At 47.4% G+C, this 70,436-nt stretch overlaps 2 protein-coding genes across 6 annotated transcripts; one reads left to right on the forward strand and one right to left on the reverse strand.

Annotated features, from left to right (window-relative positions):
- Positions 1 to 252: 252 nt before the first annotated feature.
- SLC37A2 (solute carrier family 37 member 2) lies at positions 253 to 22,923 on the forward strand. Of its 4 annotated transcripts, none has more exons than XM_032868834.1 (18): positions 253 to 767; positions 12,271 to 12,352; positions 12,819 to 12,912; positions 13,025 to 13,103; positions 14,082 to 14,217; positions 14,399 to 14,475; positions 15,366 to 15,532; positions 16,095 to 16,138; positions 16,421 to 16,573; positions 16,871 to 16,961; positions 18,295 to 18,357; positions 18,725 to 18,810; positions 19,299 to 19,347; positions 19,546 to 19,619; positions 19,892 to 19,970; positions 20,113 to 20,210; positions 20,501 to 20,565; positions 20,756 to 20,911. In XM_032868834.1, the coding sequence occupies exons 1-18, from the start codon at positions 709 to 711 to the stop codon at positions 20,784 to 20,786; spliced, it is 1,527 nt and encodes a 508-aa protein (XP_032724725.1). In that variant the 5' UTR covers positions 253 to 708; the 3' UTR covers positions 20,787 to 20,911. The 4 variants fall into 4 exon arrangements, with proteins under 4 accessions (XP_032724725.1, XP_032724724.1, XP_032724723.1 ...); XM_032868833.1 differs by lacking the exons at positions 253 to 767; positions 20,756 to 20,911 and adding exons at positions 9,825 to 9,949; positions 22,375 to 22,923; XM_032868832.1 differs by lacking the exon at positions 253 to 767 and adding an exon at positions 9,825 to 9,949 and having other exon boundaries at positions 20,756 to 20,921.
- TMEM218 (transmembrane protein 218) lies at positions 20,984 to 44,868 on the reverse strand. Of its 2 annotated transcripts, XR_004383955.1 has the most exons (5): positions 44,670 to 44,868; positions 34,409 to 34,518; positions 33,450 to 33,552; positions 29,790 to 29,990; positions 20,984 to 21,052 (listed from the first exon to the last, which is right to left on the reverse strand). XR_004383955.1 is itself a non-coding variant. In XM_032868836.1 (4 exons), exons 2-4 carry the CDS (start codon positions 34,516 to 34,518, stop codon positions 29,856 to 29,858), a joined length of 348 nt encoding a protein of 115 aa, XP_032724727.1. In that variant the 5' UTR covers positions 44,670 to 44,868; the 3' UTR covers positions 29,659 to 29,855. The 2 variants fall into 2 exon arrangements, 1 of the variants encoding a protein (XP_032724727.1); XM_032868836.1 differs by lacking the exon at positions 20,984 to 21,052 and having other exon boundaries at positions 29,659 to 29,990.
- Between the last annotated feature and the right edge of the window lie 25,568 nt (positions 44,869 to 70,436).

Consider the following 70,436-nt stretch of genomic DNA (forward strand, 5'->3'; position numbering starts at 1 on the left):
TCCCTGCTGCCTGGCTGCTGGCCTCCAGAAGGGACAGCAGGAACGGCTGCAAGATTGTCCCCAGTCTCCGTGCGAGGAGGGAGTGGTGGAGTCCTGTCTGGCTCAAAGCACAGCCTGGACTCGGAGTGGGACAGGAAGCCCCTGGGGGGCCTGAGAGAGATGTTTGGGCCGACACCGTGACTCCCTGAAAAACCTCCTGTGCTCCGAGGGTGCCCCCGCGCTCAGATCAGTGTCATGGGGGACCACCAGGTATCGTGTCGGTACTGGTCCCCCGCGCGCCTCAGTTTCCCGGTGGGTGTCAGGAGCCACTCCTCTGGACAGAAGGGCGCTGCAGGGCTGCAGGGACAGCGGCGGGCAGACGGAAGGTCGCGGAGAGCGGACTAGCCTGGGCTCGCGGCTTTCGGTACCCAGGCGGGAATTGAGCAGAAAGTGCAAAGCGGGAGGAGCCCCGAGAAGCTCCGAGGGCCGCCAGCTGGGAGGCTGAAGGCGAGAAAATGCAGGTGCCGGAGGTTGGCGGTCGGCTCGCGCCGGGCGGACCCCGAGGGCCCTCAGGTGCAAGGGGGCGGGGGCTCCGGGCGTCTGGCCGCCGAGCCGGGGCGGGCCGGGCCGCGGGGCATTTAAACCCGGCCGACTGCCAGCGAGGGCCACGCGCCCAGCCCCGCGCCCTCCTTCGGCCACCGTCTCCGCCTCGGATCCCGGCCCGGCACGATGCGGTCTTCCTTGGCTCCGGGTGTCTGGTTCCTGCGCACCTTCTCCAGGGACAGCTGGTGAGCCGGGCTCGGGGAGGGAGGCGCGCCGGGTCCCGGAGCAGCTCCCCGCCGGCCCCGGAGCGCCGGGGGCAGGAAGCGCCGGCGGCCGTGCGGGGACCGGCGGGGGACAGCCGGGGCACAGCCCGCCTCGCACACCCCACCGAACCTGGGCTTGCGTGCGGGGCCACAGAGGCCAGGGGCGGATGGAACTGCTGATCCAGGGGCCGCAGGAGTTGCTGAGTGGCCCTTTTGCTCTCTCCTACTCCTTGGATAATACGGAGGCCAGAACTCAGTGTCCTGGAACCTCACCCTGGGCGGGGTGGGGTGCCGAGGGACAGACCTCTGAGATCAGAGCTGCAGCTGCTCCTCCGCTGAACCGTCACCCCCGCCCAAGGAGTGCCGGGGCTCCTGCAGTAGCCTCCCTCCTGACCTCGCGGGGCCGTGCGGTGGGGTGGGGGGCTTCCAGCTCCCTCCGCATCAGAGGCCACACACTGGAGCAGTCTGCTTGGTCTGCACAGTGTTTGGGGGGCATTGTGTTAGTTGCCATCATTTACAAATTGTAAAATTTAACGTAAATAGCCAGACCCCTGGCTTCTCTTGAGAAACAGTGTAGCAACACTAGACCTATATTCCCAAATTATATGACTAGGGGTAGAGGATCTCTTTTGGATAGGGTGAGTGCTCTTAAGACGACCAACTTACTAGTTTTAAGACAGAAAATCCTACATACCCAACCCTCTCCCCTGTGGGCAGGCTGGGATGGCTGATCCCCCACAGCGCTTGCCGAGGGGTGACAGTCCTCACTGGCGACAGCCCTCAGTCACTTCCAGCCGTCTTCACTCTTTTCCATTCCTTCTTTGATCCTTCTGGAGCTTAGGACTGTTAAAATATTTTTCATAAAAAGTTGAAATCATGGCTCTGATAGGTTACAAAAATGAACATGTGTTAAAGATTTTATTTGACTTATAATGAGAGAGGCAGAAAATGTCCAGGAAGGGGGGAAGAGGGAACTACTGTTTAATGGGTACAGAGTTTCAGTTTGGGAAGACAGAAAGTTTTGGGGACGGATGGTGGGGATGGTTGCGGGCAATGGAAAGGCACTTCAGGCCCCTGACCTGTACCCTTCACAATGGTAGAATTTATGTGATGTATATCTTACCACAATTAAAAAAGAATCTGAAGAACTTGGCCATTCGTAAATCAGGAATATTGAGACAAAACTGACTTTTCCACAGGCTGGGAGAAAAGACTATCAATTGGAGACTGTCATTTCATTCACACAGTTTGTATGACTTAACAGTTACGTGCTGCTTCAAAGCATTATAAAATAGCCCAAAGTCAAGGAAAGGCTAGAATCTGATAACTGGAGGGGTGTCCTCTAGACAATGCAGTTTCCCAGGGAAACTTTTTTTTTTTTTCCTTCCCAAAAGTCTCCCCTACTTTGATCAAAAATACTTGCAAAGATGATTCTTGATCACAAAATAAGGCCGGTCTCATTAGATTTGATCTGATTATATACATATAGGAACAGCAAGAGTGTTCATCTACAGTATGGGCCTTGTTAAGTTGCTTTGCTGGAAGTTTTCATAAGAAATCTTAGACTGGACTTTTAAAAGCCTTTATTTATTTATTATTCTTTATTATTTACTTAGAGATTAGGAAGACAAGACACTGATTTTCACACTAGGTTTTACCTGCTGTAACTATAAATGTGGGCAAATTCTTCTCTTCTCAAAGTCCCCCAAATACCCTGCGTGTCCTGGGCCTGCCAGGGAATGACCTTCCTTATTTGCCTATAAGGGAGCACAGTAAGCCAGGTTTCTTGGGAGGGTTTTATTAGTATTGGCTCCACATAGTCAACATTAGTTCCTTAAAAGGGGCTGGCTATATCTGATTAAATGATCATCACTGTCAAATATGACATTCCACGTAAGGCCTTGGTTATATAATCAATTTTTCTAATTACATCCGTGTTTAAAAAAAAAAAAAAAAAAAGGGCAGGGCGCCTGGGTGGCTTAGTGGGTTTAGCATCTGACTCTTGATCTCCGTTCAGGTCTTGGTCTCCCATCCTATGAGCTGGAGCTCCACACTGGGCATGTAGCCTTCTTAAAAAACACCAATAAAAGGTCAATTTCTTATTGAACGCTTGCTAATAACCATATTTCTATGAAAAGCAGGAAGCCGCAACAAAAGTTTCTGAATTTGGGGCGGGGGGGAGCGGTCTGGTAGGGAGAATAAGAAATGTGCAAGTGTTTTGTTGTAGTTTACAAAAACAGAGTCTATTGAATTGTTTTGGGTTATACATTGCTGAAGAAGAACTAGAAGGGCTTCCTGATATTTCCAGAAAATCGAACATTGTAACATCAACAATATTCTAAACATAACGACAGCCATCCCTCACCAGTTCACTTGGGCCTCTGTGATTCTTGTTCCATTGAATCTTGGGTTAACAATCGCCTAAACCTGTCTGCTTCTTCCCTGGAGTTCTGGAAGTCCTGCCTCAATCTGCCTATATGTTCTTTCAAGATGTGTAAGCAATGCCGTGAGAGGCCTGTACCCCAAGACTGAGTGTCTGGTACAGTGCTTTTCTGAGATAGTTCTCGATTGGTAAAGATCCAACTTTTGGCCTACAGCTGATTGCAGAATCTTCAGGAAGCATCAGTGAAACAACGTCCCATAGGAAACAGAAACCTAAAGGGGTGTGAATTAACGTATTATGATAGTTTTCAGAAGTGAACAACCTGATGAGAATTTGTGACCAGAATAATGTGGCTAACCAGGAAATGTTCCCGAGATATGTGAAACAAAATCCAGCCAATTAAAAATCTAGACAGTGTCTAAAAACACAGTAAGGTAAATTCAAAGAAGATGGTGAACATTACATTTTGACTTATAAAAACGAATGAACACAATTTGTATGGAGGAAAAAAATCTTGAGATATTTAAAAATCCTGAGATTGAATTTATATAATATCCCAAGGATATACCAAGAATATCAACTCCGGAGACTCTTTCAGTCTGGAGTAAGTCTTACACATCTGTATTTTATTTCTGTAAGTAAGCTCTCTACCTGGTATGGGGCTCAAACTCACAACCCCCAGATCAGAAGTCCCACTATCTTCCTACTGAGGCAGCCAAGTGCCCCTACACAACATCTATTTTCATAGAACTCCATAGGAAATTCTGATGTCCATCCCAAGTTGAAAACCACTGACCTAGATGATGTTCGATTCAAATTAAAGAAGTAAGGTTGCAACCCATGTAGCATTTTAAATCAGAACCAAAATTGTGACTGGTCGCCCTGTATTGTTACCGTTAGGCAGGGCTGCCAGGCGACGGATATGTGGTGGCAGATCTTGGACCTGGAGGGCACTGAGAAATCTGGACAAACTGCTCATGTAGCCTACCATTTGTGAACTGTTACTATAAATAGTAAACTTTTGCCCTTAGAAATTTAACCTAGACGAGGCTGTCTCTTCTGATTTCACAACTATTTCCATGCAGTTGGTCGATAGCAACATATCAAATAAAACTAATTATTTGCAGCCCTTCTCTTTTTATTTTTTTAAAGAGTTTATTTATTTATTTGACAGAGATCACAAGAAGGCAGAGAGGCAGGCAGAGAGGGGCAGGGGGTGGGGTGGCAAGCAGGTTCCCTGCTGAGCAGAGAGCCCGATCGGGCCTCCATCCCAGGACCCTGGGATCATGACCTGAGCCAAATGCAGAGGCTTTAACCCACTGAGTCACCCAGGTGCCCCAGCCCTTCTCTTTTTATAAAAAGTGAAAAAGTAAAATTTCCAGGGGCTCTCTTGGGGGTCTCATTCATAGTTTTAAGTATGAAAGATGTCCAGAAAGTTTAATTTTATTTTGCATTTAGGACTTGATTTTGGGAAAGCAAAACATCAAAAGTTGTTAGGACATTTGAGTGCTCATCGTGAGTGCCTAAGAAACTTCTTGTCTGCCCATTTGAAAGTGATGATAATACAATAAAAAATGAACTTAGAAGGTAACATTGTAAAGAAACTGAACTCTTTCCTAAAAACCTTTATTTTACAAAGTATAGAAAATTATTCTGTAGGACACTGGATGTTTGCCATCTACACAGATTCCCCAGGAGGTTAAAAAAATTTTTTTTTTTACATTCTCTCTTTAAGAGCAGACCAATAACCAACATTCAAGGAAATTTTGGCATTTTAGCAGAGAAAACCAGATCCTACTTTTGCACTGGCATATTTGATACTAAAGGAACCACAGCCTCTTTTTTAAAATAATACAAATAAAACAAAAACTGAGCCAGATTTGGACAAAACTTTAACATAATTATTTATTTTTCAGTCTCCTTATTTGCACGTACTATAATCCAAAGCAAATCAAATTCTGTTTCCACAAACTTCTACAAATTTATCCCTTCAGGTTTTGTCCTTTATTGTCCTCTTTCTTATTTTGGAATGACCGGTCATTTTACTTTAGGATAAAACTTTTCTTTTTCTCTTCTTAAAAAAAAAACACAAAAACAGAAAAACCCACCGTATCTTATCACCGTGTGTGGCACTTGTACATGCCTGCCGCTATTATTCCTAATGGAGTTTCATCCATATGTATTAATTATACCATTTAGCCAGAGTAACTTCTGTTTTAGAGGACAACAGCCTGTCCCACACCAGCATTTTAGAAGAACTCATGAGTACACCTAACACAGCTTTCTATAACCACACGTCATTCAGAGTATGACTCCAACTATGTACTGTGTTGGCCAACATCTCCCAGAGTTAAGCCAGATCTGGACTGAAATCCTTTCACCACGGTATGCTTTGCGCAGTTGCCTTCTCTAAGCCTCAGTTTCTACAGGATAAACATGATACGAGAACATTTTTAACTTCCCGTGGCCGGTGAAGGGCCCTGAGTAAGTGTCCTTTTCCTTCTTTCCTGCTGGGTGTAGGGCTGGACTCCTATCACACACTAAGCATTAATGTGGTGCCTACTGTAGGCACATTATTATTTTTATTACTTTATTATTTTTATTATCTTGAGCTCTGGGGCTTGTAGTAATGATTAAGACCTGGTCCTACCTTCCTGAAACTAAGGATCAAAGTCTTCTCAGACTTACTGCCTCCCCATGTCCCCAAAGAGGGCATTGAAGCAGAAGCGAAGAAAGCAGGTCTAGCTAGACCTTCCTTGACTAGGACACCGGAGGCCGGATTCACTGTGAGCTTTGGATCCCCTGTCTGTTGAGTGGGCAGGAGCGAAGCCCGCCTCACAGGACCGTGCGAGCATTACGTGAGGCGCCGTGTGTGAAGAACTTAGACCAGGACCAGGCTCACGCGAACCATTGACTGACCCTTAATTACTGACTCTCCTTTTCCTCGCTTTTTCGACTACTCTATGCCAGACAGTGTTGATTTGTAGCTCAACGCAAGGCAACGAGTTGTTTCCCCACCTCACCTATGGGTGTCATGAGGCCCAGAGAAGTTCCGCAGCTTGTCCAACCCTGCGTAGTTGGTACAAGCCGGAATTTGCACCCAGGTTAGTCCTTCTACCAGGCCCGGGGTCTTTCTGCTCTCCTCCTGCTGAGAGTGTGGCAGGGGACATGTCACAGGGCCGGCGGGCCTCACACAGATCACTCCATCCCTTTGAGGCTGCAGGGCCTCGTCTATAAGATGGAAATGACCGTGTACCTACACTACAGGGTTCTGGTGAAAGTGAAAAGATGAGGAAATCACGCGGCCCGGGGCCTGGGGCCTGGGGGCCCGGGGCCTGGCTCACGGTCCGTCCTTGGTCACCGCTAAGTGCTCGTGCATGTCTGTGGACGGAGGGAGGGATCCAGCCTCAGCAGGAGGAGAAGGTGGCCTTGACCCAGGGGATCTGGCGGTGTTCTGAGAAGAGGCCATGGAGCCAGCAACGGCACGGAAGGGAAGACAGCCGGTCTGCTTGGTCTGCTCGGGACTGACCCCATGTAGCTACAACTGGATGGGGGCAGAGGGGCACGGAGGGAGTGGCCCCCGGAGGCCTGCCTGAGGGAGAGAGGCAGCCCGAACTGTGGGAGCAAAAGTCGGAGCCAGAGAGGTTTCTGCCCAGGGAAATGTTACTTCTGCCGCTCCTCCTTTGTGTCAGGCTGGGGCCTGTAGAGTCCTGCCAGCCCTGGGCCTGGCTGGTGCCCCGCCTTCAGGCCCCGCGTCTGCGTGGGCATGTCTGGGGGCAGCTGGGAACATGGGCCTCTAGCCAGAGATGACTGCAGCCGGCGCTCATGGGGCTGGGCCCATTTCCTGGGGCCCCGTGAGGAAGAAGCACTCAGGACAAGGAGAAGAGGAGCCCGTGGGAGGCGGGACGGGCTGGATGAGCAGGAATGGCGGGGAGGAAGGCTTTCGGCAGGCAGGAAGGCAGGAGCTGTGAACTCCCACATCACTGTTTGTTCCCCACACCCTGATCTTCCCCGGTGAGCTGGAAAGGCCAAGGCTGCCAGCTGGCCTCCGCTGGGACAGACGGCTCCCCTTCTAGAGTTTACGGAGGGCTCTCGCGGCCAGATCCTAGCGCCCACCCCCGGGGGACACACAGAAGCCCTTCGAATACATCCCCAGACCCTGCTGTATGCCAGAGGCTTCCTCACCCCCCACATCTCAATCCTCTGACACTCTTGCATGCAGGACTTGATTACCTTAAAGAATTTCAAACTGAGGCTTAGTTCAACAACTCGCTCAAGGCCACAGTCAGCAGCAGGACTCAGTCTCTTTTGGTCTAAGTCTGGCGATCTTTTCCCTGCTCTTCCGGGACCCCGATCAGGTTTCCCGTTGCTGCCTGAGTAGCATTGTCTTGTCTCACTTTCCTGGTAACTACGAAGAAGGGCCACAGAAAGGGGGCCTTAAAATGAGCTGTGGCCGTGAGGGGCTGCTCTGGAAAGGACTGGAGATCCAGATGGAGAAACTGGGGGACGCACTATTATCCCTGCCCCCACCGCACGGTCAGAGCTGGTCACACAGCATGACCCTGTGGTCTCCCCTCCCCTGTCACTCGTGATCGCTGCCCTCTCCCCAGCTGCCTTCTGCTTCCTCTTCCCCCCTGCCATTTCCTCTTTCCCGTCTTGCAGAGCAGACTCATACCTCCCTTGACTTTGGGAAGGGGATCTAACTTAGGGCCCGTGGACAGGTCTGGCATGATCGATGTGGTTGGTCAAGGCCTTATTTCTTCCATGCAAATTGTGCCATCTGAGTGCTGAGGTCGGACTGGAGCCATCCAAAAGTAACGACAAGATGGAGGACAGACATCAGGGCCAGAGTCTCTGAGGGTTCCTGAGTTCGTGTATATGTAGGAGGGGCAATGCAGCTGCTCTCCTCTTGGCCCCGGGCTCATGCCTCAGACCCCTGACACTTTACGCTCTAGACAGCTAGAGACTCTCAAGGGGAAGTCCATCATCTTGCCTTGCTAGGCAGGACCCTGACTCTGCCATCCCCAGGACATTTCCATCTGTGCTATTTGCCTAATGTCAACCACCTCTTCCAAACCCTTCCAACTCTCACGCCCTTCCAGATGTTTCCAACTGCCTAGACAACACATCACGCTGGAGCTGAAGCCATGTCTGTCTGTTCACGATCTCGGGCTTCCCTCACTGAGTCTCCTTGTGCAAGCTTTCTGCTTTCCTAAAAGTGATCATGATCTTATCTGCTCATTTATCCTGCGAAGTCCTGGGCTTCTTGTGGCCACCTGCCAGTCTCTCCCTTTGCTAGAAAGGATCTCGGGACCAAGCTCTGAATCAAGCTGATGTCTCTGAGCGAGCCCTTGAGTCCCAGCTGGAGGAAGGGTGACAAGGAGTGGATTCCTTTGGCTGACTTTCTGCCCCCAGAGGTCTTTGGGCCCGTCCAGCCGTGACCTGCCCCTGTCCCACCCTGTATGCTGAAGGCCTGGCTCTGGGCTCAGCCTTTATCCTTTTCAGATCTGTGGAGTCCCAGAACAGGGACATCCAAAGACAGGCCACCAAGTCCCATTTCCTCAGGGCAAGTGCCAAGCTCACCAGCAGCCACAACCATCCTGTCACCTGGCTACCTGAGCAGCCCTAGAAGTTCACTAGCAGCCCCTGGTTGAGGCACTGGGATGTAGACGGTGGCTGATGAGGGAGCTGAAGTCCTCACTGGCCTTACGGGGTTGGGGGGGTTGTGATTGGAATGTGATTGGAAAGCAAGGAAGCAGGTACTAGGGTTGACTGGGTGGCTACTGGGGAAAGGGTGCTTTTTTCCACCACCTCCTAAGACCAACGTCCCTCTCCTCTGCTGTTTCTTGTTGTTCCGGGTTGTTGTACTGATGGTGGTAACAGGTCCTATGGGGTTTTTGTTTGTTTTTAATCCATTGCTGTTTTGGGACACATCGATTGTCCTTACCTCAGAAGAAGTCCCCGTGCCGAGTCTGGACTGTCCACTAACAGTTAAGAGATAGCTAGTTCGTCTCATTATCTAATTTGGTTACTGAGTAACCAGTGCTGGGTTGGGGGAGACTAGGACTCTAAGAAGTACCACTTCCTGCTAACAAAGATTTAGGGGGTCAGTCACGGAGCAGGTGGCCTCACTTGGAACCCTCTGGGGGCCTCACTGTGCCTGGCCTGTCAGCCCAGCCTGGCCCAGGACCTGGGCTGCCATCCCTCCCCTCACAGCCCCCCAGGGCCCACTGCTCCCTTCCTGGGGCCTCTTGGTTCCAAAGAAAGGGCTGGTGAGAAGGGAAGTGAAACCTGTGGTTCTGCACGCCCCGGAGCCCCTCAGCTATCTTTCCTGTGAGAGGCTCTGAATCTGGCAGCCTTTGGTCAGCTTAGCTCAGCCCTCCGCCTGATCAATGACCCCAGTCCCCTTTGAACGGTGGCACCTTGGCCTTTTTTCTCGGAATAGCAGCCAAAGTGGAATGGAATGGAAAAAGGACTGTGGAATGGGAAGTGGACTGGACGGACAGGAGGCCTGGCTCCAAGGGTGTTGCCCAGCTAGCCGTGGGACTCTGCACTCCTCCGTGCGCCTCTCTGCAGTCCAGGGAGGAAGTCCCAGAAGGCATTGATGCCAGGTCTGACATCACGGCACGCCTGAGGGCCTCCTGCCCCACCCCCCACAACCCCCTAGATTCATGACTCTTCTGCTCTCTTGGGTGTCAGCTTTTTTCCTGGAGGTTGAGGTCAGAGCAGAAGGAAAGGGCAGGCCGGGCTCCTGGAGGAGGGCAGGGCTGGAATCTCACAGGTCTGGATACTAGTGTGGGCCCCTCCCGACCCTCCTTATCTGCTCCCCAGGGAGCATCTGGGCAGGCCGGGGCAGGCCAGGGTCTCCATCCCACTGCGGGCTCAGAGGTGAAGCCGGGTGGGGGAGGGGAGCGTGTGGGGGGAGAGCAGGGGGAGCTGGGAACTGTGCTAGGCCTCTGGGCCCCTGGTCGGCTCTGACCAGCTCCCGGGAGTGCTTCCCGGGCAACACCAGGCTCTGTGGCTGACAAGGGTCTTCCTCACTGCTAGGAGAACAGTCAGAGCTGGGAGCCTCAGCGGGGCCTCAGGGATCTGTCAGATGCAGAGGAAATCGGATTTGTCTCCACAGTCAGTGGCTGCATCCATGTAGCTAGCGGCCATGCTGGTTCGGCTGAGCTCCGGGGGGGGGGCCTTAAAGATGGTCCAGCAGGGACCTGGGGACTAGGGGGAGAGTCCTATTGTGTTCACCTGTCTTTGAGATAGACAGGCTTGGTGTTCTCATCCACGTGCCACTGCTGAGGAAACCAGAGGGGAAAAGATGGAGGGACTTGCGTTCGGTTCCCCAGTACACCAGAGGCAGCCGGCAAAGAACTTAGCTTCCCCCCCCCCCAGTGCTTCCCAGACAGGGCACTGGACTGGCTATCTGTGGGGCCATTGTTTCCTCCCAGCCATTCCTCTTTGAGGAAGGCCAGCTGGACACCCTCTTCGAATCCCCTCAGAGAATGGGTTAGGTTAGGTTCTACAAGTCCCCGAACTAGGAGGCATGGGCCATATGCCTGTGGCTGGGACCTGGAAAACATGGCTGCCACTAAGCTTTCTGATGTTGGTCACTGTGACAGTCCCTCAGAGTGACCCCCCATTCCCTGGAGAACTCAAGTCCCTGGAGGACCTCTGTGACCCACCCATGTGTCCCTGGGAACTGGTGGCCAGGGGGCCCTGTTTGCTGTAGAGGAGCATACAATCCAGACCAAATAGTTGGAACTTCGTTCTCAACAGCATGGAGGGCGGCTGGAAAATGTTAAGCCCGGTAACGGGTGGGTGTGTGAGGGTGTGTGACTTGGTTCTCTTGAGAAAATGCACCATGAGGTTGTGGAGAGAGGGGAGTCAGAGAACGGGTAGGAAGCTCAAGTCGGGGTTCTCTGAAGGTTCTCAAGAAGGGGCCTAAGAGCCCATCCTAAATCCAGGCTCTTCTGAAATTAGGGGGCAGTGAGTTTGGGTTTGAAGGCAGTTCCCTAAAGAGGGCAGAGTATCCTACCCCTTAGGTTCATGGAGCTGAGAATGGAAAGAGCTCCAGGGCCCCTTCTCCTCTTGTCTACTCTTCTCCATGAGATCTCAAATAACCCAAGGCTCTGGATCTTTCCTAAAGCCTGCCCCTTCCTCCTGGGTTGTGGGCCCTTTTTGAGGTCTATTTTCCATGTACTGGAAGGAAACCCCTGGCTGCTGGCTGCTGACTCATGTTGGCTGATGCTCTCCTGGGGAAGCAGACACTGACTCAGGAGGATGTCGAGGCCCTTCCGCCAGACCCCCAAAGAAGGGCAGGGCCCGGGCGTGGGGTGCACGCTTGAGGGGTGCCTGGCTGAACTGTTCTTTCCATCCCAGGCCGGTCCTTGGGATGAGAAGTGGGGGAAGGAGAGGGCACATGTGATGTGTGAGCCACAGATGGAAAGAATGAGCCTTCTGTCCAGTGGGATGGACCAGACTGGACCTGGGAAGAGGATGTGGATTCTGGCCCCGGCTTCTCCACTGTTGCTACATTTCCAGAGGTGTCTGGGCTCTGCTCTTCCTGGGCTGCAGCCACTGCTAGGCCTACTGTATTCAAAGTTTAAGAGGAGTCGTGAGCTCACTTTAGAGACAAGCCATGGCAGCCTCCCACCTGCTCCCACCATTAAAACCATTGCTGATATTTTTAAAAACAATTCTACTTGGTTGCTCTCCTATCTCAGCAGTGTACCTAGACACACACAGGGGCTTCCTGACCTTAGTGAGGTCACAGGACAAGAGAGGTGATGGGAGATGACAGGAGCAGTCTGGGGGAGAGGGGTGCATAATTTGTGTAGTCTAGGGGGCTGGGCCAGCTCTGCTGGAAGGCCACAGGAGTCGGGACCAGAGAGATTGGGCTCTCTGAGTGCGCTGGCCTCTGGGCATCTGTTCCTACCCTCCCCTTGGCCTCTGTCCCAAGGACCTTGTGTCCGGTTGGACCCTGAGCTAGAGCGTCAGCAGTGTGGAGGCCCTGGGGTCGCCAGAGCGGGTCCCGAGGGACACTGCACCCGAGCTCCCAGCCACAGCTGACTTCCCACTAACCCAGACGCCCGTCTCTCCCTGCAGGTTCCGAGGCTTCATCCTGGTGCTGACCTTCTTCATCTACACCTGTTATCACATGTCCAGGAAGCCCATCAGTGTTGTCAAGGTGAGGCTGGCCTGGGGGTGAGAAAGAATGCAGGAGATGCTGAGCTCCCGCAGAAATCAACTCTAGTAGAATGGTCTGGAAATTATTCCCTAACTGGAGTCACGGAGATAAACGGCTTTCACATGGCCAACCCTTACTTTTAGTAGTTATTCTTCTTAGAAATCTTTCCATAGGTGCTCCTTTGGACAGCAGTGTTAACAGGCTGTGGCAGGAACGGGAGGGCAGGGACCCCAGGCTGTATGGGCTCTGCTCAGACTCACCTTGCCCTTCACGGAGGGTCTGACACGGCCCCTTGTCCCTATGGCAGTCCCTAAGGAGGAGCTGCCACAGGAAGGCTCACACTGTCCATGGTGCTGGCCACAGTCCTGGCGTGGTTGGGGAGGGAGACGGTTTGCTCGGCTCTGGGCCGAGCGGGCTCTGACGCCGGGAGGTGAGCCCCAACCTGTGCACCCTCTCGCCTCTTCAGAGCCGTCTGCACCAGAACTGCTCGGAGCTGATCAAGCCCATCAACGACAGCCACAGTCTCAATGACACGACGTGGTGTGACTGGGCTCCATTCGGTAGGAAGGGGGCACGCTGCTCTTGCGGCAGGAAGAGGTTGTCTGGGGCCGAAAAGGGTTTCCTTTAAGGGCCCCCAAGCACCAGCTCTCTGTCTCTTCCCTCTGTTTCCAGATAAGAACAATTACAAGGAGTTACTGGGGGCCGTGGACAATGCCTTCCTTGTGGCCTACGCCATCGGCATGTTCATCAGGTAGGGGATGGGCCAAGCCTGTGACTGTCCCAGAGTGGGGGGCCCCAGAGCTGAGGGTTCCCCCAGGTGGATGGGAGGCAAAGACGTGGGCACGCACCACCAGTGCCTGGCCATTCTCCTTCCCTTCCCGCGGTCACCTGGCCAACTCCTTCACCTGGCAGACTCCCGTTTTCTGTAGCTTCTTCTCCTGGAAAGCGTTTCCTCCAAGGTTACTCTCGCAGATGACAGTGGCAGTGGGATGGCTGGAATATGGGTTTTTTTCCTGAACTGGGATCCTTCATGGGTAGCCGTGGACACAGACATGGCTAGGAAAACCGCCAGCCTCTCCTAGGCCTAAATTAGCCGAGCAAGCATGGCTTTGGCATAGTGAGCCTGCTGTCTGGTGCCAGGAACCAAACTGCCTTCCAATGGCTCACAGCCTAACAGAGGGGCCTGCTTCATAGCTGGTTCCAAACCAGTGTGGTGGCTTGGTGACCAAGGATGGCGGTGCCACGCTCACTCGGAGGAGAGGCGCAGGCCATGGGACTGAGAGGGGAAGGAGGAGGGAGAGTTCAGTCATAGAGTGCTGAGCTGCACATGTTTGGGGAGCAACCAAGTGAAGATGTCCGGAAGGCATCTGCGTGTGACCCCACAGTGGGAAAGGTCAGAATGGAAGTTACCCAGTTGGAGCCATGTAACTTGTAGGCAGTCGTCGGAGCCATAAATTTGGTGCAAGGGACTGCGCCCCAGGGAAAGTCTGAGAGAAGGAGTGGTCAGCCAAGGGCAGAGGGGTGAGAAGGCCAAGGGGAGAACATTTCAAGGAGCTTGCTCAGCAGTGGCAACTGAGGCAGCAAAGTCCAGTGAGTGGAGACCCAAGGGCCTCTCTGGCAGGTGGCAGGCAGCACAGAAGTCATTGGTGGTCACCTGGGCCAGAGGCGGCTCAGGGGTGCCGGGAGGAGGCAGCTCGTGATTAACCACAGATCCAACTCTCTTCTCCAGTGGAATTTTTGGGGAGCGGCTCCCCCTCCGTTACTACCTTTCAGCTGGAATGTTGCTCAGCGGCCTTTTTACCTCACTCTTTGGCCTCGGATATTTCTGGAACATCCATGTGCTCTGGTACTTTGTGCTTATCCAGGTATGAGCCCCTGTCTTGCACTCAGACCTCTGCTCCACCGTGGGGAGGGTTGCGGAGGCTGCTAGTGTTGTGGTTGGTTGGGGTTGGTGGGGGCTGGGGAGGGCCCCGCAGCCCGGGAGGGGGCAGAGTGAGTCTGCAGCATGGCCCAGGACTGTCCCACTCATCTCCTGTCTCCCCGCAGATCTGTAACGGACTTGTCCAGACCACCGGCTGGCCCTCTGTGGTGACCTGCGTTGGCAACTGGTTCGGGAAGGGAAAGTGAGTGTGGGGAGGGAAGAGGAGTGGGAGGTAGGCAGGGAGGGCTGTGGGGAGTGAGGAGGTCTCTCATGGCCCCTAGTATAATTTCAGGGTGAAAGGTTAGAAACTTACGTCTGTCTTGCTGATTTTCACATTTAGTTCAATGTTTTAGTGGCTGAAAAGCATTACTGATTTTTCTCATGGATAAGGTTTTAGTCCACAAAACAGGCCACCCTTGTTACTCTTTTTCCTCATAATTGACTAATTTCCATTTTGCATGAAGACAAAAATGAAACCTATAAAACATTATTGTTGTTATTATTATTATTATTATTTTGTACTTGAACTGGCTTTTGTGCAAAAAAAAAAAAAAAATTTGCTTTAGAGTGGGGTTTCTCCAGCTCAGCCCTACTAGACATTTGGGGCTGGTCACTCTTTGCCATGGGGCGACCTTACACACGGCGGGATGTTTAGCAGCATCTACCAGCTAGATGCCAGAAGCATACCCAGAGCTGGGACAGTTAAAAACCCCCAGACACTGCCTGTGTCCCCTGGAGGCGGGGTGGCCTTGCTTGAGGACCCAGATTTGGAGTAGCAGCCCCAGGACAAGAGGGAAGAGAGGAGTGGGGGCCGGAAGTGCTCAGGGTGGGGGGAGCTCCATCTGGGAGGCCTGTGTGAGCTGGCTCCAGTCACTGGCTGAGGGGAGCAGGACCCCCGGCCTTGGCTAACCCTTGCTTGGCACCTGGCAAGCCCTTCCCCACCTCCCGCCATGCTGTCTTTGGGCCTGGAGGCTGGAGGCAGCCAGCTGTTTGCACTTGGCCAGGGTGGGGGTGATGAGCCCTGTGCTTCTGTTTTGACTTTCTTTTACTCTTCTCCCCTGTCTTTCCTGATCCTGCCCCCCTTCCCTCCAGGCGGGGGCTCATCATGGGCATCTGGAACTCACACACATCCGTGGGCAACATCCTGGGCTCCCTGATCGCTGGCGTCTGGGTGAATGAGCACTGGGGCCTGTCCTTCGTGGTGCCAGGCATCATCACCGCTGCCATGGGCATCCTCACCTTCCTCTTTCTCATTGAATGTGAGTGGCCCCCGCCCTCCTTGTGGGGCTCAGAACTGAGCCTCCCCCTTCTCCTCCTAGGGCCCGGGGGAAGGCAGCTGGCCCTGGGGGAGGACTACTGGTATGTGTGTGGCCTGGGACTAGCCGCCTCTCTGGGCTTCGGCCGTTTTTCTTTTTTCACTTGTAAAAGATGAAGAGGGAGATGAACAGCCTTTCCTTGCTATTGGTTCAGGGCTGGGGGGCTGAGCAGTTGGCCTGTGGTTGCCTGGCAAGTACTGGCTCTGATGTTTGAGCGGGGGGGAGTGGGAGGTGATGGGACCCTCGTCACTTGCTGTCCTCTTCCCCCTTCTCCGATGGCCTTGGGAGACAGCTCAGCCCGCCCTTGTGGCCACTTGGTAGCCAGAGAATGGGGACCCACAAGGCCTTAGTGACACCAGTGGCGTTAGGGGAGCCAGGCCTGGAAGGTGCCTCCCGAGCCCGGCTTCCAGGCTCCCTCTTGCTGGGAAGTAGACTGGCCTTTAACTTGGCGGCTGGGGGCGGGGCCTGCTGGGAGGCTTCTTAGAAGGTTGGGTTTTTCTTTCAGACCCAGAAGATGTGGACTGTGCGGCTCCCCAGCACCACACTAGTGTGAGCCTCCCCGCCTGTGACTCCATCCACGGGGGAAGGTCCCAGAGAGGACTGGGGGGTGGTGGGGCATGTGCGCCCACAGTTAGCTCACAGGCTCAGTGTCAGGACCTCAGGGTGTCTCCATGACAGCCTGATGGGGCCTGGTGGGACATTCGTTCAGTCGCCGAGGGGGGCGTGGACCTCCTCCAGCTTGGGAGCCTCTGCCTGCTGCTTGGGTTGTCCCCCCAGCCGGCGGGCGGTGGCCTCTGGCTGTGCTCCCAGCCGGGGCTCCTCTCTGTTCAGGATGGGCTGGAAGAGAACCCGGACAGCCCCGAGGACCTAGGGAACGGTCCCTGCACCAACAAGGAGAGCAGCCTGGAGAGCGGGGCCAGGTGCTCCAAGGAGCCAAGGGCACAGCCTGCGGCCATCAGCTTCCTGGGGGCACTCCGCATCCCGGTGAGAAGTCCATGGCCTGGAGGGCAGCACGGGGCTCTCTGGATGTCCCCACTGGCTGTTGGGAGAAGGGGGGACTCGGGGGGCCCTAGGGCTCTGTGTGAGGTGTGAGGGTGAGGAGCCAGCTCGGGGAGGGTAACACAGGAGGGTGGTCCTCACACAGCCTTTGAACAAGACTGGAGATGTGCTTTGTGCAGTAGTTCGGGGGGGAGGGGGGTGGCTGCTGAGTTCCTCCTGGGGCTACCCCTGGCCCCGGGCGTTCTGGCATGCCTCTCCGACACCCTCTGTCATGCTCCGTAGGGTGTGGTGGAGTTCTCCTTGTGTCTGCTCTTTGCCAAGCTGGTCAGCTACACCTTCCTCTACTGGCTGCCTCTCTACATCTTCAACGTGGGTGAGGACAAGGGGCAGAGGGGCGGGAGGGCTCTCTGAGGAGGCACGTGATGCACAGGATTCCAGAACACCATTGGGATGTCCGTGCACCCTCTCCTAGGGCAAAGGGAGACTTTTGAAATGTATTTTTCCATTGGCAGTTAGACCTCATACATTACCTCAGAGACCCTGATTCCAGACACCTTTCTTCCCTCGGACCAGAGTTGGGGGTTCGGAACTCAGAGATGTGCTCTGTCATCCTTCCTGACTTCCTCTCCAGCCCTTGTGTGTAGGAGAACCCACCTCTATCCAGCTGGCTTGGCTCACAGATGAGAGGGGCTGGATGGTTCGGGGACAGGTCTGCCTTTGAATGCCAACCCACCCCCCCAACACACACACACATACAGGAAGAGGGCCCGGTGAGCTGCCCCACTGCCTGAAGCCTGAAGTTAGCACCGCTCTCCTCTCCCCAAGGACTGCCGGGAACCTCCCAGGACTGACATCTGGTGCCTGGGTCAACAGCACTGCCCTCCTTCGGGGCCCGCTCTAGCCCGCCCCTGCCCTCAGAGCTCTGCCAGGGCCCAGGCCCTCTGCCCCTCAGCTGTGCTGCTCCCTCCAAGCCCTGTGGGAGGACCCCAAAGGCTGCTTTGCAAGCGCTGTACTTGCTCTGAATACGATGCCCTGGGGCTTATGCAAGGCCAAATCCCAGCCCCTGACTTGACCAACAGCCCCATCGTCATCGGGCCTCTCTCAAAGAGGGAGCGACGCACCAGGACAGCTCTTGGTTTTGTGGCCTTGGTGCCAGCTTCAGAGTAGGAGTCAACCTTGAGGCTTAGGCTACAATTCCAGCTTCTGGATCTTGTTCTTTCTAATCCAAGGACAAGACCTGGGACCTGAGGTCCCCATTTGCCTGTGAGTCTCCTTCCTGGCTCTGTGTATTAGCAGAGACCTCCCATGGATATGGAGCCTCCTAGTGGAGACTGGCTGGAAGTTCAGGAGCAGAGCACAACTAGGGCTGGTGAGACCAGTGGTGTCCCCCCCCCCCTCCCCCGGGCCAAGGTGGCCTAGTCTGACAGGGTTCTCCTGGGCCAGACCCCAGTGCTTTCAGGGGAAGGCTTTTCTGAGAGGTCAGAGCCAGCCTGCAAGGGGAGAAAAAATACAGGATGGGGTGTAGGGGGAGACTGCTGCAAATTTACTTGTGACTCTGGCCAACGACTTCCCATGGGTCCTCACTCCTTCCTCTGAAACCGGAGGCAATGGGACTGGGTCAAGTGCTCTGTAGGGCTTTTTCTGGCCGTGGCACTCCATGTCGCCGGCTCAGCCCCGCTCTGACGATATATTTGTGTTTTCCACAGCTCACTTTAGCGCCAAACAGGCTGGGGACCTGTCGACCCTCTTCGATGTTGGTGGCATCATGGGTGAGGCTCTGCCCTATTCTGCCCTGGGCAGTATTCCCCTATTCCCCCTTTGTCTTATGGGGGGTGCAGAAGGAAGAGACAGGTCCAATGTGATGTGAACTGGGCAGGTGGCATCAGAGAAAAAAGGGCTCCTACACAGCTGGGGAGACCTCAGAAAGTTGACCCTCGTGTTTGATCTTCCCATAAAAGCAGTGGGTGCGGGGAGGGCTTCAGAGGGAGAAGTTCTACTGGTTCTGGATGCCCATGCCCAGGCTAGCATTGGGTGGAGCGATGGGACAAAGCGATGGGGCAAGGCTTGGGGTGCCGCATTAGTGGGCGGCTGTGCTCCCACCGGGAGCAGCTGGGTGTGAGTTGGTCTGTATTCTAGGCGGCATCATGGCGGGGCTCATCTCCGACCACACCAACGGCAGGGCCACCACCTGCTGTGTCATGCTGATCTTGGCTGCCCCCATGGTGCGTATAACCTCAAGAGCAGAGCGCACGTGCTCACGTGTACCTGTGCGGGCTGTTGCAATGTGTGCGCACCTGGGTGTGGATGCCCACGCCTATCTCTTTGCGTGCATGCACGACCGTGTGCACGTCGGGGGAGGAGAAGCTGGGGGTGGCACAGTCTCCGAGATTCAGACTGAGGATTTTGGAAAGGGGTTAGCAAGGATTTGGCCTTGGTGGAGAAGAGGGAGGCCAGCAGCTGAACTTCCTAACTCAGGAAAGAATAGGAAATTCAGGTTGGGTGTGAGAGAAGCCTTTTTGAGAAACAGGAAACAACAGATTTCTACATCTTAGACCCTCCATCCCAGGAACCATTAAAGACCAAGAGTTCTGGAGTAAGGTGGACCTCTGGGGTTCCCTGGGAGGAGAGGGTGTGCCAGACTCCCAGTCTAACCCACACAGCCCATGGGGAGGCCTGGGTGTGACCCTGCCTCTCCCTTTTCCTCTCTCAGATGTTCCTGTATAACAACATTGGTCAGAATGGGATTACCAACTCTATAGGTGAGGGGGTGGCTGCAAGTCGAGCAGCGCAGAGGAAAAGCATTGCCTTGGGGTCCCCAGGAAGCCACTTGGGGGCATTGGTGGGAGGCACAGGGAAGTGGAGGCTCTTGGCCTGACACCTGGGGGTTTCACCTGCTTTGGGGCTAAGGCGGGAGGAGGCCTCTCATCCCTAACGAGCTGTCTCCGTCACTGCCTCAGTAATGCTGATCATTTGTGGGGCTCTGGTCAATGGTCCTTACGCACTCATCACCACCGCTGTTTCTGCTGACCTGGTAAGCAGGCTGCCTCCCTGGGGCGAGGGAGGACTCTGGGAGCTTGGTCAGGGCCTGGGCACATCTCTAGGTCCAATATCCCACATTCCCACCTCCTCGCTGGTGCACAGAGATCCTGGTGTAGGATAGCCTTAAAGTCCTCCAGAGTCTGCCATCACTGCCCCCCCACCCTCAACTCCAAGCCCCAGTTGCTGCCTTGCCCCAGGTTAGCCCTATCCTGGTCCTGGTGCTGCCTCTCTGGTTGGCCTCTCCATGCTGTTCTCTCTCCCCAGGGAACTCACGAGAGCCTGAAGGGCAATGCAAAAGCACTCTCCACCGTCACGGCCATCATCGACGGCACTGGGTCCATAGGTCTGTGACTCTAGTTTCTGGCCCTTGGCAGCTGAGCCCTGAGCCTTGTGTTGAGCACACTTCTTGGAATGCTGCTCTTGGGTGGGCGGGCTGCTTAGGGCCCGTTGTCGGGTGCCCCTCTCTGATGTTGTGTTCTGCGCAGGTGCGGCTCTGGGGCCTCTGCTGGCTGGACTGATTTCCCCCACAGGCTGGAACAACGTCTTCTATATGCTCATCTCTGCTGATGTTCTGGCCTGCCTGGTACGTGATCTTGGGGGTACACAGATGGGTAAGGGTGGGGTTGACTCTCCTGTCCTGCCAGGCTGGAATCCTGGAGGTCCAAAGCGTTGACCATGAGGGACTCTGAGAGCAGCTGCCTGACACTCAGAACCCCTTTCCTTCCATGGGTGACCCCCTGCCACATGAAACTGTGTGCCACCACCTTCCTTCCTGCCAGCCACCCCCCCCCCGTCACCTAGCACTGGGGACTAACCGTGTGGTCAAGGCTAATGTCGCCCTCCCCCTCCCTCTGTGCCTCTGACCCCCCACAGCTCCTCTGCCGGTTGGTGTACAAAGAAATCCTTGCCTGGAAGTCATCTTTGAGCAGAGACAGAGGGTGAGTCCCCAGACAGCTGTAGCCCCACCTCCTCAACCCCACTTCTTACGGGAGTGAAAACGTGTTCACTTCTCCGCACCCAGCCTGAGCCTACCTGTGGCACGGACTGGGGCCAGACCCTGGAGGTGCTCCACGCCCCATCCCTCCACCATGCTGATGTGTCCTCTGTTGTCCCCATGTGTCTCCGTAGCTCTAGTCTGGCCCTAACCCACCCGCGGTAGTATTTTCCTCAAGTCCCATGACTTTTGTGAGTATTGTCTTCAAGTCGGTGGCTGACGTGCCCTTCGAGTGGGGCCTGCATGCAAATGCTTTCTCCTCCAGTGTGATTTTTTTTCCAACTTTCTCTTGTTTCTTGGGGGCCAGCTCTGGAGACTCTCCACCCGAGCAGAGCATGGTGCTTGGAAGTGTTTCCTGAGCAGCTCGAGCTGCCACAGGGGTTGGCAGACTCTTTTCCTTCGGGCGAGTGGTAGGGCTTTTTGCTGTACCCCTAGGACAGAGGCGAGATCCAGGGAAATTGTTTTCGCTCTGAACTAAGACTCTGAGCCCTACATGCCTCTTAGAATTCAGAAGCCAGGATCATCTGGCCCCTCGGCCTGGGGTGTACAGAAAAAAGCAACAACCAATCAAAGTCTCTGGGATAAAATTCCGATCAAGCCTCGGTGGCTGGCCTGGTGTGCTCTCTGTCCATTGCCCTGTGGTGGTGGGTGTGGAGGCCGCATGGACAGGGCAGTGGCCGGGGCAGAGCCAGCAAAAGGCTGGGCCGTGTGCTGGTGCTGAGGGAAATGTTCCTCTGGCCTTTCTGGCTCTGCTTCTGAGAGGGAGGTTCTGGCTAATGAGGAGCTGGCCGGAGTGTGGATCTAGTCCTGGATGGTAAACGTGTGCCAACAATCCCCGGGGGTCAGTGGTGACCAGCACAGTAGCCGGGGAAACTCTTCCCCTGAAGGATGGCATCTTCCAGGTTCAGGGGTAGAAAACCTGAGAGCAGGAGGCATAGCAGAGTATCTATCCCGCCTGTCCTGGAGGAGGGAGCAGGGCGACTTGTCCCCTCCCCTTGCCTGCCTTCTTGGGCCCGGCCTGAGGGGAGACTGGGAGGTTAAGAAACGTAGCAGGAAGCGGGGAGAGGAATATTTAGTCAGCATCTGCTCCCTGCCTGGAGTTGAGTCTGCCTTCAGACGCAGCTGCTTACTTGTCAGGCACTGTGAGACATCGGTTCTGTCATCTAGAGTAGAGAGAACAGAGGCTCAGGACAGGGAATGTGACTGAGGCCTTCAGCTGAGCCTCAGTTTGAACCCAGGTGTGTGGGGTCTTGCTTTCCTCTGTACTCTTGCCACCCGGAGCTGGGCGGGCTCTGAGGAAGTCTGGTGCAGGGGGAATGGAGGAGCTTGCTAGGGCAAGGGGACCACTGGGCCTAGAACCAGAAATCCCTGGACGGTCCCGACTTCTCAGCTCACTTGCATTGATAAGACCATGGGCATGGCCTCTGTGCCCCCACATCCTTCTGTGTATAACTGGGGGTGCTCAAACCTAAGCCACAACCACTCGATCAGAGGCTGAGACGGTATGGGATCTGGGATCCCCTTTGTCAAACTGTCAGGTATGGCACCAACATCGCAAAGCTTTCATTATCCTGCTGACTGGCTAATTTGCCACTGAAGGGGAGGAAGGGAGCCCTAATGACAGAACAGGGATGAGAGGCAATTATTAAGAGACCCTACAAACCTGCCTTCCCTGTACCCCTCACTGGGACAGGAGCTTTTAAACCTGTGTGTGTCTTACTTTCTCTTCCCTTGCCTCTCACCCCTCCTGTAGGTATAAAGAGATATGAAGCCCTGATTCGAAGAGAAGCACGGAGGGCCCCAGCTGATTCCCAAAGTGCTCTCCCCCGACCCCCTCATGGGGGCAAGACAATGGAACCCACCACAGACAGGCTGACAGGGCCTCTGAGGGGCTGGGAGGTTCTCCTCGGGAAGGGGCCTGCCAGCAGGAGGACTCACAGCCCTGGGCTCCAGAAGCTGCAAAGCAGAAGGGCTGGGGATCAGAGCTGAGTGGTATCTCCAGCTTGGTAAGGGAAGGATATGCTCAGGCTCTTGCTTGTTCAGATTCCGAGACAGGAGGCAGGGGCTGGACATGGGCCAAGGCCTGGCAAAGGTGTATCTCTCCTTCCCGTGTGGAAAGTGAGCCTCGGTGCTCAGCCTATACCTGTCCGTGGATTTCTGATCCTATTTGAGAGCCACCAAGCCTCGCTTCCTTCCTTTGTCCATAAGCCAGCTTTCTCGTGTATTTCCCATGTCAGAACCTCTTCCACCCTGCATTTGATCCTGACTCCTGACCTGAGTCGATTAAAGTGTTATTACTGTACTCTGTGGGACCAGGACCAGGGAGAGACAAAGGAGGTGCCACTCTTGAGCCCGGGGCTGGGCTTCCCTGGCCCCAGTCTCGTCCCAGCCCTCCATGTCCCCAGGGGAGGAGCACATGTCAGAACAGTGCAGGGAGGGGGGCAGGCCTGACTAAAGCCACAGGGGCCAGTGACCACCGAGTGCTCACTGCACATGAGCCCTGCTCTGGGAACAGAGTAGATGGTGGGCACAGAAGACGGACTTCCGCCCGAGCACAGGCCCCAGGGTGACGAGACTAGCAAGAAGGAAGCTGCCTGGCTCATTCAGGCCACTGTCCCAAGGGCAGTGGCCCGAGCTCTCTGCGGCCTGCCTCCCCTTCCCCTGTGTTCCTGCCTTACTTCTCCTGCCCACCCCACCCCAGAGTGCTGCCTGTCAGGCTAACCCTTGGCATTGTTCCCCAACCTCCGAAGCCTCCCATCAGCACAATACAGATCCTTTTTGCCAGCCGGGCCTATACTCATCCTTGTCAGGGCCTGGCATGGCCGTGCGGGCTGTCACATTCCCAGGCTGAGGCTAGCCACAAGCGGGCCTCCCTAAGGAGATGCTCCTGACCACACCGTGGGGGGCGGGGGCCTGCGGAGCTCAGCAGGAGCTAGAGCCCCACACAAGGTGCAGCTGTGGCATTAACAGGGACGCTGGGGGCCAGGGCAACACTGACACAGTTTGTACACACTGCCCTGGTGACAAACTGACACTCACTCGGATTTGAAAGCAGGTGATGGTCCGGGATCTCTGGGTCGTCGGGTTCCCCCCCGGGGCGGTGCTGCAGGGCATGGCCTTACCTCCAGCTTTCTTGGAGGCTTCTTTCGGTACAGAGGCATCTGAGCGGCTCGCTGAGGAAAGCCACTAGATGGTGCCATCCTCCGCCGGCAGAGCCCGGCGTGGGCCACACACTCTTCCTGCTTCCAGGTGGGGAGCAGAGGGTATGCTCTGTTCACCAACTGTCAGCCTTCTCTCCGTTGCATCGGGTCAGGGTAGGAAGGCTGGGAGACTTCCTCCTGGGGTGGGAGGCTTCATCTGCCCTCGCCTCCCCACTGACTCCCGTGAAGCCTGTGTCCTCCCCTAGAAGGCAGTCCTGACACGACCTGCCTCAGAGGACGGGCATGAAGGGAGCCGAGTCAGTGTTAAGCACAGGCTTCACCATCCCGCAGTCCAGCCTGAACGGACAGGGGCAGGAGGGTGATCCGCGGAGGAAGGGATGTGAAAGGCATCGGAAGAAGAACGAGTGGGACTTGGGCAGGCGGCTAGTTTGATAAGGTAGGGAGGGGACCTGGAAGAGGGAAGACATGGACAGGAACACTGAGCACACCACTCAGAGCGCAGCAGGGGGACCCGGAGAGCGGCAGAATGTGCCCGCTTGTGCCTGGCCAGCCAAGGGATCAGCGTGGTGCTGGCAATGAGCAGAAGGCCCGTGGAGCTCAGCCCCTGGCCTTAGCGATGAGGATGGGGGCTGTGGGTGGGAGTGAGGGGGAGACCGCAAAGGTGGAGGAACCCAGGCCCTGGTCTGTGCCCCTGTGCACTGGTCTCCCAGACCCCAGTTTCCCTGCCCCACCTCCGCTCTGGGCGCTAACTGTTCCCCAGAAGACTGCTACCTGCCTTCTCTCTGGGCCTCAGCACTCACTTGGGGCTAATGCAGGAGCATTACGTTAATTAGTTATTCATTTAATTTAACTTCACATTTGGTCTCAATTAAGCTTAAAGTGTTCTTCCTTATAGATGTTACAATAGCACTTGTAATTAAAAAGCAATAACTCTTTGCATTTCTCCTTTAGAGAGCCATTGGGAGGCTGGGGTGGTGTGCAGTTGTGGTGGGAGGGGTGGAGAGGAGAGAAGTAATGAAAAGAGAGGGAACCCTTGGTACTCTGAGGCTTTCAGCAAGGCTGAAGTTGGGGCGAAGGAGACTCAGCATGTCATAGGGACTGGAGAGTGCTCTTGGGGATAAAGCCATGAGGTGGGGAGAAGATGGAAACTGGAGGGCGGAAGGAAACAAGACTTAGACTCGGAGGATGGGGCCGTAGATCCTATGGTGGGCAGAATAACACCCTCTCCCCCAAAGATGTCTACATCCTAAACCCAGGACCCGTGAATATGTTAACCGCAGATGTGATTAAGTACCATGAGATGGGGAGACTACCCTGGGTGGTCAGTGTGGGCCCAGTGTAATCACAAGGCTCCTTACAAATCAAAAAGGGAGGCAAGAGTGTCAGTAGTCAACTTAGAAGATGGGGATCTGAAGACAGAGGAAGGGTACACTAGCTCAGCCAACAATCCACAAGGACAGCCTCTAGAAACCAGAAAAAGAAAGGAAATGGGATTCTCCCCTAGAGCCTCCAGAACCTTTATATGAGCCTCGTGAAACCTACTGATTTGTGACCTCCCAAACTGTAAGAAATCTGTATTGTTCCAAACCACTAATTCGGTCGTATTTCATTACTACAACAATAGGAAGTTATTACCTGTTCCTCAGTGTAGACCTGGGGAAAAATCATTTGGAAGACTGAAAAACCAAAGAGATCCCCAAAGATTAAAAGGAAACATGGAGGGAATGGCTATGTAACACTGAGGTCCAGGGAAATGCTGCCTCTGTGACTTCCCCAAGTTCTCTGAGGGTAATGCCTGATACATTCTTTACAATACCCAGCATGGTGATGGAAGCCAGAAAAAAGTAACTTTCTCATTCTGTGCATGGTGTTGGGCCCTGATTTTGATCCCTACTGTCCTTTTCTTAGGTCCCAGGAACCTGAGACAAGAAGATGTGTGCTGGGGTGGGGTGGGGGGCTGGAAGCTTTTTTTCCTGGAGTAAACAGCAACTGCCAATAATATGATCTGTTAGAAACAGAGACCAAGAAACAAATACATTCTTGGTTTGTGGCTTTGGTTCCCCCACTGGCACCACTGAAAACCAACCCAAGTATCAAACATTCCAGGTGGACAGCGCTTAAGAGAGAGACAGCTGGGTATGTCCTGGAAAACAGCTTCTGGGCAGCCCCACTCTGTCTCTCAGCCAGGGAGGAGCCAAAGTCCACCAGGCAAAGACCCACCAAAAACACACGGTGGATGAGTGCCGGTGTCTTTGAGGTCCCACGTGGCTTTTAACTGCTTTGTCTCGGACTCTTGCCCAATCCTGATTCTGGGTTTTCTGTTCGACTCAGCTGCAGCTTTTGCTATTTCTATCAACAGGATTTATATTGCTTGACCTTGGTCCCTTGTTTTTCTTTCTTTCTTTTTTTAATGGAGCAACACAGTAAAATACTAAATAATATAAATAATAATAAAAGTACATAGAAGCTTAGGCTGGAGCCAAACCACCTGACTTTAAACCCTGACTCCTGTTTAACCCTGAGCTGAATGACCTCAAGCAAATCACCCCTTCCCGATCCGTGAAATGGGGATATTAAGAGCACTGACTTCATATGGTTGCTTATGATGATTATTTAATATTTACAAAGCATTTAGGAAAATTCTTAGAACATGTTTGGTAAATATAATAAAAACTGATTTCAGCCTGTGAGGAACAGAATATTTCCAAGTATTGGGATGGAAATAGAGATTAAAGATCGAATCCTATGAGCTACAAAAACTCTTTCCATCCCTGAGTTCCTGTGCTCCTGTGAGGATGAATCCCACATCTGGAAACTTGTTCCTACATACCAACAGCCAGATACTTAAAGGTTTAAGACAAGCAGTTATGACAAAATATTTATTATTTGTACTCTAGGTGCTAATTAAAAATTCTGTAATGGAAAATTCTTAACCTTTTTAAAGATATGGGTTAGGGAAAGGACAGGAGACCAATAGCTATAAAAAATATTAGCCAATATAGAAATAAGGAGTTGCTTGCAAGCCAAAAATGATCCTTAAACTATCTGAGTGAGAGGTCAGGAATCCTGATGTCAGGTTTGAGCCCCATTATTAACTTGGGAAACTTTGAAAATCTTTTCTGCTCTCTGCCTCTTTCTCTTCCATAAAATAATTGCGGCAGGTTTCTTTACACTTTGAAAAAAATCAAAGTAAAATAAAAATGCTTCAACTGAAGCGGCAGTGAGATAGAGTTGATGGAAGAGTTGTTGTCTTAGAGAACAGAAGGAGAAATGGATCACCGTGCGTTAGGATGAAGTGAACGGCTGCATACACAGTACAAAGCATGAACAAATGGCTACGCATTTCCTAGGACCTGAACGATGGTATAATAATTCTGATGAATTTTTAGATTAAATAGCTCATACAGCATGTCACCAAAGAATGTCAGCTTTACTTCCATTTTTATATATGAGAAATTTAAGGAACTTGTCGAAAAATTACCTACTATGTGTGTGTTTTGCTGGCTTGAGGGACTTTCTAAACTATAACACGCAGCGCCACCTAGCGGACCGGGCCAACGACTCCGTTGTGGGGTTAGTGCCTGCTAATGGAGCTTTAGTCAGGTTTTACCAGGCTCTCAAACCACCTGTTTTTCATGGTGCACTCTTGATTTACTCTCCCTCTCCACCTTGTAAAGAGTGGGGATCACCACAGTCTCTCTGCTACAGGATCCCCTCTGGGTAAGGCAGAGTAGAGCACCGCGTGCTTGAAGGCCACTGACCAAAGAATGATGAATGGGGCACTCCGATGACCTCTAAGCCCCGCCTCCAGGAAGGCGGTGAGCCCAAGGGGCGCCATATTAAACACCGTAGGCGTGCCCCGTGTAGAGCTCTCAGTAAATTCATTTTTTAGCCTTCTGCTTCTTATCCCACCCTTGTGGGGGTGTTTTAGGGGTTGGCCATGACTGCTTAGAGTATGAAGGTAGAGGGTAATCTATCAGTCATTCCCCACAGCTGGTCGATATGGACTGGGAATCTACAGAAGGCAGGCCTTGCTAAAATACTTAATAGAAAGTGTATTTTTTGCCCTTAACACACAAACCTGCCATTTACGTATCTGTGTAAAACACACACACACACGCGTGCATGCTTTAGAAAGCTGTGGTGTTTTAGTTTCCAACCTTAATACATTTTTCTCCATGTAAGTAGTCACCCAAAACTTCATAGCTATTATCCATTGATCTCATAGTTGGACACCTTTGTTGGGGAATAAAAAAGATGGATTCAAGGTCAGAACCTACAAGTTTTCCCAGACTTGCTCTGTCAGCAACTCTCTCAGGAGGAGACAAATGGCTGTCTGTGCTTGTTAGAGGAGTCCAGGCTCCACTTGGCTGGCTCAACATCTCCACACAGCTTCAGTGCACCTGGAAGCTTCAGTGCAAGTTCTAGAGAAGAGCACCTAGTCTGACCGCCTGCTTGCTCCGCTTTCCCTACGTGTCTGCATTCTCCTTTCTCCCCTCCAATCTGCTCGGAGGTATGTTTCTTCTTTCAGTTCTCACCTGCGGGCCCTAGGCCAGATGAAGAGACTAGTCCTTTAAAGTGTTCTGTCACAAAGCCTTATCTGCAAAGGTTTTCCAAACTGAATGGGATAGAGACAGTTCAAGTGTAAAAATAAATACACCTGGCCCTCACCAGTCCATGACTCCCCAGAGTCACCCATTCTCTCCTCTTTTAATTTAGAGCTTAGCCCCCACTGCGGTATCATCTCTACACTGACAACAGGATCCAGGACAGAAAGGGAAGGAGACGTGGCCCTGAATTCCTCGAGCTCTCAGTCAAAGCTCCACAAAGCTCAGTGTGTTTTCTTTCTAGTCAGAGACAGACCTCAGGGTCTGCCACACCTGGTCGCATACACTGGCTGTTGCATGACACCTGGGCAAGTCAGCTCATCTCTTTAAGCCTTACTTTTTTCTATTTTAAAACCAGATTATAATAAACATATTGTAAAATTTAAAGACATTGAATTACAAGGGAACTAGTCTACTGTTGGCCTATAACACATGCTCAAAGTTCTCTTTCCATCCTGTTTTCTGGTTCTCCATTTTAAGCCAGAATATCCTTCTTCATTTAGTTCTAGGGAGTTAGGAAGAGACTTCTGAAGTGGAACCAGCCCAGGGGCTCTCCATTTAATAATAAATTTTGGTTGGCAGGGGATCTCACACAGGTATAAAGTTTTTTCTAACCCTAGGAATGTACATTTCTCACCAGCTTTGGAGAAAAGGCTACAAAGCTAAAAAGAAATGATCATAACCCAAAGTGGACTCTTATCACAATTAAATAAGGCACACGAAGGCTACCAAATTCAGAAAGAATCCAGAGATCTATAGCAGCAAGACAAACAACCAACACTTCCGTATCCTTCCTTTAATCCCCAAGTAAATTTGAAATATAGAATATAGATTGAGAAAGCTGTGGCCAAGAGTCTGAAGTGAAAGCCAGTCCTTTGGTTGTTTATTGCTTTACTAGAGCAGAGGGAAGGTATACCTGTTGCCTGTACAGGTTCTGTGGCGCCATATGCACATGGTCAACAACCAACACTTGGGTAAGTCTTCCAACTCATCACATTAAAATAAGCTTTTTAACTTCAAGTGCCTTTCCTTTCCAAATGATCCCACCCTTGTAACTAAGAATCTTGGGTATTATCAAAAAAATGAGATTCTTCCGTCTCTTGGACAGTAGAAGCCAAAGTGCTCCTTTTCCCCAAATGCACTTACTGATGTCTTGGTTGAAACTCTACTGGAAGTAGATCCCTGTTACTTCTTCCCTTTCAAAACAGATAGAAAACCCGAGGAACGAGTGTGAAGAAGACCACAACATTCCTCTGAAGATGGTGGGAGTCATCACCGCAGGGCCAATTTTGCAACCCCATTTGTGGAAGCCAGGTTTCAAGGGATTTGTCCTAGTTGTGCATGGATATTTCTCTGACCTTAAGGCATGACGGCTGTCCAAACAAGGCTCTGAACAGTACCTTTCTGCTCACCGGTGACATCAAACGTGAAGGACAGAACAGGGTCCTGGTTTTCCTGAACAGTACTCAGTAGGACCGCAGTGGTTTGGCGTAGATTGGCTCTAGGACATGATGAATGAGAACCAAAAAGAGGCCTCCAAGGAAGACAGCAGTGAGGAAAGCCAGTAGGACATAGCGGCCAATGAAAAAGGAATCCACAATCTGTGGAGAGAAACATTAAAAATGAAATGACGGTCACTCCAGCGCCCTGCTTGTGCTCATCTGAAACCTTTGATGAATGAGCCCAGTATCTGTTTGCATTTGTGACTTCCAGTAACATTCTGCTCTGAGTCTCCTCTGTGAACCATTAGGAAAGAACCTTAACTCTCTGTGCCAGAAACACAAGAAAAAGACAAGATTAATGAGGTACAGGGAAAAATATGGCTCAATTTAAGAGGAGGTTCACGAACACTGTGAAGACCTTGGATGAGCTCTTTTATGTTCTGAAATCAGTTATCTGAAAGAGTTCATGAGAAGCTTGCTTGCTTGGTCTTAGAAAAGCTTGTTTTTGTTGTTAAATTTTTTGTTATGGAGAACTTTAAATGCATATAAAAAGATGATAGTATATTAACCCCCATATATCCAAGATCAAGCCCCCAAATCATTAACCCACTGCTGATTCAGGAGAGTTCCTTTTTAAAATGGAAAGGTGATTCTTTAGAACTGTCATCACAAGAGTCCTGGACCCTAACATTCATAATCCAGCACTCCAAGGCTTAGGCTAAACGGCCATTTGCCTGAGATATTAAAATGTTGAGAGGATAGATAACGAGCCCCAAACCATCCAGCTGGCTGTCTGGCAACCGATCATACTTGAAGCCCCAAAGCTGTTGGTTTTTGCTGACAAAACCTACACTTAAAATTGGCTCTGCCCACTTGTCTACTGTCTGTTGCCAGAGCTCTACTCTCCCCAGATCCAAATGGTGGTGCTTAAATCAGGGCAGGAAAAAGCAAATTAATCTAATGGACCTAATGGAGCAGGAACACAAACCAAGTGATGGGGTGACTGCACAGCTTCCCAAAGGGAAAAGAACCAAAAATATCTGAGAGGCGATTGTGGTAGACAGAATAATGGCCCCCAAATGTCCACATCCTAATCTCCAGAAATGGTGACTATGTTAGGTTACATGGCAAAGGAGAAATAGGGTTGTCAGTGGAATTGAGGTTGCTAATTGGATGACCTTTAAAATAGGGAGATTAGCCTGGATTCTCCAATCCAGGTGGGCCCAGTGTAATCACAAGGGTCCTTAAACCTGGAAGAGGGAGGCAGAAGAGAAGGCCAAAGAAGGAGAGGGAAAGATGCAAGTAGAGTCGGCGAGATGTTACCTTGCTGGCTCTGAGGATGGAGCATAGGGGCTGCTAGCCAAAGGCAGCCTCTAGAAGCTGGGCGGACAAAGACACAAATTCTTCCCCAGAACCTCCAGGAAGGAAGACAGCCCTGCCAACCCCTGACTCTAGCCCAGGGCGACTGCGTTTGTACTCCTAACTCACAGAACTATAAGATAGTCTGTCTGTGTTGTAAGCCACGAAGTCGGTGGTGATTTGTTACAGCGGCAACAGGAAGCTAATACAATGGTGTGACACAGAGGACCTGCCAAGTCCTCGCACTGCTCTGATCACCGAGATCCCAAGATACCAAGAAGAAAAGGGCTGCTCCAGAGATTACCCCAACAGCCAACTTACAACAAAGGTCAGTTTGATAAAACAGCTTTAACATAACTTTGACCTTGGCTCCAGTACTGAACAAGTCTCTCGCGGGCTACATGTTTGCTCGTTTGACACGTTTCACTTTTTAATTAGCCAATTAGCAGGCCTTGGGTGCAGAAGGCCCAGGTCATGTATTATTGATACAGTATCGAGCCAGGCTGCTGCAGGGGCCAGTGCTCAAACCCTGAAAATGAAAACACCAATTCTGTTGGCCTCGCTGATGGACATATTTTGCTCAAATCTCCTTCTTCTCTCCTGGGTCTGCAACTCATAGGACAGAGGATAGAGGGACTGAATTCAAAACAGTGTGTTCTCTGTGCCCTTCTTCCAATATTCACATCCACAGCCATCCAAAGATATGGCCCTTCCTCACCCGCCCCCTCTCCGACAGGGAAACAGAGGCAGGAGTCTATTCCTGGCCCCCACACTTGGTATTTGCATCAACAGAGTGGTTTTCAAATGCTGACCAAGATCCCTGACACGTATGGAAACGATTCCTTACATGTGTGGTATTATGTCCCATGGACTTTTCAGAACGAAATTCCTTCCTTTTGCCATGATTAGTTGTAGATAGAGTTAGAAACGTGTGCCAGTTTTAGTCAGGAAGTTGTATAATTCTGTGTACTGTGGTCTACTGTCAATGCTCACCCATGAACTCTCCGTGACGGCCCCCAAAATTCTGATGAGTCCCCAACAGTGAAGGTTTTGCAGATAGACCTCAGCTTGACTCCTCGCTCTGACTCTTCCCATACGTTTATGACCCTGGGCAAGTTACTTAACCTCTTACAGCCTCGGTGTCCTTACCTATAAATTGGGGATAATAATAGCACCTACTTCATACAATTTAGGGTTATCTTAGGTTTAAGTGAGATAATGCAAACAAGGTGCTTAGCAAACAACCTCACACACAGAAATCCCTTCAAAATGTTAGATGGGGCACCTGGGTGGCTCGGTCAGTGAAGCATCCAACTCTTGATTTCGGCTCAGGTCATCTCAGAGTTGTGGGACTGAGCTCTGTAGTAGGCTCTGAGCTCAGTGGGGAGTCTGCTTAAGATCTTTCTCTCTCCCTCTCCGTCTTCCCCTTCCCCATCTCCTTCGCCCCCCACAAAAAAGTGAGTTAATGTCATCATTAGCACTTTAAAAAATGCAAATGGGAAGTTGAGAGGAAAGAAACTGCTAGAAGGAGTAATGGGAGATAAGAAGTGCCCCAGGCAGGAGTGAAGCAGACAGGCGAGGTCTCCAGAAGGACTCTGAAGGAGGTGGTAACTGTCCCTCTAGAAAGGTGGGTGTGGGTTGATGGGGTTCCAGGAACGCAGGCCAGCTGATCCCCCAAACGGTGGTCAGTACCGCATTCCGCTGTCTCCACAACCTCTGCTTTCCACAGAAATGCTCTCTCCCCACCTACCTTCTCTATGGAGAGTTGTCCTGTCAGAGCACAGGTGGAGGACTCGAACACATGGAGATGGGCGAGCTCGCCGCTCAGCACACCCAAGGCACCGCATACACTTAGGCCAGGATCTGGGTTTCTGCACCCGGACTACCGGGATGGGGACACTTGTACTTCAGGGCCAGGCCCTGTTCCTATTCTGAACTCCTTTTCTCTTCTCCGGCCCCACAGTGTCAGGTGGCTCTCGGACACACCGCTCACGCAGCTTGATGCCCAGCGGGCATCGAATCAGGCAAATAACCGGCACGTGGTTTGGCACGTGTGCGTCACAGTGAGATTTTTGTCCCGGCTGAAGGGACAGGGGAATGTAAAACTCCCTCGGAGCTATCCCCACTCTTGTGTTAACTTTACGCTTCTAACACATTTCAGCCAGCCTGTCGTAGGGGCACCAGCTCAGGGCAAGCAGAGGTGTAGATCAAGGGAGACAAGAGTTATGACTCGAGGCGAAATAAAGCCAGTAGTTGTACCTTCATTTCGACCTCAGGGGCTGGGACTTCACCAGCTCGGGGAAAGAGCAGCAGAACCGACGTGACGATCAGAGCACCGAGGAACACGAAAACGACAGAGAACCTGGGGTCCAAGGACAGAATGTTACGGGCATGGTTTACAGATTCCTCTCTCTTCAGTTAGGTCTGGAGCAGCTTTTCCCTGGAGCCAGTATTCTAAGTTTCAGTCTCTTAACAAGGCCCAGAGCCCTGCTGCCCACGCTGTGCGGAGAATTTAGAAATCTCTCCCCTTCAGCCCAGAGCCATTCTTCCTGGACAGATCCCCAACTGGATGCATTCCTGCTGATGCCTGGTAATCCCTGAGAAGGGGATTGGGTACTTTTTATTTTGCCTCTGTGTGCTCGTCATCATGAACAATCAAAGCAGCCCTTCCCTCTTCTCAACTTCTCTGTCTTTAGCTGGAAGACTGGTAAGTCACACAGCTCTCCGCTTCATCCCAACACGGTCTGGCCACAGCACAGCTCTGCAGTGTGGTCAGGGTCAGTGTGCTGAGTGTCCTAACGAGAGCCAGCCTAAGCCATCAGCACGTCTGCAGTGTCCCCACGCCCAAGTCAGAGCCTCAGGGACTGGACCAGGCAAGTCGGACGTGCCCTAAGTTGGAACAATTCAGAAACACACATATATACACCCTCCCAAGGAGTTCAACAGGCAGCGAATGCGGATTTCCTTTTTGTCTCTTCTGTCCCCCGCCATCGCCTCCACAGTGAGAGCTAGAAAACACCACTTCCTTTCTCCTCTCACCTCTGCGTCAGAGCATAAATAATGCAGTCAGTGCTTATGATAACAGGTTAAAATGAAACTCATTCAAACTGCCAGTAATTACAAAAATGATCTTCTGGATTCTAACAGTTTCACGAGCATCAGCGATTTCACTTCTAATTGCTTTTACCTTGGACTCCCCGCTGGAGAGAAGGCCTTACCTGGCTATCCCGGAGGCTCTGGATAACAGCACACACAGCAGCAGCACCAGTACCCAGAGGAGGGCCAAGAGGAACACGCCGGCCCCCACCCCCAGCACGGTGCCAGCCATCTGTGGGGGAGAAGAAGTGTGAGCACTGCACCCCGCTCAGCCCTGGTGCCCCCCCCGGCACCATGCACCCCGCATACCCCCTGCGCCAGTTCTGCCTGTCTTCCTCCCACTCCCCGTGTGCGTGAGGGTGTTCAGACAAATGCAAATACAGAAAGTCTGAACTCAGTCTGACAAACTTCTGATGACTGACGTGATGGGAGGATTCACTGGTACAGATCTCTGGGGGAAGTCCAGTCCCTTCAGAGGAATTAGAAAACTGAAACCCTGGGATGCCTGGGTGGCTCAGTCAGTTAAGCGTCTGCCTTCAGCTCAGGAAGTGATCCCAGGGTCCTGGGATCAAATACCGCATTGGGCTCCTTGCTCAGTGAGAAGCCTGCTTCTCCCTCTGCCTGCTGCTCCCCCTGCTTGTGCTCCCTTGCTATTTCTCTGACAGATAAATGAATAAAATCTTAGGAAGGGAGGGAGGGAGGGAGGAAGGGAAGGAAAGAAAAGAAAAGAAAGACCCAGACAATCACAAGACAGAAATGTCCCCCTGTGTCGTTGAGATTTTCTTCACCAAAGGAAGCAAACTCCTAAGCCCTTGAAGAAGACAAGGACGATGAAGAAGAAAGGAGCCTCACTCTATTCGAGCATTCACGGAGTGCTAAGTATCTTACAAATACATTTCATTTAATCACGGCCGCAGGTGTCTGAAGTAGGTCTTACTACAGCCGTGTCACAGAACACGTAAATGAGGCATCATGCGAAGGGCTATGTATTCACAAACCAGTGGCTTACAATAGAACGGTATCCTCTCACGGTACTGGAGGCCAGAAATCTGAAATCAAGGGGCCTGCCAGGTTGGGCTGCCTCTAGAGACTCTACAGGACAATGCTTCCGGCATCTTCCAGCATCTGGAGGGCCGGGCACTGCTTGGCTTGCAGCTGCATAGTTCCAGTTTCTGTTTCTGTCTTTCCATGGCCTTCTCCTTTGTGTCTCTGTCACTTCCTCTTCTGTCTTTTATGAGGACACTTGTAGTGGACTTAGGGTCCACCCAAAGAATCTGGTTTGATCTCCTCTCAAGATCCTCAGTTATGTCTGCAAAGACCCTCCTTCTCCATCAGGTCATGCTCCCAGGTTCCAGGGATTAGGATGTGGGCACGATCTTTTGAGGAGCCATCACTCAGTGGGCAACCCACTCCACTGAGTCTAGAGCACGCCCCCTGATTTTCCACTTCAGTATCAGAGACAAATCTTAAGCAAATAAATTCCACCTCAGTTCATGGTTTTCTTTACCATGATGGTTTCAATACCACAAAAATTATTATCTATGAGAAGTTCTGTCATAAAGACATTGGAAAGTTTGGAAAGGAAGCCCTGGGCATAAACTGCCAAACAAACAAACATTTATTCAACCAACATCTATTCTGTGCCACAGTCTGGGGATCACAAGGGCAGATAAGATGTATCTTCTGACAGAAGCTGCAGGCCCACTGGGGAACACTGTCATGTAAACAGCTATCCACGCTGCACTCTGATAAGGAGACAACATACAAAGTGGGACAAAGTGGGAGCTGAGGCAGCGCAAAAGGAGAAGGGCCTCAATGAGGAGGTGACTTCCCATAGGCCCATTTGGGAAAGAATCCATGTGGTAAGATGACAGGTACGGGGAGGGGTAGGCCGAGAGAGGAGTGGCAGCAGGTGGGCTGGGCTCTCACTTGCTTCTCTAACCTATCTGGGGTGCCCCCCCATTAGAACGCATGGTATTACCCCAATAACTCTAAAGTGGCAAGAGTTTCCCCACCGCTGGGTCCCTGTACTTGCTGTTTCCACTGCCTGGAATTAATCCACAAGCACCACGAACCTTCCACTATTTGTGGGGCTGGCTTCTCCTCATCTGTCTGATCTCGGCTTTAAATGTGACTTCCTCAGAAAGGTCTTCCCTGATGGCTCTGGTTAAAGGAACACCCGGAACAATTGCCCTCCATCATTCCTTATTTCCTTCAGGGTCCATTTCACAAACTGTAGTTCACTTTTTAACTTACTTTCTATGTCTCCAACCAGGATAGCAAACTCCAAGAGGGCAGAGATTTTATATCTTGCTCCCCACAGTATCCCCAGTTCTTACCACAGGTATAATAAGCAAGAAATATTCATTGGATGAATAAATGAAGCAGTGCTAACAAATCCACAGAAATCGAGTGAAGGGCTGATACGATCATATTTAACTTTAGCAAGAGGATTGTAACTTCTGGCCAATATGCTGGACAGCCCTAACACAGGAAGTACCTCGCACGACAGTGGACACATAGAAATGCTTCGTAAAATTGCACAAAAAGAACTCAATACACAGCAGAGCTCGGGAGCAATAATGGAAAATCCTTAAGTGTCATAAATGAAAGCACATATCAAAATCTGAGTGGTGAGCAGGAGCTGAGCCCAAAGGTCTACAGGGTTACTGAAACCAGCCGCAGACCCCTGGAGTGGTCCCTCCTGGACAGATGAGGTCTCAGACCTACAACACAGAGAACCGAATAGAGAACAAGGCATAAAGATAAGCCCAGAAAGGGCTCACTTGTCTTTGAAACAGGGACTAGAACATTTGCTACTGACTCTGTTGGAAGAAAGTTGGCCAAGTACCTCAGGCTGTGAGTGAAAAACAGACTAACCTAAGAGAAATCTGAATCCCAAGCCAACACCACATGCCAGTGTGGGGTTCAAATCATACTACCAAAGTGGTATGGGAATCTTGAGAAGGAAGATTTACATAAAACCAGTCTCAAAGTAAGAAACTCGTGGGATCCTGGCAGAGACAACTGAAACCTCTTGGTAGGGATGCCACACAAGTCAGCGGGCAAGGCTCCCACTAGAGTGGGTATAAAATAAATTTGTTTTTAGACATAAAAGGAGTGAAATGGCTGTCATAGCTATACTTTAGCAAGAATGAAAATGAACCAAGAAAGAAGGCATGAGATGTAAGGAGGGACGGTAAGAAAAATACTGGGTAATATTAGTAGTAAAGACTTCGGTAATGATAAGAAGGGCTAATTGTTTGAGGAGTTAAAAACAAGGAAGAACAATAGCAACACAATATGGATATGTCTCCTCAGGCAAGGGAACCAAAAGCAAAAATAAACTATTAGGACTCCACCAAAATAAAAAGGTTTTGCACAACCCAGGAAACTACCAACAAAACAAGAAGGCAACCGACTGAATGGGAAAAGATATTTGCAAATGGTATTTTCCATAAGGGGTTAATACCCAAAATACATAAAGAACTTCTACAACTCAACACCAAAAACGAATCTGATGAAAAAATGGGTAGAAGTTCTGAAGAAACATTTTTCCAAAGATATCCAGATGACCAACAGACACGTAAAAAGATGCTCAACATCACTCATTATCAGGGAAATGCAAATCAAAATCACAATGAGATATTACACTAGTCAGAATGGCTAGACAAGAAAGAGACAAGAAAGAACAAGTGTTGGTGAGGATGTGGAGAAAAGGAACCTTCATACACTACTGGTGGAACGTAAATTGGTACAACCACTTGAAAAACAGTATGGAGGTTCCTCAAAAAATTAAAAATAGAAATACGATATGATTCAGTGATTCCACTACTGGGAATTTACCCAAAGAAAATGGGAACACTAATCTGAGCAGCCTATGTTTATTGCAGCATTATTTACACTAGCCAAGATATGGAAGCAACCTAAGTGTCCATGGATGGAAGAATGGATAAAGATAAGGTAGCTAAAGAGGATTAAAAGGTACAAACTTCCAGTTACAAAATAAGTCACAGAGATTCAATGTGTTGTACACCTGAAACTAATATAACACTGTATGCCAATTATACTTTAATAATAAAGAAAATAAAAACAAGGAAGAGCTGAAATATTTGTCAACAATTATGTGGAAGATGAGAAAGGACAGTTCCAAGTGAAATTATTGGTTATTATTTCGCTCTGGAAGAGATGCCAGTTAATGATTACCTATAGGCTTTGTTAAACTAAATCTGCATGTTAAAAAACATATAGGTGAACACCAAATAAAAGAAATAGGGTAAATAACTTCCACACTATTAGCGTGAAAAAAATAAAGGAAGAGGGCAGAAGGCAAGAGGGGAGAGAAACAAAGAAAAAGCAAGGAATATAGAAAATACAACACAAGATTGTAAAATAAACCCAAATATAACAGTCATCATAGTAAACACACATGATTATTCTCGAATATTGAAGGGGATTTTCATACTGGATGTTGTTTAAACCAGCTCTCTGCATGGAAAGAATAATGAGAGAGATACTGAAAAAAGGCAACTGATAAGCAAACTGAAATACAAATAAAACAAACACAAGGGGGAAAGGGGAAGATGGGAGGATGTTGTCCAACAGATACAGAGTTTCAGTTTTGTAAAATGAAAAAGTTCCAGAGATCCCTTGCACAACAATGCGAATATCCTTAAGACTACTTAACCAAACATTTAACGTGGTTAAGATGATGAATTCAAGGTATGTGTGTTTTACCACAATTAAAAAAAACCCAAACCAAACAAAATAAAATCTGGTGAAGCAATATTAGTATCAAACAAAATAGAATGGAAAGCTTTGAAAGGTATTAAGAGTGACAGTCCCTAACAGGAAAACTGAACAACAGCAAAACCCCAAAAAAACCAACTCAGGACAAATATAAACCCAAGACAAAATTTTAAAATATGTAAAGTCAAAAGGAATCACTGTAATAAATGAACAAACCCACAAATTTAGTGGAGATTTTAATATACCTCTTTCAGAAACTTAAAGTGAATATATGAATGGCCAATAAAGATATGAAAGGTGCTCAACTTCATTAGTCATCAGGAAACTGAAATGAAAACCACCCTGCAGTACCTCTAGATACCCACCAGAATGTCCACGAAGGTATAAACTTCCAGTTATAAAATAAGTATGTCAGAGAGATTCTATATGTTGTACACCTGAAACTGTATGTCAATTACACTTCAAAAATTAAAACAAAATAAGGAAGAGTGAAAACATTTGTCAACAGTTACATGGAAGATGAGAAAGGGCAGTTCAAAGTTAAATTCTTGGTTATTATTTTGCTCTGAAGAAGGTAACACCACCAAGTGTTGTCAAAGATATGGGGTAAATGGCACCCTGATTCAAAGAAACCAAACGTCAAAAACCTTTCATGAGGCAACTGGGGAACTCTGAACAGTATTTGCATATTGGATAGTATTAGGGAATTATTATTTTGTTTTATATGTGAAGATATTGGGGTGTCTGGGTGGGTTAAGTGGCTGACTTTCGGTTTCGGCTCTGGTCATGATCTCAGGATTATGAGATCAAGCCCCAGGTTCCACTCTAAGCTCCGCTCAGAATCTTGCCTGTCCTTTTCCCAATGTTCCTCCCCTCACTCATGCTCATCCACATGCACTTTCTCTCTGTCTCCCCCAAATGAGTAAAATCTTAAAAAAAAAAAATGTGATGACACCGCGGTTACACTGCTAAAAGATTACAACATACATATAGACATGCACAGACATACCACCGATAATATATGTCCCGGAACCTCAGGATTATCCAGGGAAAGGTGAAGGGGGTTAACATGAAATAGGACTGGTCATGCAATAACTGTTGAAGCTGGATCATGAGTACATGAGTGTTTGCTATACTATTTTTTACACTTTTGAATGTATTTGAAACTTTCATAGTAGAAAGATGTGTGTATTTCTGTGTATAAGTAGGAATAAATACAAAGAAAGGTGTGTTAAGATTTTTACAGCAAAAATTGCTAAACTTTATTCAAAGGTATTAAAAATATTTTATTTATTTATTTATCTATTTATCTATCTATCTGCCTATGAGAGAGAGAGAGAGAGAACTCGCAAGGGGGTAGGGAGAGGGACAACAGACCTTGTGCTGAGTGAGGAGGTCAAGGCAGGGCTTGATCTCATGACCCTGAGATCATGACCGGAGCCAAAACCATGAGTCGGACACTCAACTGACTGAGCCTCCGAGGCACCCCCAAAGCTATTTTTCTTTAAATGCCTGAATAGAATAACCAGAGTAGAGAAATAACCAACATTCCTGGACGGGACGGTTCAATAATAAAAGATCTCAAAATCAATTCAATGCAATTCTAACCAATATCTCAAAATAGTTTTTTGTGGAGCTCATGGAACTTGAAAACGTATCCCAAATTCATATGCAAGAGCAAAAGCCCAAGAATAGCGAAAACAATTTTGAGAACTAGGAGGGAGACTTGCCTTTCTTGTTACCAACTGCCGCAAGACACATTATAAAACCAAGGTAATTAAAACAGTGTGATATGGCATAAAGACACATGGATCAGTGGAATAAAATAGAGAGCCCAGGAACAGATCCATGCATTTATGAAAACTTGGTACAGGACAGAGTTGGTTCTGATTCAGCAGGTAAAGGATTTCATGGATGGTGTTGGGACAAATGATTATCCAATCAGAAAGCAGTCATACTTGACCTCTACTTTATGTCATATACAAGCCAATTTTAAATGGAAAGTAATTCATAATAAAACAGCATATGTTTAAATATACAAATGTTCAGGCTGACTACACCAGAATATATAATGAAGTACAGCAGTCAGATGCTTGCACCTAAACTTAGAATCCTCATGAGCGTAAAGCTACAAATGCGGGCCCATGCAGGTGTGCTGTATGGCAACTCAAATACCACGAGCTGGGCTGCCTTCAGCTCTATGATTTTCTCAAGTGATGAACAACTCTTGTGAAAGTTCCAAAACACAAGTAAGTATAATTTCCCCTTGATTTACATTTGAGTTGCATTCCTGGAAATTTTACTATGTCACACTGTGCCAAAGAATACATTATGTTTATATGAAAAATGGAGTTAGGTTCTAGGCTGAGATTGGAAATGAGGATCCTGTGGGACACTCGAAAATGGTGCAGGATGCAGGACAATTCTTCACGGCAGCCTAGCATCCCCAGCCCTGCTCCGTAAACCCCAGTAGGGTCTCCAAATCACAATAATAACCAAATGTGCTCTCACAAATTCCAAAATGACCGACAGGGTGGTACCATCCCCTTGGAGAACAAACACTCTAGAAAAACTCTTGCATAAAGAGACATGTACAAGGATGTTCACTGCAGTTTTTTTTCAAAAGAGCAAAACATCTGAAAAAAACCTAAAGGTCTATCAATAAGGGAATGGATACAATATTATATACTCATTATGAACACTTAAAATGAACTTGGCTATCTATATTGATATGAATGTTATCTCCAAAACAATGTTGAGTGATAAAAGCAAATTACAAAATGAAGCCTACAGTGTGATACCACTTGTATTTTCAAAATTAAGAAAGTAATAAAAGTAACCGATTGTGCCACTCAGTGGTGCAAATAAGCATCTGATTCTTGGTTTCAGCTCACATTGTGATCTCAGGGTCATGAGATCAAGTTCTGTGTAGGGCTCTTACTCAGCATTCTCTGCTCAGCGTGGAGTCTGCTTAAGTTTCTCTCTCGCCCTCCCTCTGCCTCCTTCCCCGCCCTGCACTCTCTCACACAAGCTCTCTCTCTAATATAAATAAATCTTTAAAAATTGACATATTGTTTACAAAATGCATATATATTGTACAAATATAAACACATCGGCATGGGGCACCTGGGGGGGCTCAGTGGGTTAAAGCCTCTGCCTTTGGCTCAGGTCATGATCCCAGGGTCCTGGGATCGAGCCCTGTATCGGGCTCTCTGCTCGGCAGGGAGCCTGCTTCCTCCTCTCTCTCTGCCTGCCTCTCTGCCTACTTGTGATCTCTGTCTGTCAAATAAATAAAATCTTAAAAAAAAAAATACATGGGCATGAACGATGCACAACAATTTCCGAAGGAAAGCAAATGGGGCTAGAAAAGAGAACAGAAGGATCTTAATTAAATCAGTGATGTTTTTTGTTTCTTTAAAAGAAAAAACTTGAGCAGATGTGCCAAAATGTTCATGTTTGTTAAGCTAGTTAGTAGGGCATAGGTATCTGTTATACTAGCCAATGTAATAGTCTCAATTTCTGAAATTCTTCAGAGAATTCTTAATTTTTAAAGAGGTAGCTGGAGGCTCAGTGCATATGAATCGAGATCAGAGACCAGACTGAGGACCAGTAGGGGACTCTCTGGATAAGGGATGATGAGGGTCTGGCCTTCTGTCTTAGCTGTGGAAATGGAAAGGAGTCAAGGGAAAAGGTATTAGAGATGACTCAGGTTTCCTGCTTAGTTGACTGTGCTGATGGCACTACCCTAACAAGATAACTAGTCAAGTTTAATTGCTGATGTTTGGGATAAATTATAGAAATAACTTGTAAAACTTGGACCAACTCTAACACCTAGAAACAAGGCAAGTGATGGTTGAAGTTGGTACCATTAGAAACAAGGCCCTTCAATCCCCCATGGAATATTAAAGGTTCATGAGACACTGGGAATCCGTATGTGGAATGGCTTTAAAGTAATGAGACAACTATCCCCAAGCTCTTCTAAGAATGCGGTTCATCACTTTATAACCAAACTGTGTACATTTTCTGGCTAAGCATGGAAAGAGAAGCCTGAATATAGTATAGAGTGCTGCTGTGGGAAAGATGTGAACATCTGGTCATTTTATCTTGTTAATTCTGTGTGGGAATAATACTAACGATTATTTCTCATAGTGGAATAGCTAAATTATTGAGTAAATAATTGATTAATTATTGAGTAATTATTGAGCTAAATTATTGAGTAAATTATTGAGTAAATAAATATGATTAAAAAATTAAAACAATGATGTTTTGGATTCGTATCTGGGACTTTTTCAAACCTTCTTTGAGAACAGATGGTTTAGCCAACTTGCTTTCCAGAGTAAGTCCACTTAAGTCTGTGGTATTTAAAGCAGGTGGACTAGAGTCAGAATAAAGTAATGTCTCCATTTGAACACCCTGTTTAGTAGCTGACGACCAGAGCAACCCCAGGGCCAATTTCCCCCCTCTGTGCTCCTACTGTGAGGTCTTTCTTAGGAAAGAGATCGTCCCAAACTTTTAGAGGTCTGTATAGTGCACTGCTCATTCATTTATTGTTAGTTCTATATACCCTTTCTCACAGCTCTCAGAGAAAACTGAAAGAGGCATACATTCATGCATACAGCCCAGTAGATTAAAAATAAACTGCTCGCCATGGCTGTCCATCATGTGTGAGTATACTAATGGTCATTAGGAGATGACTTACAGTCAGGTACAAATGTGGATTCCGTGGAGGGTAAGTTGGTCCTAGTGGAGCTGGTGGTGGGAGCTAGATATCTAACCCATTCCTACATTTTCAGACTCAAGGCCTTGAAGGCAGCAGAAAACAGAGATTACAGGAATGAATGGCCCTTCTTCAGGATTCCTTTCCACTTTCCTTTATAACCATTCCAAACCTTCAAATATAATGGGGTGGGAGGGGAATATCACACATACATTTTTCTACAGTAAACATTTCACTACGGTTTGAATTTTAATGTACTAGGATAATGCTTCTACCTTTGTAATTAAGTAAAATGCAAGCCTGGGAGAAATCAATCGTGGAGCTACCTAAATGCCATCGATGTGGCATCAGGTCCTAACGCACTGCGAGAAAAGGGGGATCCGTGGATCCAGACACGTCCTTCCACCCACTTTCCTGGGCGGCGTGCGGGCCGTCTGGAAGCTACCTCCCCAGGCGCTCCCCGGACAGCAGCACTCCAGCGCTGGAGTCAGCACCCCAGAACTGGGGCTCTAGCGTCTCTCCCAGCCCTGCGGCTCGTTCAAACTGGCGGCAGGAAAACGTCGCCCCCAGGTCTCATCAGAATGTTCGCCGGGCTACCTCGCAGTAACTGGAGAGACTACGGTCTCGGTCATAAGGTATTTGAATCAGACACTGACATTTCACTTTCTTAGGAGCACGACAAAGAAAGCATCTCTTCTTTCTCAGCCCCAATTAAGTGTTTATTAGCCGCAGGCCTTGGGAGCAGGTCGGCGGTAAGGGTGGTCTGAGGGTCCGCGCAGAGCCATCCGCCCGCGGCATCTTCTAGCCTTCTCAGCCCCAGCCCCCGCCATTCTCCCTTCGCTGCAGCACCCCACGCCCCCGCAACTTTCCTCGCCTCCCCCTCACCTGGCCCTCCCTCTCCCAGGTCCCCTACTCACACCTCACTGTCCGGCCCGTTCCAGCCCACAGGGGCTTCGGTCTACTTTTGACGAATCACGAGTGGGCTTTCATCCAGGTGATTCCAGATTCGCTAATCAGCGCCGCTCTTTCAACGCCCAGCTTTCTTCTCATTTGCTTACAACAGCAGCGCCTCCAGGCAACGCTGAGCGTGGTGGGTGGGCACGTCGCACTCCGTTACGCCCTCCGATTGGTGGGTGCTATTGGACCCGAGACCGGCCTCAAGTTCGATTGGATCGAGGCAGTCCTGGCTCCGCCTCCCGTCCCACCCTGTTGTCAATCACGCCACCTTTTAGGTAACCCACGGAACTATTGGTCAGTCTAGCGTGGGGGCGGGTTGTTAGGCGGCTCTCCCGGCCTCCCTCGCTGTTACTATGGAGACTGCAGCGAGGCTGTGAAGCGAAGGAAGGCAACACCTTCGCCTAGTCTCGAAGTCTGAGATTTGTGCAGAGGTTTAGACGTCAATGTCTGTTTCGGAGTCTGATGGACATCTCAGTCCCCGACCCACTGGTTTGGGTGAATGGTGGGACTCCAGGGGCAAGTCAGGTTAGGCCTCAGAGAGGTGAGGTCAGGCCCTGACATTGAGGGTCCCCAAAACCTCCCACCCCATCCCACCCCCGGACGGAACCGAATCCGAAGCACAAGTTGTATGTACCAGCGTCATATTTTCGTTTATCCTTGCCTCGCCTTATTTTATTTGGAGCTGTTCTTCCGTTAGCCTTAGGAAGTAGACTGTGGCAAGAATGATTCTTCTCACGCGACAGACTGAAGAAGCGAGGCCAGGGTCCATCAAGTAAATCAGTAGCCACACCTCCAGGCGGCTGGAACTGGTCCATGCCTTAGCCGACTGCTGTTACCTAACTGCAAACTAAAGCTCGCCGTGATTTTGTTCCAAAGCTTTGTATGGCCCGTTAGACCAAAATATCCATAAATCAGGCCAACCAATGGAAATAGGACAGAGGATACACGCTCCACGGCTGAATCAGGAAGGGAAAACAGACAACACTCAAAATAAACAATACCAAATTTGAGAACTTCAGTACTTGCATCTTTGACCTTAGACAACATTCTGAAATATCACGAAGCAAACTATTCAGTCCTGCAACACTGAAGCTCTGATTTAGAGAATTCAGCTCCTGCGTCATAGCTTTATGGGTAAAATGGAAGAAGATGGTTGAATTCCATTAAATGTAAGTCTCAAATTTACTTTTAAGGTTTCATTTGCAGTCATATGTCCTAACAAACTACTTCTTATGTGTTTAACAACTGAACCACTTGGCCCAATGCAGACCTCTGAGGTTAAGAAAGCCATTATTTTGATGAATTCATTTCATTGGAATCGAGTGTTAACTGTGTTTAAGCACTGGTAGAGACTATAAGGATACAGAAAATACTGTGTGATTCCTGTGATTACTTAGTAAGCTATGGTTTGTTACTGCCAACAGCATATGAAACAATTAGGAAATACGTTAAGGCAAGAGATAATATGAGCCAAACTTAATTGCCCTCAATAATAATAATAATAATAATAATAACACTTCATATTTGCAGAGCATTTTGTAGTTTTCAGAGCACTTCTTCACTCATATTCTTTGGGGGAAATAGTGTTTTGGCTGGATTTAATTGGGGGTCTTTGTGGTATAGTTAGCATGAATGCTGGGACCTGGCATGTGGGTAGGAATGGAAAAGGTAGAACAGAGGTAGAAGGGAATCCAGGGTGAGAAAACAGTTTGAACAAAGAGAATGAGACATGAATGAGCATTGAGTATCTGGGTAATAATGTGGAGACTGGTCTAAGCCAGAGTGGAGACAAATAATGGAAAATAACACCATTTAGACCAACTGGTTAGAACCAGTTCTGACTTCTTAATGTTTTGGGGAGAAAGTGTTCAAAAGTTCGAGATTGGGAAAGTTAACCTTATACTTCAAATGATCAATCTGACTTTAGTTAAATTATAAATTAAGAATAAGGCATGACTGAGAAGGCACTCCAAACCTCTTACATCTTCCCAGATGGATATAATATTTTAGGTTTCCTCTCACATCAAGGGACCCTCCCCTGGAGCCCCACCTCTATCTTACCCCTTAACTGGGAGGAGGTATTAGTTTTCTGATTAAATAATGATATTCTACCCTCTCACTGAAATTGAGAGAAGTGCTGTCACCATAGTGCTCCATCTTTTGCTGTCTCTTAATCAGAGTTCACTCTAGAGAAGATTGATTACTTGACTATCCAACCTTTCTCCTTTTAAAAATTGTCTCCTCTGTCAAGTGTAATACAGTGCCTCTCCACGTTGCTACACATCTCTGCTGTATATGTACTGTTAATATTGTACTTGTAGAATGTATTAGGCATAATATGTATATGCATATCATTTGTTTAATTACAATTTCCTTTTCTCCTAAACAAACCACAAAGTTCAAGCAATAACAACACAAACCAGGGCCTAATTGACTCTTTCTTCAATGTGTAAAATGATTTGTTATGCTGTCTGACAGAGGTAGCAAAAAGACTATGGCTGGTAAGGAGTGATTTCAGCTGAAGGCATAAACTTTTCATGTTCACTTTATAGTCAAAACTTTTTCTGCCAGAGAGTCATGAATTGTTTTATATACATTTTCTCATGTGTGGTTATTTGAGCATTTCTGTAGGTCTGGAAGTGTACCCCAAACCTAAGTAATTGTTGGTTATTAGCTGAGACTCAAAAGCTACCATTGTTCTATTCTGCTAATTGGGAAACTGGGTAAACAAAAATTTCCCCCAGTACAATTGTCACTTGTTAAACCCAAGTTACTGGCTTTCCAAGGTCATCCAGAATTAGCAGCGTGATGTTCCAGGTCATAATGTTTACCTGATGCTATAGACCAGGGGTCAGCAAACTATGGTCTGGGGACCTCATCTGGCCTGCCATCTATTTTGTGTATGACCTACAAGCTAAGAATGAATTTTACATTTTTAAATGGTTTGGGAAAAAACAAAAGAAGAAAAGTGTGAAAACCATATGAAATTCAAGTCTTAGTGTCTGTAAGTAAAGTTTTACTGGAACACAGGTATGCTCACAGGTTGTCTGTGGCTGCTTCGACTTTACAACACCAGAGCTGAGTAGTTAATATAGAGACTGTATGGCCCCTAAGCCTGAAATATTTACTGCTGGGCCCTTAAGAAAAAGTTTTGAGCCTAACTATCTTAGACATCGCTAATGATGGATGCCTGGGTGGCTCATCAGTTAAGCGTCTGCCTTCAGCTCAGGTCATGATCTCAGTGTCCTGGGACCGAGTCCTGCATTGGGCTCCCTCCTCAAGGGGCAGTCTGCTTACCCCTCTCCTTCTGCCTCCGGTTCATAATCGCTCTCTCTCACGCATGCTCTTTCTCTCTCTCTCTATCTCTCAAATAAATAAATAAAATCTTTTTTTTTTTTTAAGAGGTATGTAATGAATCAGGTCCCATGAAATGTTGGAACTGAAATAGACTTTGGAAATCATGTTAAAAAACAAAATGAAAATTAACATTGATAGAAAAAAAAAATTAACATTTATAGAGACAAATTATTTTTTGCCTAAAACCACATAGTCTGTGGACAGTGCTGGTATTAGAATCCTGGTTCCATTGGTCCAAAATTTCTTTCATCCATGCTGTGTCTTTTCTCATGTAGAGCTTATCTATCTTAGGATGGGATAGGTGTTGTATAGTCTGGAGGCAAGGAGATTTCATCATATCTTTCCTAATTCTGATCCCATGTCCCATCTAGACAAATACAGTGTACCATAATCGGTTGATGGATCCTTGCACTTGCATTCCTTCAGCCAATATGAGTTCTTTTCTGTTTTTCCTTTTTTCCCTCATTTCTCAAAATGTATTTGACCATAATGAGAAACTTTCCCACTTCTACGTTCTTTTTCTCTTTTAAAAAAATCTCTTTTTCTCCTTCAGTAAAGGAATTCCGAGGTGGCTGAGTTTCTATTCCAGTCTAAGTTTCTTCAGGGAGATGAGGATGATTAGAAAGCCATAGGATGCACTGTTATTAGTGTGGAGTCCATGGATGGGCCATATGTGCAGGGAGAGGAGGGAGAGTGTCCACAGACCCCTTTGAATGGAAGGCTTAGTGGTTATGTGCATATGTAGGCTTTTCTGGGGAGAGTATACATAGCTTTCTTCAGATTTTTAAGAGCTCATGACCCCAAGAAGATTCAGAATTTCATATATATATATATATATATATAGAGAGAGAGAGAGAGAGAGAGAGAGAGAGATGTGTCTGTGGGAGCAAGCTGCTCAGATGTTTGACAGGGGCGACTGTTTTGGGTTCTGTGAGACCTCAGGTCTGTGAGACCTCAGAGGATATGAGGGGAGAACTCTCTGCCTACTTACCTCAGCTCGCCCAAGTTTTTTACCTTCTCTGCCGCTCATAGAGGTGATAAAAATTCATCAGATTCACATAATGGTTGAACTCCAATGGTGATTAAATCCCAGAATAATTCTCTCCAAAGAATGTTCTGATTAATAGAAACTGCAGAGGAACTAATTTTATGAAAATAGCAAACTGGATTGTTTTAGCCAACGCAAGCCAGGAGAGTGGGTACTGAGGCCGAGGGAAAGATGCAAACAGCCCCATTGTGCAGAGCTGACAGCTCCAATCTGGCCGTTTATTTATTAAACGTCTTTCCGCTGTAAATTATTGAGCCTGGATTCTGGGAGATGAGGGAGCTGACAGGATAAGACAATAGGATGGAAAGCAAACCTGCACAGCTTCTGCCAGCATTCCTGAAGCATTGTGTCTTATGAGAGCCTCTGCTTCCCCGGGTTTGGGGAAGGGGGCGAGTTCCCTCTTTGGTGGGACTCCAAAACAGAGGAGACCAGTAACAGGCTTTTCATTTCTGAATTATTTGTCCATTCTTAGCAAATTGGATTATCCTTCAGAGAAAATTCAACCTGTTGGCTCAACAACTGTGAGGCAGGTGTTTGTCTGTTTTCTAAAAGGACTGCTTCACTCACACAAGGAAGAACCAAATTAAATGTTTTAGTCTACTCAGTGGCCAAAAGATTGAGGCCATTTGGCTTGTTCGAGAGCCGGGAAGGTTTTTTCATGCTGGAAGGAGTTCTGATGTCTATTCCTTAAGCCGAAGAACAGAAAAAGGCTGGTTGGCAGAGAAGCAGTTGAATTCGGATTATGCTAGTAATCATTTGAAAAGCTGGAGTTCTGGAAAATAGGAGAGGAGCTGGGCCAGAGGGCAAGAAGCTCCATGGCCTGCTCAGGCACTGCCTACTCATTGACAAGTGATCCTAAGTGATCATATGTCATTAATATGGATGCCTAAGGGTAGGGCCATTCATGCATGGGCTCATTCATTTGACAAACATTTATACTGAATATCACTGGATGCCTTGCCTTGTTCCAGACCGTGGGGGTGAAGAATGAACCAAAAAATAGTCCCTGCTCTCATGAAACTTACATTCTAGTGGAAGAAGCCAGATAATCAACAAATAAATACGTGAAACACCTACGGGTTTCACGTGCTAGAAAGAAGAAAACAGGATAAAGGAATAGAGAATCACGAGGGGCATGTAGGTTGAGGGGTGTTTACACAGGGTCATGAAGGAAGACCTCTCATTGAGGTGACAGCTGAGCAGTGGCCTGAAGGAAGTGAGAGAGTGGAGAACCAAGGGCCCAGTAGGCAAAAGGCCCTTGGAGGGGAGGTCTACAGGCATCGTCCAAGAAGAGCAAAGGAGGCCAGTGTGGTTGGAGCTGGGGGAGATGCACAGAGGGTGTGGTAAGCCTTGAGCTTGCCTCTGAGTGACATGGGAAGCCATTTGGAAGATTTCTGAGCAGAGGAGGGACCTGATTTGACTGGCCAAGATCAGCCACAGAATGGGTATGCCAACTACCAGTTCATACAGCCTGTGGTCAGAATGCGGCCCGATTCCCATAATGCCAAGCCCTTAACTAGCTTTTGGTGATTCTTCCCCAGAATGTGGAGTGCGAAGGCGAATTTCATTTCTCCTCATCTCTAGTGGGGATGAGATTTTATTTTGTTCTTTGTAGAATGGCATCCTCTCCTGGAGGGTGATGATAAGGTGGAGTTTAATGTCCCTTTGTTCTCCTACAGACTGGGAGGAGGATCTGTTACCACTGTTGCCACTGGCCCTAGCCTCTGGGTTCACGGTCCAGGCATTCTTCCACAGAGCTGACATAAAGCGACCAACCAGCAAGAGGATTCCGTGAGATGTGATTTCCCCAACTCTTGTGAAGGAGAGGCCAGCAGCCTGAGAGGCACACACGAGGCAGCTGCGGGGAGGATATATATGGCAAAACTCAGCTGGAGCCTATACAGGAACATTTGGTGGGTGGGGGAAGGAAGCTCACCATGCTTTACGGGAAAGTGTGAGAGTATTAGAAGAACCATGGGGTTTCTGGATTAGCAGATGTCTTGAGGCATTGTTACAGCCCGTGACAGGCCTGAGCCCAATGCTTCCTTACAAGATGTGAAGTTCACTTCACCCGAGAAGCAGCTGAAAAATGCTCCTGTTCGACAGAGGTCACACCGGTGGGCACTCAGTTGGTTCCATCAGGACATTTCGAAGGAGGATCGAGCAGAGCTCGATCAGTGCAGCCACCGTTCTTGGGCTCTGAGAGAGATAAGATGGCCAGAATGGAGGGATTTTAAAATATGGTCACAAATCTTATTTGAGCTCACAGCAACTCAAATTGAAAGGCTTTTTATAGGTTGGTGCTGTGTTCTGGGATTGAAAAACCTAATACTTAGGAAGGAGATCTAAGAGGTAATTCAGGATTAGGAATATAACTCTCTCGGAAGCATACCAATACCTAGGTATAGCCCAGGTTAAGAGGGTGGTCTCATAAATATTCCACATTTTTTAATGGCAAGGAGCCCTGTCCATAAGGAGGAAAAGAAGCCTTGAGGATTCCAGTTCTGGGACTTTCTGCCCCTGAACCGTGTTTTGCTAACCTTTGGGGCACTTGCCAAACTATCCTCGATAGAAAACATTAACATGAGTTTGTTTCACAAACTCAGAGGCCCTGAAGGCAGTAGATATGATTTAAATTAATCTAATAAAGAAATGATGATAGCGGCGCCTGGGTGGCTCAGTGGGTTAAGCCTCTGCCTTTGGCTCAGGTCATGATCTCAGCGTCCTGGGATGGAGCCGCGGCATCTGGCTCTCTGCTCTGCAGGGAGCCTTCTTCCCTTCTCTCTGCCTTTCTGCCTACTTGTAATCTCTCTCTCTCTGTCAAATAAATAAATAAAATCTTTTTTGAAAAAAAAGATGATAAATAGAATTGGTTCTTTTATTACTTTGCCAACATATTTCCCAGGATGAGATAGGAGAGTCAGGTAGCATGTAAGTGGGGACAAGGAGAAGAAAGGAGGGGAGTGCAGAGGGCAGGGGGCTTGAGGAATGAAGACGTGGAAGACAGATCCCTTAAAAAAAAAGAAAACGTACTATGTAATTATTCAGGTGGTCCACAGGATGGCCATTCTCTGAATTGGTCATTTCTCTAAACTCTTGCTTCTGGAGATGATTGCACATTTAGTAAAGTCTAGATTCTGCCTGACCCCTTGGTCATGTTTTGACCTAAGGAATAAAGGCATGATTCAATTCACTTCAAAAACTGAACATCTGCCATCCATCAGGCAGTGTTCTAGAGATGGGAGGTACAGAGATGAGACATAATTTGTTTGTTTTTCCAAATTGTTCACATTCTACTGTTTGAGACAAACAAGAAAAAACACCCTGCAATAAAGGCTGCATCAGAGGACAATCTGGGGTGCTTCCTGAGTACAGGGCAGGAAATAGAGGAATCAGGGAAGGTTGACTCTTGAACAGGGTCTTTATGGATGACTGGAAACTAGCCACAGAGGATAAGAGGGAGAGGGTTCTACGCACAAGGTCTAGCACATGCAAATATTTAGTGGTATGAGAGAGAATAACAAATAGGGAACAGGTGAGAAGGTCAGAGTGTCTGTTGTATGGAATGTGCTGGGGCTGAAGGCATGGGAGGTAGGTAAGGGCAGAAGATGAAGAGCGGGGGTTCACTGGAATCTGAGTCATGAAGGGCTTGTATGACATGATGAGGGATTTAAAGATTTTTGTTTATTTATTTGAGAGAGAGACAGAGATTGAGCAGGGGGTGGGGCAGAGGGAGAGGGACAAACAGACTTCCTGCTGAGCGGGGAGCCCGATGAGGGGCTAGATCCCAGGACCCTGAGATCATAACCTGAGCCAAAGGCAGACGCTTAACTGACTGAGCCCCCCAGGGGCTCTGACGTGATGAAGAACTTAGACATCCCGCCGATTCTGATGAGCCACTGAGAGATTTCATAAGGGAAGGTATTTATATTTTTTATATATAAACAATCTCTTCTATAAGTCTCTTACAGATATCTACCTAGTTATCTGGCCTCTGCTGGAATCTGTTCAGGATTGGAGAGCTCACAACCTCCCATAGCTACCCTCTTGGTTGTTGGATGGCTATAAATCTTACAGAGGTCTTTCTTACACTGAGCCAAACTCCGCCTTCTCATAATTCATACTCACTGTGTCTAGCTTTGCCATTTGTAGCAACATATAAGAGGCCACTTTTAAAATATTTGAAGATACCAGTGAAGCCTTCCCTTAGTTTTTAGCTTTCCAAGTTAAGTACACACGGAGTTCCCTTGTTCTTGATTTATTTCATTTCTAGACTCCTTTACCATCTGGTCACAGCCATCTGGATGAACTGTGGTTTGCTTTTCTATTTGTTTTTAGTCTGGACTTGAACTGTGGCTTATTAAAGCATCTGTAGAATCTGGTGCTCGAATTCCTCATAATACATCACATAAGCTTGGAGGACAGTGACACTCTTCCTGCTTCTTTTGAGCAGGACACTCCGCAACCATCAGGGACTCGTGTCCTTAGATTGTCACTGGTCACATCTCACTGTCTGCTTTCAAAGTTTATGATTAACTGAAGGTTCTAGCTCTTTGGCACATTTATTACTGCCCAGTGAAATCTCCACCCTACGCGGTGTGTGCAATTTATTTTTGAAATCTAAATATAAGACTTTATATTTACTTCAATTTTATCTTGTTACTGTTCCAGACTACTAGATTCCAGCCTATTAGATTTATTGTTAAACTCTTGATTCTTTTCCCTATAATATTAGTGGGTCTCCTTGCACATTTGATAAACATTCTTTGTTAATCTGGATGATTATGAAAAATGTCGGCTAGCATAAAACTTGGCGGCATTGGAAACCTCCTTCTTATCTGGGTTTGTGTTCAGACAACTTCAGTTTTGCCTAATGACCCATTTTACAGCATTATTCATAATGATAACTTCAAAAATATATGTGTTTGGCATTGACTCCCATTCAAATTAATGAATGTTCATTGCTGACCCCCTATCTGCTAGGTTCTGTGTTAGGTTCTAAGGGCATGAAAATGATCAAGACATCAGTCTTGTCTTAAAGAGCTCACAATTTAGCAGAGCTGATAACATATGTACACCCGCTCCAAATTAATATATGTATAATTAAATATACATTACCTCTAACTTGTTAGAGGTATATATGTTTTTCAATGTAAAATATAATAGGTATTGTATATATTATATCTTATTTCACATTAGCAGTATAAGCGAAGTTTACAGAGGACCGGGAGCAAGGGGAGATTACTTCTTCATGGGGGAAAAACAAAGGAAGTCTTCACCAAGGAAATGACATTAACTGGGCCTTGAGAAATATGCAGGATTTTTGTGAAATGAGTAGAGCATGGAGATGGGAGATATTCCAAGTGAAGAAATGCGATAAGCCAACCATGGAGGAATGCCTGTCCTTGGAATGGTTCAGGAAGAGCAAATATCTTAACGTGGGTGGAGTGCCAGGTTCAGGGACAGGAGTGACGTAACAGGAAATGAGGTGGGAGAGTGTGAAAGGTCTCAAATGCCATGTGAAAGAAGTCGGTTTCATTCTGTAGCCAACTCAGAAGTCTTTAAGCAAGAGAATCAGTGGCATGATCTGATTTATCAACTTCATAACTCTACAGGAAATGAATTCATTTGAACAAAACTTATTCTTAGTGACCCTGTGCCAGCCCTAGTAGTAACTGACTGGAAGCTTCTGTTTAATAAGCACCTCAATCTTTCTGTATATGTTTTGCTCCTACTTTTTTAGCTTCTACGTATTGCCTGACTGCTGCTTTGACCTTTGGCTTCTTGCCTTTTTTTCTCCTTAGGCATTTGTGTTCTGTATTCTGTCACTCTATTTGTTCACCCATAGCCTGCTCTGACCTTTACTACTTAACGTGTCCTCTGGCTGTGGCTTCAGGCTGAGCCTCAGCCATTCCCTGTCACTCAGAGCTGGCCCTGCCTTCATTCGGGATTGCTAACCTGCTTTCATTTCCCCAGGCATCATTGGCCTCTGTTCTGTTGCATCTTGGTCTAACCTGGTCTCATCCTTTGCACTACCATCTTTATCTGAGTTCTTCTATTCTAGCTCTCCGACCTGCGAGTTGTACCTGTTTGCTCACTGTGGTTTCCATTCTAATGATAAAATGTAATCTTTCCTTTCTAGAAGCTATATGGTACCATTGAAGAGACAGGACTAACACATAGGAAACTATATAAATTACAATTAGTTGACTAATTAGATATATGAACTAGAGGTGTATGAGCTTAGAAAAAAGATTGAACTGGGAAATTCAAGAACCTTGGGAGGAATGGTCCTTTCTAAAAGTTTGGATATTTGAGACACAAACCTTTCTTTGGAAGGAGGGGGAAATCTAGGGCGGAACTTCCTCTGTACTTCCCTATGATTGGCTCCAAAGCTGCCTGTGTTAGAGGAGCCACCTTGTCTGTGCCATCTAGTGGTGGTTGCCACCAGAAGCCTTACCCGCCTCAAGGAGAGAGCAATTTAACGCCATTTCCAACTTAAGCACCCTATCTACAGGGCGTGAAATTAGTTCCAGCAAGCAGCAAATTTGCTGCTAATAAAAATATTTAGCGATTCACTTGTCTTTAAATCAGCAGCAGAATATTCTTTTACTTGCATCAATGCTTGTTTCTTCCAATTCTAATATTTGATAATCAAGCTCGTGTTGTTTAGCTAAAGCTGTGATATAGCAAGTTCGTAACCTCTGCAAAAATTTGGGTTTCCCGAGAAGGAATTTCTCTTTCTCTTTTGGTCAGAAATAGGCCTAGCTGTTCTTTGGATCATGGAGATGGAACACTCTCACTGGGCTGAGGGTCTGGGAAATAAGTTTTCCTTTTCTCCTCTGTGCCAATATCAGCCCCCAAGTCGTTGCACGTGGAGAATCTGGGACGCTAAGAGATTATGCGATTTCCATCTCATGTTTAGACACAGCTTTACTCTGTCTTGGTGCCAAATGCATTTTAATTTCTTTTCTGTCTCTTTTAGCCTCTATCTACTTCAGAGTGAGGGTTATCTCAATAGTGAAGAGATACTAAATAAGATATTATTTATCTTATTATAAGATAATAAGTAAGTGAGATATTAAAACTTTCTTTTTCATTAAATCTTACTAATAAGATATTAAAACTTCTTTTTCATTTATTCAACAAATATTGGCTGGGCACCTACCATATCCATTCCTTGCTCTAGGTCCTTCTTTGGATTGGAAGTGTTCCAAGAAGCCTCTGTGACATCTAGGTGAGAGGCTGACATGACAGGTGACACCTCTTCAATCAAGTCACTGGGATGGTGGGTCTTATGGACTCCTCTATTTTTCTTTTCTTTATGGAGCTCCTAGAAGAAACAAAGAGCAGCAGACATTCTGTCTCTCAGCACTCAGTTGGCATAGGGTCTAAACAGATCCCTTCAAAGTCCAAATAATTTAAAGAGCATAGAAGCACCCTGGGGACTCTGTCTTCTGCCCCAGAGGAGCCCTGGCTAGATCATCTTTCTTTAGCTCCCGGTGGAAAGAAGGTTTGTTTTGTTTTGTTTTTTTGTTTTAAAGATTTTATCTGTTTATTTGACAGAGATCACAAGCAGGCAGAGAAGCAGGCAGAGAGAGAGAGAGGGAAGCAGGCTCCCCGCTGAACAGAGCACCCGATGCAAGGCTCGATCCCAGGACCCTGAGATCATGACCTGAGCCGAAGGCAGAGGCTTCAACCCACTGAGCCACCCAGGTGCCCCTGGAAAGAAGTTTTGATCATCCTGACAGGACATCTGGATGTGAACACTTCAGGACGTGCACAACCATATCCTTCTCAGAAATCAGCCAACACGACATGCTGATGAAAGCAGCCCTGTTGGTTAATAGAGGGACATGAGCAGGCCTGGTAATGGGGAGTTAGAATCAAAGATGAGGTGAACCGGCTAGCTAACCCTAACTTCTGTGTTGGAGCTACTGAAGGGGATAGATCAGAGAAAGGAAATGACAACAGGGAATGACACATGGCAATGGCCAAGGGACTAACATGGAGGCTCAGAAGGGGAGAAGCCCGCTGTGTAAAGCTGGTTGGAGGTGCAGAGGTTTGGGGATCAGTGCTTTGGGGGTTCTATCCTTGGCCTTTTCTATCAGGATCCTGACTCTGATGTTGGGGGGTGGGATGGGGCAGGGAAGAGCAGATGAACATTTACTCCCTGTCCCAGATCCTCTTACTCCAGCATGAGAAGTTTGGGCTGGTGACTCTTGTAAAGGGCTGAGAGACACTTACCAGAGGGATACTATGATGAAAGCTGGATTTCTGGAGAGCACAACGGCACGATGCATTTAAGATAGACCAAAGCAAGACTTTTCTAATGGCAAGGGGTATAAGACCAGGATAAGTGGAGCCGCTTGCCCTGAATGAGACTTGTAACCCCCATCATGCTCAAATCTCAAAATCCCAAATATCTGTTACTCAGTGAGGGTCAGCTGAAGGTCCTAGAGTTTGAAATCTTGATGATTTTATCTTAGCTACAGAGTGAACAGGAATCATCCGATGTGAATTGTTGCTGAAATATAAAAATTGATTTGAAGAATAGCTCTATCTAGGAAGTACTTCAACTATAAGCAGAATCACGATCAAGAGGGGAAAACCCTGAATAAGTTAGTAATGAAATTAGAAATAAAAACATTCTCCAGTCCTGGACCTGCCTCTCTCCTGTGTCAATATGTAATCAAGAGACTTTCTGGGAGTCAATGTACAGGGAAAACAGTGGTTGTGGATTGAATGTTGGTAAGGGCAGCAAGGATGGGGAATGGAAACATGAGCCAAATGATGGAGCCATGAGAAGAACTGGAGAGAAGAGAGGGAGATGGAAGATGGGAGGCCTGGAGTCTTCTGGGAGCCCCTTGACCTAGAGGCAGAGCTGACAGAGGCTGGAGAGAGGAGTGATGAGGTCAGAGCAGGGATGCAGTCTTTCTCTGCCTGATATCGTGGTCCCTTGGTCCCCTCCTAGCTACTTCTCATCTCAGCGTCCTTCAGGTAAGCTGTTTGCTCCCCCATTTCCCATTGCAGCAGCCTCGCCCCTGCCAGCTACCACAGGCAGGAGGCCTCAAGCCTACAGCCCTCTTGCTGTCAGGAGCCAGAGCTGGGTCAAAGGTCAAACCAGTTCTGAGAATGGATTAATGATGCTTGAAGTGTCTAATCCCCCATCAGTTTCTTGGACTTTTTTTTTTTGGACATTTTTCATAACAGCATCAATCATAGGCCAGTCATTAGGTTTCCATGAGTCCTCCTTGAATTAATGCACATACAAGGTAGAAACTTAGCAATGCTTCTGCCAAGTTCTGATGAACACAACCTTAGGAGGTTGGTAATTCCAAATCCAGGCTGAGCAGAGCATATGTTCAGGGATTAATAGTCAAAAAGGCCTTGATAGATAGAATGAATAATGCTAGAGGCACTTAATCACACTGTAATCTCAGAAACAGGGGCATGGCTAACATGCCGGTTCACAAAACAGACTGGCCATCTACAGAATTTCCAAGGGGTGAGGTTACTGATCTCATTCAAAGTAGTTATTTCAGAGGTCGTATATCAAATACTTGACTTCTCTCTAAGGATGTCTTACCCACCTTCCTAGCCCTTAGCACTAGGATTTCAATTGTTGAACTCAAGACTGAGGCCTGCATACTATGGGGAGGAGATCCATATGGTGCAAATCTGTCAAAGGAAACACCTTTGCTTGGACACCTACATTTCAGAATTGAGAGGTCATTGGAAGAGGGTCAAATGAGAAATGGAATTGATTTTAGAGGCCCCTAAAGGCTTGGAATCCTGATAAGAATAGATACTTGTGTTGAATCACCGGGGTTTAAATCCTTTCTCTAACTGTACCAGCTGTGTGGCTTTGGGTAAGTTACTTAACAATTCTGTGTTTTTGTTTCCTCAGTGAAAAGCCATAAAAAGGGTACTTACCTTAAAGATTTGTTTAAGGTTATAAATATTAGATATTTATACCTTTAGCAATGGATTCATGACAAATGTTTGTAAAGCCCTTCAAAATGAGACATTCTACTTATATGAGCTCTCTCTGTTTAATGTAACTAGAAAACTCCAAAAAACCATACCAGTTGGATTCAGATTTATGTTATTTAAGCTGGGGTTGGCCTGCGCAGCTGCTGAGCACTCCTACACGTTTCTTGTTGACCGCTCAGTGAAGTCGCCTCAACAGTTGTTCTAAAGCAAGGTTTCTCAATCTTGGTACAATTAACATTTGGGACAGCATCATTCTTTGTTCTGGGGCTGGCCTGTGGTTAGCAGCATCCTGACCTCCACAAAAGGCCACTAGTTGCCTCCCCAACTGTGACAGGAAAAAAAAAAAAAAAAGTCTTCAGACATTACCAAGTTCTTCCAGAAGTGGAGATGGGAGCAAGGGTAGCAGGCAAAATTACTCCTGGCCTAGAACCACTTTTTCCAAAGAAAATCTGTTCCAAAGCTTTTCCAGCTTCTTCCAGTTTGCAGCCTTCCTGCAGATATACCTACTCCTGTTTGATGGTTTATGCTTCCTGGTTTCCTTAGAAAGAGATCACCCAATCTACGGTTTTTCAATGTCCCTTTCAAAATTCATCTGGATATTCTCCCCCTCCCCCACCATCCTTTTCTCTTGTCCTTTAGTGTGGATTTATCCTCTTTTTCACAACTAATTGTTGCACTCATGTCCTTTTTTAAAGTCCATCCAGATACTCTAGTGCTCACTTCCATCAGCCATTGCCCTTCTCGGCTCTGTTAGCCATTGTCACTGCCTGGCCTTCTCCTCTCTCTAGACGCCAGCTGTAGGCTCCATTTTTCCTTCAAACATCTTTAAGGACTTAGTTGTCCTTAAAAAGCTACCAGCCTTTTTTTTTTTTTTCCATTTAAGTCATCATGTTTCTCTGAAACACACACACACACGCGTGCGCGTGCACACACACACACACACACACCCCTAATATTTGTGGAGCCCTTACTAAGTGCGAGGTGTTGTCAAGTAGAATCTGCTCCCCCAGCCCCCACGTTGCTTCTCACACCCCGCATTGTGGTTCTTCCCCCTCCACACGGGGGCACTGATTTTCCTGGTAATCACCTAATCACCCCATCCAATGGCCTCTTCTTGGTCTTCAGTTCTTTACTTCTGTAAGTCCCTTAATATGTTGTTGACTACCCCTTGGTTAACTGTTTCCTCCCTTGGATTAATTTCTCTGGGCTTTGATTTGATTAGCTGAACATCAGCGGAATTAATTTAAGTGATTTCCGAGACCCAGAATCTCATACATTTGAGATGCTCTCAGCTTCTTTTTGCCACACAGCTGCAATCAGAATGTTGTGCCCCCAGAAGCCACAGAGGCGTACCAAAGGGGGTGCGGCCAAAGGGACCCCACTGCCCAGAACACAGCAGAGGCCACCTTTATCTTCCTTCCAAGCAGCTAACTCTCTCCAGCTTTGCTTTTTCCCCAGGCACCGCCATTATGGTAACCCAGGCTTAAAACCATGGGCTGATGTTTGTTTCTTGTTGGTTTTAGGCTCCCCTTCCCCTCACTCTCCACATTTACTGGTTCCTCAGCTCAGCTTCCAAATCCTCCAGTCCATCCCACCACTACTCTAACTCAAGGCCTGATGACCTTTCTGAAATGAAATTTCTCTTCCTTTATTTAGTCTGTATTTCCTAACCTGCTTTATGCTTCTAATGCTTGCTTCTACTCTCCCAACTTCTCAACATCATTGTCGTCTTCCTCTGACAGATGTTAGTTTAACTCTCTAACACATTCCAACACAAAAATAACCACTTCTCCCTCGAGCCTCCTAATTTAGTTACTAGATCATTTTGGGTTAAATTGGCATTCAGTATTTATAGTATTGTAACTGTGGGAACATTGCCGCTAAGTCCTGTCGTACTATGACTGCTTTTCTTTCTCGAATGTATTAATTTTTTTTTAGTTAATATTGGTGGTTTAAAAATTTGCCGAGTCGGATATGGGCCTGTCACACTCTGCCCCCAAATTTTCTAGAACTATAAATTCCCTCCAATCTGGCCATGGCTATCAGATAGTTTATCAGTCCCATAGCTGTTCATTTTCATTTTATTTTTCCTGAGATTTGCCACCCAGATCATCTCTCTTCTTACTCCAATCTGGACAGGACAGACTGAAGGCCTGTGGCACTTTGCATCAACACTTTGAGAATTCCTTTCATTCCTTGCCCATGTGAGCTTCTGAATTCCCAGGTCTCATGTTTTCCTCTTTCCTAGTTTACTGCCTGTTCTGATGATACTCATATCTTCCCTGAGCCTTCATAGAAAGGATTTATGAAAAAATTTTTTAGTACTTGAATTTTTGAAAATGTTTTTGTTCAACTTTGATTCATAATTTGTCACGATATGGAAATATTAGTTAAAAGTCACTTTTCCTCCATAATTTGTTTATTTTATTATTTTTTTAGGTAGGGTCCAGATCCAACATGGGGCATGAACTCAAGACCCTGAGACCCTGAGAGCAAGAGTTACATGATCTAATGACTCAGCCAGCCAGGCGCCTCTGAAAAATGTAAAGACCATGTGCTCCCACCTCTTTTATATCTAGGTCTGTTTTTAAAAAGTCCAATGCCTTTCTGATTTTAGAACATTTGATTAACCCCAGAAAAAACTGACCTTGTACCTATTAGCAGTCCAAACTCACTTCCCCTCAAACCACCTCCACTCTAGCCCTAGCCACCTCCAATCTATTTCTATCTCTGTGTAGATGCCTCTTCTAGACATTTCATAGAAATGGAAGCACACACTATGTGGTCTTTCATGACCGGCTTCTTGTACTTATCACAACCTTGTCAAGGCTCCTCCATGTCGTAGCGTGTCGTAGTACTCATTCCTTTGGATTGCCAAATTGTGTTCTGCTGCATGAATATACCACAGGGATGTTTATGGGTTATTTACCCTTTTTGGCTATTACGAATAATGCTTCCAAGAATATGGTTTAATTTTTACCCCTGACCTTCTGCCATTTCACAGTGACAGTCCTTGGTGCCACTTTGTCATTTGTAGTGCTGGGCACCCATAGACCCTGTCAGCCTGGACAGCTGTGGGCTCTAGTCCTGTGAGATGCTCTAATATTATTTCTTTGGTGACTCCTTCGCATCAATTCTCTGCCTTCTCTCCTGGAATTCCTATTAGTTAGACTGGGGACCTTCTAGATTGATTCTCAAATGCACTTCCCTCTTTCTTTCTATTTTCCATTTTGTTTTCTTTCTCTTTCTCTGTTCTCTTCCATGGCATCCTCTTGGTTTTTTTATGAAGACAGTGTCATCCCTTGATTCTCTTATGTTTTAGTTATTCTATTTTTGAAGTTTCCTTTTCTTCCTGCATTGCCTGTTTCCTTAAATTTCCTTTATTTTGATTGTTCAATATTTTCTGTTAGAGATTTCACTAAAATAATCAGTAATTATTGCCTGGCATTAGTATTTAAAAATGATGCCCTAAGGCTCAGGTAAAGGTTCTGTGTGTGTGTTTGGGGAGGGAGAGAGGGAAGTACTTAGTCTTGGGAAATAGTGGGCCTTATAGCAGAGTGATTGGTCAGAGATCTGCCCATTTATTTGGGGGCCCCCAAATCTCAGTGTTGATTAGTCTTCTCTCTTGAGTTGGTAAGTTACCCAAAAAACAAATTCTCTAGTTTTCTGCCTAAGGAGGTGAGAATGAGCCTGGCTGTTGGCATTCCAGGAGCCTAGCCAGGGAAGGGGACCATGGGATCTCACCATTCAGTGTCTTATCTTTCCCATAACTCCTCTGGTTTTAGAATAGTACCTCATTATTTAGCTGTGACTATTGTCCCTCGTGTGGACCTCCTCCAATTCAGTCTCTCCTGGGATGTCCGGTCATCTGCTGGGGATTTGGGGTAGGGAGTGGGGGGTGTTGGGCAGCTACCTGCATGCCCATTTCCAGCCTCAGCCTGGTCCTTGGTCTAAACAGGCACCTGATACTTCCACTTCCAAGTTGGATTTTGTCAACACCTCCTGTCTGCTGTTGTCTCCTCTTCCATAGTCTTCGTCTTTGTGGATTCACGTCCCTTTTATTCATGAGTCGTTTTGGTTGCATTTTATAAGGGAGTACAGATGACAGGCATACCTAATCCACCATGTTTAACCAGAGTCCTAATTGCTTTTGATTGAGCTCTTCTACCAGCCTCATGCTCATCTGTTTTAAGTCTGTTTCTATGTTGACCCAATCTGTATGTTTCTGCCAGATTAATCTTTCTAAAGCATGGCTCTAATTATATAACTCCTCAGTTAAAAATCTTTCACTCCCTCCTCATTTTACTGTAGAATCTTAATGCTAGAAAAGACTGTACAAGTTCCCTGCTCGATGCACGAATCTTCTGTCCACAGTGATTGGTCACTGGGTGTCTGCCAGAGCTTCTCCAACGAAGAGGTACTCACTCTTCCCCAGGCATCTGTTCTCTTATGGTAGAGGTCCGTTTGCTAGAAGGTCCTTTCCTGTCTATAGAGAACTGAAATACCACTCCTGAAACCTCAAGTTATTGACCCAAAACTCTGACCTGTGGATCCTCAGATTAGAAGCCTAATCTCTCCTGCACATGATAGCACTTTATATAATTGAAATATTACTGCCTTGTGCCCCCAGATTTTCTCTTACTCTAGTTAAAAATCCCTAACTCTTTTGACCATTTGTTTTAAGATTTTATTTATTTATTTGTCAGAGAGAGAGAGTGAGCAAAAGCAGAGGGAGTGGCAGACAGAGAGAGAACCAGTCTCCCCGCTGAGCTAGGAACCTGACAGGGGACTTGATTCCAGGACACTGAGATATGACCTGAGCTGAAGGCAGCCACTTAACCAGCTGAGCCACCCAAGCACCCCTCCTTCCACCATTTCTTATCTAACATTGTCTATTGAATAATGTCCCAAATGCCCAAGTCCTGTACTGAGGACCTTCTGTGACATGACTCTGACCCCCTGTTGTGATGTCATCTCTCATCTCCTACTTTGGCCACACACACCAGGCACACTACTTGCCTTTTCTCATCTCACCTCCTGGTCTTTACTTGGGATACTCTTCTTCTCTTTTTGTTAAAGTCATTTCCATCCAAAGATGAGGGCTGATTCACACCAAACTCTTAAAGTAGTTAGTTTTGGAGTTAGTTTAGGGGGTAGAATTAGTCGGGTTAAAGGGGAATCTTGATTTCTTATTTCATGTAGTTTTTTTTTTTTAAAGCAGTAGGAATATTGATCATTTTTTAGAAATGTTATTCAGTGTATTAAATGCCTTATGTTGTATTCAAGTATGTCAAATACATTAAAATTAGTTTTTACAGTATAGTAACAAATTCTATCCACTTACTACAAGCTGTTTCAAAAGTTATGGGGCTCGGAAACCTTTGATTCTTCCTTCTAATGTGACTTTCTCTACTCTGAACAATCTGAGCATTTGGGGGTAACTTTTTTATTGCCCTTACCATGTTATACTCTGCACGGATATTGGTGTGCAAGTCTTACCTTTTTACCAGATCGTCAGTTCCTAGACACCAGTGATTGCATCTTACTCATTTTGGAAGTCCCTGCCTTCTGAACATACTTACAAGCTACGTAATAGGAGCTCAGTACATTAAGGTTGGTGAATTCCATTATAATTTATTTATACTCCTTTAAACATAGTTCTCATTTTTTCTTTGAATGGGAAGAGAGAACTCTGGGCACTTCAGCCTCTGGCCAGCCTCTGAGTGGCCCTCCTGAACAGTCTCTTCCCAGGGCACGCACTTTCCAAGATGAGCACAATTGCATCAGTTTTGCTATCTTTGGAGCTTCGTCTGCTTCAGCGTCTGCGTGTGTTAAGCTAGCCTGGAGACCCGTCCAGACCCCGAAGGGGTGAAGGACTCTGGAGTTGGGGGAGAGAGAGATGGAGAGGAGATGGGCTGGGTCAAGGCCCAAGGAAGGGAAAAAATTTTTGTTACGGAAAAATATCAAGCAGGAGAGTCGGAGGAGGGGAGAGGCAGGCAAGCAGGGGAGTAGAAGGCAGAGCAAGATGCCCAAGACATTGCAGCATCTGTCTCAGAGGCAGACGAAGCTGCTACCCCCAGATGTAAGTACCGCCCCCCCCCGCCCCCCCCCCCCCCCCCCCCCCCCCCCCCACACACAAGTGCCATAAAGATCTCTTGCTCCATCTGGTGCTGGAGTGCATGGAGAGAATAGAATCTATGTCTCTGGCACATTTTGAGCTGTTCCATGCCTGAGATGGAAATACAGTCTCTGTCTCTCTCCCCATCCCACCCCTATCCCCCACCCCCACACTCCTTTGCTTCTACCTTCCCTTGCTGGGTGGGATGTATCTCTCATAGCTCTTTGCAGCAAGGATAGACCTGGGCCAATGTGGTCTGAATTCTCAGGTCGCCCCTAGTTACAAAGGTAAGAAAACCTAAGTCTTGTCCATTGACTTCCCTTGCTCTTTCTGAGTCCATTCCTTGCTCGCCACTGGCCTGCACTAGAAGAAGAATTGGGATTTAGTTACAGAGAAATGTGAACAAGGGAAGGGGCAGCTGGCATACTGTCCACAGACAGATGGTATGTCTTCAATTTTTGGTCTTACATTGTGGACTTTGGGTACATATGATTGAGTTACAAGGTATGCTATCGTCACTAGTCCTGGGAGACCACACCTTGACTCACTGAATTCTTATTTTCACCTTCTGTTCCCCATCCCCATTTCTCTTCCCTTTTCCACAGTAACTGCTCCCAGTCTTGATTTTTTCACATATTCCTTAGGTAGGGCTCTTTGGAAGGAAGCGCATTCTGAAAGGGAGGCTAGCGTGCAGCTTCTTTGAGGAGTGCTTTCGGGAGACACACACAGAAGAAAATGAGGACCATGGGATAGGATCGAAGTTGAAGCTGATCCCCACTGTGCTTGCCACCAGGGACTCAGCTGAGACTATGGAAGCTCTGGACCTGGCATGATCCTTTAGAATTTTCCCGAACAAAGCAAGACAGACCAAGCCTTGAACATTTTTTTTAATTTAATTTTTAAAATTTATTTAAGTGGGCTCCATGCCCAGCGTGGAGCCCAACATGGGGCTTGAACTCACAACCCTGAGATCAAGACCTAAGCTGAGATCAAGAGTCGGATGCTTAAGTGAATGAGCCACCCAGGGGGGGCCCCTGGGGAGTTAAGCCTTTTACTATCCTTGCATCAGCCAGTCACTGGCCACTTCCCCTAGAAGGGGCATAGCCTTAGGTGAGGCAGTTTCCTGAGGGGTGCAGCCTTGAGCCTCAGCAGTAAGACTCCCAGCGGTTGGGGGATGTGTGCATTGGCTCTAAAGAGGGGTATGGGTGAGGCACCCCAACACTGTAGTATGTATTCTTCTAACTCACCTTCCATAAGTTTATCCACCTGCATATATATCCTTGACACATACGTGGTATTGCTTTGTGTATTTTTAAAGCATACATAAATTGAAAAAATTAAAAATTTTTTTAAAACCTACATAAATTATATTGTGCTATAAATCTATCCTTCCCCAACAACCCCCCCCCATGCCAGCCCTGTTCTGGAGACCTATCTGTGTTGCTTTAGGTGGGTCTATTTCATTCCTTCTTACCACTTCACGGTGGTTACCATCATCTACCCTTCTATTCCCTTGGTGGTGGGTACCCAGAATACCACCAGTGCTTTGCTTCTGTCTCCAGCAAGATGATGGACATTCTGTGCTTCTGCACGAGAGTTTTTTTCCCGAGTGTGTGTACCCACAGTGCCAGTGCTGGGTCATAGGCTCTGTACATTCTTTACTTCGATAAGCTCTATCAAATTGCTCTCTAAGACAGGTGGACCAATTTTTCAATTTATCAGCCTTCCTATTTCTCCACATCCTTATCAGCACTTGGTATTATCAGACTTTCTAATTTTTGCTAATTTACTATATGGGAAGTGGTATCTTATCTTTCTTTGTGTTTTTCATATTATTTGTGAAAGTAAGTCTTACCTCAAAGACTTGTTAGCCCTTGGGATTTCCACCCACTTACTTACTTTGTTCAATTTTCTATGATTTCTTCTTTGTTTTTACTAATCTGTTGGGATTCCAGAGCATTTGTTAGTACAAATGTCTTCTTCCACGCATTACCCATCTATGTGTTAACTCAGTTAATGGTCTACTTCACCTAACAGAGATCTTTAATTTTGGTATAAAATCCATCCATTTTTCTCCTTATGGTGTGGCTTTTAAATCTTGCTTACAAAATATTTTCCTACCTCAAGGTCACACTATATGACCATGTATTTTCTTCTATTATTTACGATTTTACCTTTCACATTTAGGGATTGAATCTGTATACAGTTTATTTTCTTATTCAGTAATGAGATAGAGATTCAGATTTATTTTACCATGTATGCAATAAGTCATCTTTTTATCCTTTGATTTATGATGGCAGATTTATCACCTGCCAAGTGTTCATGAACACGGAAGCCTGCTTCTGGACCCGCTCTTCCATCCCACCAGCCTGTTTCTCTCTTTCTCGGCTGATACCACACTGTTTTAATAATGCTGGCTTTGTGATATTTTTCAGTTTCTGGTGTCAAGTGTTTCTCCTTTTTGCTTTTTTAAAAAAGCTACCTTAGGGGCACCTGGGTGTCTCAGTGGGTTAAGCCTCTGCCTTCGACTCAGGTCATGGTCTCAGGGTCCTGGGATCAAGCCCCACATCGGGCTCTCTGCTCAGCAGGGAACCTGCTTCCCCCCACCCCTGGCCTGCCTCTCTGCCTACATGTGATCTCTGTCTGTCAAATAAATAAATAAAATCTTAAAAAAAAAAAAATAAAAATAAAAAAGCCGCCTTAGCATTAGTGGATCTTTATTCTTCCTTACAAATTTTAAATGTTTGACAGACGTTCTTCTACCCTGTCTCGCAGCCAAATCTCTTGAGATTTTGACTGGGAGGGATTCAGTTTGCAGGTTATTTTAGGGAGCATTGACATTATGTAGAGTTCACTCATCCTACCAGAATATGACAGATTCCTGCATTTATTCCGGTCTTTTATGTTCTTCAAAAAGGTTTACAAAGTTTTCTCCAAGTCTCTGTATTACTTCTTAAACTAGTTCTCAGGTACTTAATTTTTTGTAATTGGTATCCTATTGTACATTGAATTTTTAATTTGTTTTTGCTTATTAAAAGGAATTGTGTTTTATTCTCTATTGATAAGACAGTTGATAATTCACATCCTACGGAGGGTAAAATACCAATCCCCTCCCCCGCAAAAAAACCCACCACACAGCATTTGAGCAGCCTCCTACATTTTGGTATCAGAGCCTAATTCTGAAAATGTTGCTGCAGTCCAGGAACTACTAGTCTCTCAATTCTCTACTAAGATGTCACAAATCTGTATCTGCATCTACCTTACCAAAACTGTACATGCTGAACTGGCGCCAACAGGCCCCTGGCCCTCCACTACCTCTGTTTCCTCTCCTTCAGAGATGAGTGCCTGGAACTTCCCATTGATCTGATGTGCCTAGACTTTCCTTCGGTGGGTCCGACCTTGATCACAATATTGCTGATTGGAAAGTTGGGTGAAGGCCAGTGTAGGAAAAATTGACAACTCTCTTCCCCAGACACCATTAAGTAATATCATTTCTGTCTCATTTCCCAGACGAAGTCAGAAGGGGATCCTGGAAGGCAGGAGGACAAAGAAAGGGGAGCAGGGCATGGGTAGGGTGGCCAGGCCTATGAACACCATTATGGAACACAGATGGACAAACAGCCCCGTGGTGTCAATGAGCTAGGCCAGGTCCCTGCAGGCGCCCTGCATGCTCCCTCTTCTCTCTCCTTCCTTCTCCTCCATGGAGCCTTCTTAGTTAATCATATTGGAAACAACTCTTTTAAGCTCATGGAGTTAAGCAGGCAAATCCAAGAACTACCCATCCCATATTAGACTGCTTGCCCTTTCTTAGGATGCTATGGTAAAACGCCTTCCACAATGCTTTGAGCAATACTTTTTTTTTTTTTTTTTTTTTTAGTTATTCCACATTCATTAGCTCATTTGATTCTCAGAGCACCCCTGGGAAAGTGAAAAGGCACATAGATAACTCCTGTTACCGAGCTCAAACAATCATACTGGCCTGAGCTGGCCCACGGATTATGTCAGAATCAGGCCCCAGAGCATTCTGACTTTTTAGACCAAAGTTTTTCCACTCGATCATTGGTGCTCATGTATGATTAATGTCCATCTTTTTTTTTTTAAGATTTTATTTATTTATTTGACAGATAAAGATTACAAGTAGGCAGAAAGGCAGGCAGGGAGAGAGACGGGGAAGCAGGCTTCCTGCTGAGCAGAGAGCCCAAAACGGGGCTTGATCCCAGAACCCTGGGATCATGACCTGAGCTGAAGGCAGATGCTTTATCCCACTGAGCCACCCAGGTGCCCCTGTCCACTCTTTTTCAAAGAAGAAAACTATTCTCTCAGACATCTAATTTGGACTCGAGTTATTTATATCATAATATAACCTCAAAGGCACCAGCAAAAAAATAGGCATGACTTTCTTATGTTTATAATTTTTTTACAACTAAGAATGAATTAAATGCTAACAAAATTCTAAAATAAAAAAAGATTTTTCAGTCAGTAATATTAGCCCAATTTGAACCATAATGTCATTTTTTCTGAGGCCAAATTGCAGCTGTAGGGATGAGTGTGTTGCTCGGACTTCTTAGTTACAGGTTGTTTTTTCACACACTTCACCCAGTGCTGGGGGCCCACTGTTCTGGATTCAGATCTCAGTGGAACCTTTGTCTGTAGAAATGACCATGGTGGCATCTGGCCTTCACTTCCCTTCATTAAAGTATCAGGTCTGCCCATGCAAAGTTGATTCCTTCATAAGGAGAGGTAATTAACAAATCTTATTAAACCCTCTTATTGAATCCACGGTGCACCATGGATTATACGAAGAATTAACGCTTCTTATGATATAATCAAGTGATCCTCATGGACAGAAGTGATCATTTCTAGATTTGGTGGTGGGGGCAGAGGGGGTGTCTTTAAAAAAAACAACCAGATATTCCTCTTTGGGGAGGAGATACGAAGAGGAAAATAAATACCGAAGAATTGAATTTTGCTCTGTGAAGACTCCGTCTCTGACAAGTAGTTAATCTATTTGTTGACACCATGAGAGGAGAACACCCAGCAGGGAGAAAATTAAAAAACACTCAGCACCAGTTGCCTCCCTGATGAATCCCATCCAATTATTTAACAGGACACTGCTGGGTATGCTTTTTTATTATTATGGTTTTAATTTTATTTTATTCTCTATGGCTTCTTACGCTACTGGAAAACTTTTTTTGGATTTAAAAAATG

The sequence above is a fragment of the Lontra canadensis genome, unplaced genomic scaffold, assembly GCF_010015895.1.
Source record: "Lontra canadensis isolate GAN:19392208 unplaced genomic scaffold, GSC_riverotter_1.0 scaffold36, whole genome shotgun sequence".
NCBI lineage: Eukaryota > Metazoa > Chordata > Mammalia > Carnivora > Mustelidae > Lontra > Lontra canadensis.

Coding starts and splice junctions, on each gene's coding strand:
- SLC37A2 (XM_032868832.1), top strand. CDS start 9,840: ATGACTCTTCTGCTCTCTTGGGTGTCAGCTTTTTTCCTGGAGGTTGAG. Junction 12,913..13,024: donor GTGTGACTGGGCTCCATTCG/GTAGGAAGGGGG, acceptor CTCTGTTTCCAG/ATAAGAACAATTACAAGGAG. Junction 19,971..20,112: donor CGACGGCACTGGGTCCATAG/GTCTGTGACTCT, acceptor TGTTCTGCGCAG/GTGCGGCTCTGGGGCCTCTG.
- TMEM218 (XM_032868836.1), bottom strand. CDS start 34,518: ATGGCTGGCACCGTGCTGGGGGTGGGGGCCGGCGTGTTCCTCTTGGCC. Junction 33,553..34,408: donor AGAGCCTCCGGGATAGCCAG/GTAAGGCCTTCT, acceptor CTTGGACCCCAG/GTTCTCTGTCGTTTTCGTGT. Junction 29,991..33,449: donor CCCCTGAGGTCGAAATGAAG/GTACAACTACTG, acceptor TTCTCTCCACAG/ATTGTGGATTCCTTTTTCAT.